We start from the raw sequence: 60,138 nt of genomic DNA on the forward strand, positions 1-60,138 counted from the left end.
ATGAGACCCTCGAAGATATGAAAAAGGACCAACTAGAAATTAAACATACACTGACTGAAATAAAAAATATTATACAGAGACCCAACAACAGACTAGAGGAACACAAGAATCAAGTCAAAGAATTGAAATACAAAGAAGCAAAAAACACTCAACTGAAAAAGAAAAAAGAAAAAAAAATCCAAAAAGTTGAAGATAGTGTGAGAAGACTCTGGGACAACTTCAAGCGTACCAACATCAGAATTATGGGGGTGCCAGAAGAAGAGAGAGAGCAAGATACTGAAAACCTATTTGAAGAAATAATGACAGAAAACTTCCCCCACCTGGTGAAAGAAATAGACTTACAAGTCCAGGAAGCGCACAGAACCCCAAACAAAAGGAATCCAAAGAGGACCACACCAAGACACATCATAATTAAAATGCCAAGGGCAAAAGACAAAGAGAGAATCTTAAAAGCAGCAAGAGAAAAACAGTTAATTACCTACAAGGGAGCACCCATACGACTGTCAGCTGATTTCTCAACAGAAACTATGCAGGCCAGACGGGAGTGGCAAGAAATATTCAAAGTGATGAATAGCAAGAACCTACAACCAAGATTACTCTACCCAGCAAAGCTATCATTCAGAATTGAAGGGCAGATAAAGAGCTTCACAGATAAGAAAAAGCTAAAGGAGTTCATCACCACCAAACCAGTATTGTATGAAATGCTGAAAGGTATTCTTAAAGAAGAGGAAGAAGAAAAAAGTAAAGATAAAAATTATGAACAACAAATACATATCTATCAACAAGTGAACCTAAAAAGTCAAGTGAATTAAAAACCTGAGGAACAGAATAATCTGGTGAATATAATAGAATCAGGGGCATAGAAAGGGAGTGGACTGATAATTCTCAGGGGGAAAGGGGTATGGGGGGGTTCAGGAAGAGAGTGGACAAAAATCATACACCCATGGATGAGGACAGTGGCGGGGAGGTAAGGGCAGAAGGTGGGGTGGGAACCGGGTGGAGGGGAGCTATGGGGGGAAAAAGGAGAAAAAATTGTAATAATCTGAATAAAGATTTATTTTTTTTAAAAAAGAAAGCCCTCAGCATGAGAGAACATATTTGCCAATATTATATATGATAAGGTTTTAATCTTCAAAATTTACAGGGAACTTATACACCTTAACAAAAGGAAGATAAACAATCCAATGAAAAAATGGGCAAAGGACCTAAATAGACATTTTTTCAAAAGAGGACATTCAGAAGTCCAAGAGACATATGAAAATATGTTCAAAGTCACTAATTATCTGAGAGATGCAAATCAAAATGACAATGAGGTACTATCTCACACCTGTCAGAATGGCTATCATCAACAAATCAACAAACGACAAGTGCTGGTGAGAATGTGGAGAAAAAGGAACCCTCGTGCATTCCTGGTGTGAATGCAGACTGGTGCAACCACTGTGGAGAACAGTATGGAGTTTCCTCAGAAAATTAAAAATGGAACTCCCACTTGACCCAGTAGTCCCACTTGTAGGAATATATCCCAAGAAATTAGAAAGACCAATCAGAAAGGATATATGCACCCCTATGTTCATAGCAGCACAATTTACCATAACTAAGATTTTGAAACAGCCTAAGTGCCCATCAGCAGATGAGTGGATTAGAAAAATGTGGTCCATCTACACAATGGAATACTAGCTGCTATAAAAATCAAGGAACTCTTACCATTTGCAACAGCATGGATGGACCTGGAAAGCATTATGCTAAGTGGTAGAAGCCAGTCAGAGAAAGATAAATATCACATGCTCTTACTCATTTGTGGAATATAATGAACAACATAAACTGATGAACAAAAATAGACTCAGAGGGAAAAATATTTTAGAATATAATAGAAATAATCTTGTTATTTGCAGATTTTTAATATTTCCTACAACTTTTGTGATATTATACTATGTTAGTACAGTTTTGGTAATGCTATTATATTGAAAATATTTTTTCTTGTAATATTAATTTTTAGTGCATGTACTAGTAATATTATATTTAAAATAATTGTTCTTGAAATATCAATGTTTATTACATTTAACATTATTGTATTTAAAATCGTTTTTCTTGAAATATTAAAAAAAACAACTGTGGTACATCTACACAATGGAATACTATGCTGCTATCAAAAAGAAGGAACTTTTACGATTTGCAACAACATGGATGGACCTGGAGATCATTATGCAAAGTGAAATAACACAATCAGAGAAAGATAAATATCATATGAACTCATTCATTTGTGAATATAATGAACAACATAAACTGATGAACAAAAATAGATACAGAGACAGAGAAACACAGAATAGACCATCAAACCTCAGAGGGAAGGCAGTGGTGGGTGAGGGTTTAGCGGGGGGGGGGGGGGTGGGTAAGAAATCAACTAAAGTACTTGTATGCATGCATATTAGCATACCCAATAGACACAGACACTGGGGCCATGGGGTCTTGTCCTGGGGGTGGGAGTGGCTGGGGAGGGGTTGATTGGGGGGGGAAGTGTGGAAACCCCTTTCACGTCCTGCATGATCTAGGGTTCCGGTTCAGGGTTCGGGTTCTGGAGAAGGCCGCACACAAATGAAAGAGACTTAGAAAAATATTAATTTGGGAAATGGGGGGCCAGGCGGTAGTCCAACTCTAGTGGGAGAACTACTCCTCACTCTGGCTTCGCCATCCCTTTTATTAAGATTACGGGATACACCCAGGAAACTCCAATCATTGAATTTAGGACTAACAGGTGGGGGCTTTAATTAAGGTTGACCAGCCCTCCGAATTCCCTGTCCACAGTTTTCTACAATGATCGGCTTCCGGCAGGGAAAGAGATATATTGTAATACTTTAAACACTAAAAAAGAGAGAGTACCCAAATAAATAAAATCAGAAATGAAAAAGAAGTAACAACTGACACCACAGAAATACAAAGAAGTATAAGAAAATACTACAAACAATTATATGCCAAAAATTTGGATGACATGGAAGAAATGTTTAAATTCCTGAAAAGAAACTATCTTCCAAGATGAGACAAGAAGAAACCAAAGATCTGGACAGAATGATAACTACTAATGAAATTGAATCTATAATCCAGAAACTGCCAACAAACCAAGTCTTAGACCAGATGACTTCACCGGTGAATTTTACCACACATTCAAAGGAAAAATAATACCTATCTTTCTCAAACTATTCTAAAAATTAGACAAGAAAAGAAGGCTTCTAAGTTCATTTTATGAAGCAAACATTATTCTGATTCTAAAACCAAAGACATTTCAAAAGAAGAAGATTATAGGCCAATATCTACTGAATGTATATGCAAACATCTGCAATAAAATATCAGCAAACCAAATGCAGCAATACATTAAAAGATTATACACCATGATCAGAGGAATTTATTCCTGGTATTCCAGGTTGAGTCTATATCATATCTGCAAATCTATCAATGTGATAAGCCACATAAACAAAATGAAGGATTAAAAATCATATGATCTTATCAATAGATGCAGAGAACGCATTGGACAAAATCCCATATCCATTCATGATGAAAACTCTCAGAAAAATGGGAATAGATGGGTAATACCTCAACAGGCCATATATGAAAAACAACAGCCAACATCATACTCAATGGGGAAAAACTAAGTGTTTCTCTTAAGATCAGGAACAAGACAGGGACATCTGCTTTCATCACTCTTATTCAACACAGTACTTAGAGTCCTAGCCACAGCAACCAGACAGAAAAAATAAAAGACATCCAAATTGGACAGAAAGAAGAAAAACTGCTGTTATTTCCAGATGACATGGTGTGGAGAACCCTAAAGAATACACACACACACACACACACACACACACACACACACACACACACACACACAAATATTGGCAAGAAGAAGGAAGATGGTGACTGGAAAGACAGCAGGGAGAGAGAGAGTGTGAGAGAATGAGGGAGTGAAAGGGGAGTGTGTGCACGTGTGTAGTGAGTGTGTGTGTGAGCTAAGGACAGTTAGATCCTGCAGGACTTTTGGGTGCTGGCGGACCAGGCAGTCTTAGACTGCAGGACCCCGCTGCTGCTGCTGCTGCTGCAAACAGGTGGCTGGCACTGACACATAAACCACTGCCATCTTGAAGGGCAGAACTGCTGTGACTAGGATTCTAGCCTACTCATCACCCAGACTGGCCTCAGACACAAACTGGGATCCTACAGCCACTCTGGACAAAGACCTGCTATGACAGCTACAGATCCAGGGACACCAAGACTTCAGACACCCTGGTTTCAGATTTCTGCGAGTCACAGAGTGAATCCCTGTCCCTACTGGCCCACCTCAGCAGCACAGGGCCTGTGTGACCCACGGCACATGAGCGGGCCTCCTTCCAACACGTGGAAACTCTGATTATTGACGTGCATGTACGTGGACTGAATCTCAGCATGAGTGAGAGGCTGTACTGAGGGACACTGACTTTGATTGTCCCCACACGCATGCAGGAACACTGTTTCTCCTTGCATGCATGTAGGGGTACTCTGATTATCAGTGCACATGGACTTATTCTCAGTGTGCACGCAAGACCACACTGAGCACCAGTGACTTTGATTCTCAGTGTGCAGACACGGGGACTCTGTTTCTTGCCACATGTGCATGGGGACCCTGATTCTCAATGTACAGGTAAGGCCACACTGAGCGCCAAAGACTTCGAGTCTCGATTCTTGGCATGTGCACATGGGGACTCTGATTCCTGGTGCACACTTGGGGACTCTGATTTTTGGCACATGCATGCAGGGACTCTGTTTCTCAGTGCATGTGTGCAGGGAACCTGATTCTAGGTGTGTGTGTGAAGCTGCATAGAGCACAAGTGACTCCAATTCTCGATGTGCACATGGGGACCCTGATCCTTGGTGCATGCACAAGACTGCACTGAGCACCCGTGACTCTGACTCTCAGTGCATGCAGCTCCCGCTGACCCACAGCAGCCACATGTCTCAGTGTCTGAGTTCTTCAGTGATGCTCAGGTGATGTGATGCTCCTGCTGCGCATGGCTCAGGCACCTGCAACTCGGTGCTTGGACCTTCTGGTGATAGCAAGAATGGGGAGACAAGGAAACAATCCCCAAAAGAAAAAAAGAGGAATCACCAAGAAAGGAACTAAATGAAACAGAGACATGCAATATGTCAGAAAAAGAATTCACAGTCATACAGTTCATAAATTGGATGGACGAGAAAATCAACAATCTATGCAAAAATCAGGAAGAAATCAAAAGTGATATAGCTACAGTAAAAAATGTTATGGAAGGTTTCAACAGTAGACTAGGAGAAGCAGAGGACAGAATTAGTGAGTTAGAACATAAGGTAGAGAAAAAAGCCCAATTGGAAGAGCAATTGTAGAAAAAAAATAAAAAGCAGGAGGAGAGCCTAAGGGAGCTTTGGGACAACATGAAACAAACTAACATCTACACTAATAAATGGGTAATATGCTAATTAGACCAGACATCTTCAGGACAACCTTTTTGGCATCCTTCTGGAGAAAGCCATGGTTGCGGGGCTGAGGCAGAGGCAGTTAGGGGTGAACAGGTCAGCAGGGGAGAGCAGTTAGGGTGATCAGGCCAGCAGGGGAGAGAAGTTAGAGGAACCAGGCCAGCAGGGGAGAGAAGTTAGAGGGATCAGGCTGGCAGGGGAGCAGTTAGGGGCATCAGGAAGGCAGGTAGAGTGGTTAGGGATGATCACGCAGGCAGGCAGGTGAGCGGTTAAAAGCCAGTGGTCCTGGAATGTGAGAGGGATGTCCGAGGGGTCACAGATTGGAGAGGGTGAAGGCCAGGCTGAGGGACCCCGATTTTCATGCACCGGGCCTCTAGTATGTTATAATAGGGGTGCAAGAAGAACAAGAAGAGCAGCAAGGATTAGAGAATCTATTTGAAGAAATAGTGACAGAAAACTTCCCTGATATAGGGAAGAAAAAAGTCACACAAGTACAAGAGAGTCCCAAGCAAGATGAACCCCAAAAGACTCATACCAAGACATGTCATAATTACATTGGCAAATACTAATGAGAAAGAGAGAATCTTAAAGGCTGCAAGAGAGAGACAGAGAGTTACCTACAAAGAATCCCCCATGAGATTATCAAAAGATTTCTCAACAGAAACACATCAGGCCAGAAGGGAATGAAATGAAGTATACAAAGTGATGAAAAACAAAGGACTATATCCAAAAATACTCTATCCAGCAAGGCTATCAATCAAAATTGAAGGGGAAATAAGGAGCTTCACAGAGAAAAAAAGACTAAGGGAGTTTATCACTACCAATCCAACAATGCAAGAAATGCTAAAGGAATGCTGTAAAAAGAAGAAATAGAAAAGAAGGAAGGAGCAGAAATGGCTACAAACAAGTACCTATCTACACTAATAAAAGAAAAACATGCAAATTGACTGCACCTCCACTACACCCACAGGCCACGCCCACCAGCCAATCAGGAGCAAGTATGCAAATTAACCCAGCCAAGATGGCTGCGGCCACAGAGCAAGCAGGAGGCTTGGGTTTCCCTGGCAGTGGAGGAAGCCAAGCTTCCCGCACACCCTGGCTGGCCAAGGCCTCCACTCAAGGCTATAAAGTTTCAATTATAGAAGATAAATAAATCCCAGATACCAGGGCCTCTGCTTGGGTCGCTGGGGGCGGGGGTGGCTGGCCTGCAAACCACCACAGGCCCCTCACCCAGGCCCCCCATGCCCCAAGGGAACCCCCACCCTGATCTGGGACACCCTTCAGGGCAAACCAGCTGGCCCCCACCTGTGCACCAGGCCTCTATCCTATCTAATAAAAGAGTAATATGCAAATTGACCATCACTCCAACACACAAGATGGCTGTCCCTATGTGGTCAAAGATGGCTGCCCCCATGTGGACACAAGATGGCCACCACAAGATGGCCAGCAGGGGAGGGCAGTTGGGAGGGACCAATTCTGCAAGGGAGGGCAGTTGTGGGCAATCAGGGCAGCAGGGGAGGGCAGTTGGGAGGGACCAGGCTTGCAAGGGAGGGCAGTTGGAGGCAATCAAGACTGCAGGGGATGGCAGTTAGGGGTGACCAGGCTGGTAGAGGAGCAGTTAGGCATCAATCAGGCTGGCAGGGGAGTGGTTAGGGGGTGATCAGGCTGGCAGGCAAAAGCGGTTAGGGGCAATCATGAAGGCAGGCAAGCGAGCAGTTGGGAGCCAGCAGTCCTGGATTGCGAGAGGAATGTCCGGACTGCTGTTTAGGCCCAATCCTACCGGAGATTGGAGAGGGTGCAGGCTGGGCTGAGAGACACACATCCCTGTGCACGAATATCATGCACTGGGCCTCTAGTCAATAATAACATTAAATATAAATGGATTAAATGCTTCAATCAAAACACATTGAGTGACTGAATGAATAAGAAAACATGACCCATATATATGCTGTCTATGAGAGACACACCTCAGAACAAGGGACTCACACGAACTGAAAGTGAAGGGAAGGAAAAACATCTTGCAGGCAAATGGAAATGAAAAAAAGCAGGGGTAGTAATAATTATATCTGACAAAACAGAACTCAAATTGAAGACCATCACAAGAGACAAGGAAGGCCACTTCATAATTCTAAAGGTATCGATACAACAAGAGGATATAACTCTCGTAAACATATATGCACCCAATGAAAGAGCACCCAAATACATAAAAAAAACCTTCTGGAAGATATCAGGGGAGAGATTGACAGCAATACATTCATACTAGAAGACTTTAATACCCCATTAACATCACTGAATAAATCCTTGAGAAAAAAAAAAACAAAACAAAAACACAGCAAAGAAATAGAAATCCTAAATGACTCACTAGATCAGTTGAACTTAATCGACATCTTCAGAACATTCCACCCCAAAGTTACAGAATATACATTCTTCTCAAGTGCAGTGGGACATTTTCAAACATAGACCACATATTGGGACACAAGCATAGTCTCTCCAAATTCAAGAAGATTGAAATCATATCAAGCATCTTCTTAGATCACAATGGTGAAATATTAGAAACTAGAGGCCCGGTGCACGAAATTCGTGCACGGGGGAGGGGGTTGTCCCTCAGCTCAGCCTGCACCCTCTCCAATCTGGGACCCCTCAAGGGATGTCAGACTGCCCGTTTAAGCCCGATCCCGGTGAGATCGGGCCTAAACGGGCAGTCGGACATCCCTCTCACAATCCAGGACTGCTGGCTCCCAACTGCTCACCTGCCTGCTTTCCTGATTGCCCTAACCACTTCTGCCTGCCAGCCTGATCACCCTCTAACCACTCCCCTGCCAGCCTGATTGATGCCTAACTGCTCCCCTGCCAGCCTGTTTGCCCCCGACTGCTCTCCCCTGCAGGCCTGGGTCCCCCCAACTGTCCTCGCCTGCAGTCCTGGTACCCCCCAACTGCCCTCCCCTGCAGGCCTGGTCACCCCTAACTGCCCTCCTCTGCCGGCTTGGTCACCACTAACTGCCCTCCCCTGCAGGCTTGATCGCCCCCAACTGCCCTCCCTTACAGGCCTGGTCCCTCCCAACTGCCCTCCCCTGCTGGCCATCTTGTGGTGGCCATCTTGTGTCCACATGGGGGCAGGATCTTTGACCACATGGGGGCAGCCATCTTGTGTGTTGGAGTGATGGTCAATCTGCATATTACTCTTTTATTAGATAGGATAGAGGCCTGGTGCACAGGTGGGGGCCAGCTGGTTTGCCCTGAAGGGTGTCCCTGATCAGGGTGGGGGTTCCCTTGGGGCGTGGGGTGGCCTGGGCAAGGGGCCTGTGGTGGTTTGCAGGCCGGCCACGCCCTCTGGTGACCCAAGCAGAGGCCCTGGTATCTGGGATTTATTTATCTTCTACAATTGAAACTTTGTAGCCTGGTGCGGAGCCAAGCCTTCTGCTTGCTCTGGGGCGGCAGCCATTTTTTGGGGGGGATTTATGTATCTTCTATAATTGAAACTTTGTAGCCTTAAGCGGAGGCCTGGACTGGCCAGGGTGTGGGGAAAGCTTGGCTTCCTCCATCACCGAGGGCAACCCCCTAGCCTCCTGCTCTTTCCAGCTCGTGGCTGCCGACATTTCTGTTTGGGTTTATGTATCTTCTATTATTGAAACTTTGTAGCCTTGAGTGGAGGCCTAGGCTGGCAAGGGCAGGCAGAAAACTTGGCTTCCTCCATTGCCAGGGAAACCCAAGCCTCCCTCCTGCTCTCTGTGGCCGTAGACATGTTGGTTGGGTTTATTTGCATATTTGCTCCTGATTGGCTGGTGGGGGTGACTTGTGGGTGTAGCAGAGTGATGGTTAATTTGCATATTACTCTTTTATTATATAGGATAAACTACAATAAAAACAATCACAAAAATTCAAACACTTTAAGGCTGAATATTAAATAATGATTGGGTTATCAAAGAGATCAAAGAAGAAATAAAAAACATGCTGGGAAAAAAATGACAATGAAAACACAACAATACAAAATCTATGTGACACAGTTAAAACAGTCCTGAGAGTGAAGTTCATAGCATTTCAGGCCTACCTCAAAAACAAAACAAAACAAAAACAAAAACAAAAAAAAACAAGAAAAAAACTGGTAATGAATTATCTAACTCTGAAACTTGAAGAATTAGAGAGCAACAAGAAAAGCCCAGAGTGAGCAGAAGGAAGAAAATAATAAAGATCAGAGCATAAATAAATGACATAGAGAAAAAAAACACAACAGAAAAGATCAATGAAACCAAGAGCTGGTTCTTGGAAAGGATAAACAAGACTGATGAACCTCTAGCCAGGCTCACCAAGAAGCAAAGAGAGAGGACCCAAATAAACAAATCAGAAATGAAAGAGGTGAAATAACAACAGAACCCACAGAAATACAAAGAATCATAAAAAAATACTATGAGCAACTCTATTCCAACAAACTGGTCAACCTAGAAGAAATGGATATATTTCTAGAAAAATGCGACCTTCCAAACTCAACTAGGAAGAATAAAAATAAAATCTAAATAGGCCAAAAACTATGAAGGAACTTGAAGCAGTAATTAAAAAATCTTCCAAGAAACAGAAGCTCCGCACCAGTTGGCTTCACATGGGGAGTTTTATCAAAATTCAAAGAAAAATTAAACCTATCCTCCTCAAACTATTCCAGCACAGAAAGCAGTCATTAGTGGCCTGTGCTATGAGTAAATGTTCCCTGGGAGGTTAAGACATGAGCTAAATGAAATTATGATGATAATATCCTCATAATCAACTACCTTTAACTGTGTACATACTCTGTTCCAGGCACTGGGCTAAAAACCCCTTGAATTCATGTCCTGTCTTTATACAACAGCCTGTTAAGATAGATATTGATACCTTTTTAGTTGGATAGTTGGAAGCGTAAGAGATGAAATAACCAGTCCAAGATTACACAAGCTCAGTGGCAGAGCTAAGATTACTGATCCCAGTGGTCAAGCTCTTACTACTCACTATACTAGTATCTGCTCTGCCTTACATGATGATTGGACAAAGAACTTTCCAAAGGTTGCGTGTGCCAGGGGCAGGTGGAAATAATGAAGGTTGTGAGTTCTAAATCCCACATCCCCATGGATTAGTTATACAGACTGACCTCTAAGAGACTGGAGAAAGGTTTGGTTCAAACTGACCCTTATTCAAGAGGCAGGTTTAGTGGCAAGCCCTGTGCAACCAACTACTGTGGTTCCACTGATCCCTTCCCTCAGGCTCTGTGGTGTTGTCTAGGAAGATGAACCTAGCAGCAGAAGGTTTAAGGAAGTCAGGAAACATGCAGTCTGAGGTATGTGGAGGATGAGGGAGCAGGCAAATTTCCAGCCTTGCTTTGATGTGGCTGGGATGTTTGCATTACACATGAGCCTCATCTTTTTTTTTTTTTTTTTTCAAGCCCCAACTGCTCTAGTCATTTTTTTCTCCCCTAACTCCCTGAAGGTATAACTCTACCTGCTGCCTTCCAGCCCAGTCGTGGACTGAGTTCATGGGGGTGAGTCAGTATGAGTTCCGTGCTTGTAGGTGCAGAACCACTATACCTTCTGTCCACCCTGGCTGGTTGTAACATTCACCATCACCCACTTTGAGCCTTTGTTTTTATCAAGGTACCCATACCCATAAATGCCTCTTTGTTTTCCTCTCTGCTAGATACATCTTCCTATTGTTTCCAATTCAATAATTATTTTACCTGCTCTCTCTCCCCAAGCAGTTATATAGAGAGAACTACTCCATTCTCTGGAAATTGGGACCTCCCCAAGGTGGCTCACTGAACCCAGTGCAGGACACATGAATATGTAGAAATTCATGTCTGTGGCTGCTGTTCCTGGTCCTTTTAGTCAGAAAGACCTAACTGCTCTATTAGTTTTTAAGTGCCTTAAAGAGAGGTAGGCTGGTGTGGTGGAAAGGGCACTAGACAGCATAGAGGCCAAAGCTGCCCTAATTCCAGCAAAAGAAACTGCTAACTTGGAATAGAGGTCTGAACCTGTCACCTCAGCCTGGTGCTGGGAGGCACTGAGACCAAGGCCATGTGGTCACTAACCACTAATGCTCCAGGAGTTCTGCTGGTGGGGCCTTGAAGAATCTTCTCCAGGAATCCTATGCTTCCTTTAGGTTCCCCCAGCACTGATCCCACACTTCCCTATCCCTCCTCCTTGTGACATCTACTTCCTCCTCCCCTCTCATCCTCCTGGTCCTCAGTGCTTCCCACCCCAACAACTCTCTCTCCCTCTTTTCTTCCAGCTGATGCAGCCAGCCATGCTTTCTCCAGTCTCTCCTCCTACTCCCTCCCCCATTGAATCCAGTCCTGGTTTCCCTGAAGCCAGCCTCCCTTTCCTCTTTGCCCCTCCCCCCTCCGCCCTGCAGGTGGCGACTTGGGGTGGTGGTGTCGGCTAGTCACCAACCCAAGCTGGCCCAGTCCGGGCGACTCCAGTCCAGATCTCGCTGCTGCCAGACCCAGGTAGGACTCCAGAAACTGGGGAGGCGGGCAGGGTACAGCTGGCAGCCTCCCGGAGGACAATGCACCCAGCTCTTGGCCATCCCCGCTCGGTCTCTGTCTTGTCCTCGTCCAGCTCCGTCCTGCCTCTCCCAGCCGCCACCGGGTCGCAGTCCTTCTTCCTCCAGGGAGGTTTCCCTCGTGGCAGGAGAGGCTCCGGTGACAGCAACACCAGCACCAGCGCCAGTACCAGCCGGGGAGAAAGCAGCGGCGGGGGCAGCGGTTCTCCCAGCAGCAGCACCGGTGCAGAGCGGGAGGACAACCACAACCAGAGCTTCAGTATAAGCAAACCACTGGTTCCCACTGCCTCCACTGCCGGGATCGCAGGACCCCTAGCCCCAAACGCTGACCCAGCCGCGCGTGTTGCTTTCTCCTCCTCGGCCGCCACCCCCTCCTCCACGCCCACCTACTCCTGCAGCATGACAGCAGCGGACGTCAGTGGGGGTGCTGCCAGGGGCATCTTCAGTGGGGGTGCTGCCGGGAGCGTTGGGGGCCCCGGGGTCCGCTTGGCTGGGGTTACCGGTGGCGCAGGGACTAGCAGCGGCGCCTCCTGCTGTTCGTGCTGCTGCTGCTGTAACCGCAAGGCCCTGGCCCCGCCAGACCACAGAGGTCAGCATCACAGTGGGGACTGCGCCCCTAATTCGGGGTGTCGTTGGGGCTACCAGGCACTGTCCGTGGTGCTGCTTTTGGCACAAGGAGGGCTACTAGACCTGTACCTCATCGCAGTCACCGACCTGTACTGGTGTTCCTGGATTGCCACCGACCTGGTGGTAGTTGCGGGCTGGGCCATCTTCTTCGCCAAGAACAGCCAGGGCCGTAGGGGCAGTGCTGCGAGCCACCACCAGCACCATCATCATGCCTCGCCGCCCCTGCACCTGCCCGCTGCTTCCATTGGGGCTGCAGCAGGGGCCAAGGCTCACGGTGGCCGCGGGGGCTCCGGAGGTCCAGGGGGTGGCTTAGGGGCGGCTGAGGTGGTGGGCGAGTTTGCCTTCGCCTACCTGGCCTGGCTCATCTACTCCATCGCCTTCACGCCGAAGGTGGTGCTCATCCTGGGCACGTCCATCCTGGATCTCATTGAGCTGCACGCACCCCTGGGCACCACAGGCTTCCGCCTTACTATGGCGCTGTCGGTGCCTCTGCTCTACAGTTTGGTGCGGGCCATCAGCGAGGTGGGCACTCCCCTGAGCTCAACAGGCCCCTTGATTCTGCAGCCCCAGCAACACCGCGCCTCGGGATGTTTCCTAGGCACGTGTCTGGATCTGCTTGATAGCTTCACCCTAGTGGAGCTGATGTTGGAAGGCCACGTGCTACTTCCCACACACCTTCGCTACCTGCTCATCATAGTCTACTTCCTCACCCTCTCCTCGCCTGTGCTTTGGCTGTATGAGCTCAACGCTGCAGCAGCTGCAGCTGCAGCTTTGTCCTGGGACCAAGCTCCTGGACCTGGCAGCTGCAGCCGCCTTCTGCGCCTACTGGGCGGCTGCCTGGTGGACGTGCCCTTGCTGGCGCTGCGCTGCCTCCTGGTGGTGAGCTACCAGCAGCCCCTCTCCATTTTCATGCTCAAGAATCTCTTCTTCCTTGGATGCCGTGGCCTGGAGACCCTAGAAGGCTGTTGGGACCCTGAAAGTCCAGCTTCTTCCAGTCGGGCTTCTTCTAGTCGTTCCAGAGGGGGCTATGGCGCTCCGCCCTCTGCCCCGCCTCCACTGCCACCTCCACCACCACCTCAGGGAGGCTCCCAGCTGAGTCACTGTATCACAGAGAACAATGAGGCAGGGGCCCATGGCTATGTCAACACCCTAGATGTGGCCTCCCAGAATTAAGGGGAATAAGGGGGGTGGGGTGGGGCTTGCTTTTCGGTTGAGAGACCTCAGCTCCCTTGTCCTCTAACCTTCTCTCACCCAGATTATATCAAGCTTTGTTTAGAAGAGGTAACTGTTGTTCAGCCTGTGTGGCTCCAGTGGTTGAACATGAACCAGGAAGTCACCATTCCATCCTCCATCAGAGCACATGTCCAGGTTGAAGGCTCGATGCCCAGAAGGGGGATGTGCAGGAGGCAGCTGATCAATGATTCTCTCTCATTCATTGATGTTTCTTATCTCTCTCTCCCTCTTCCTTCTTCTTTAAAATCAATAAAGATATATATATTTTTAAAAAGAACAGGTAACTGTTAATAGGGCTAGTATGTCCTTTTGCACTTCTTGGGTCAAGACTGCTTGGAGGAATGGTGAATGAGGAGGGTCTACTCACTCTATTCTCCCTTCTCCATGCCTAACCCTGATTCTCACTTCTAAGGGTCTGGATACCTCTGCATCTTGCTTTTGCCATCTCCGCCCTAATTCCTAGCCATTGTGTGGAGGAGGGAGGAATGGAGGAAAGGAGATGCCCAGGCACAGGGTGCTGGACCTTAGGCCAGTGGTCAGCAAACTCATTAGTCAACAGAGCCAAATATCAACAGTACAACGATTGAAATTTCTTTTGAGAGCCAAATTTTTTAAACTTAAACTTCTTCTAACGCCACTTCTTCAAAATAGACTCCCCCAGGCCATGGTATTTTGTGGAAGAGACACACTCAAGGGGCCAAAGAGCCGCATGTGGCTCGCGAGCAGCAGTTTGCCGACCACTGCCTTAGGCCTTCTGTCTTGCTTAGAAGTGCCAGCTTCTTTTAGGCTGTGGTTTAGTGACCATTGTCCCATGCCTTGAAATTGACTCAGAATCCACTGTCCCCTCATGTGTTTATTGGATTTATTCCAAGTGATAGATGCAAAGTCTATGTCTCTATGTACATGTAGTATTGTTTTCTTATGTCCACCTTGTAGCCCTTTGCAATCAGTAGGAGATCTGGGGAGGCCCAGCCTACTATACATACCACCACCCTCCTTGTTCCTACCTAAACTTGTGGCAATAAATTCCCAGAAAGAGCTGGGCTCCTGGGAGCTGCCCAGTTTCTCTTCTTCAAGAGAGAAGCTCACCCAGGATCTTCCTCAATCCTATTCCTCTCTTCTCAGCTTATGGGGAGAAGAGTGTCAGAGGGTTCATATTCTAAGGACCAAACTGCACCCTCTCTCGGGTGATTGGGCATTTCTGCCTCCATGCTTTTGGCTTTTGTTGCATCATGCACTGATGCTAATTGCAAAAAAAAATAAAGACAAAATACTTGGAAGTTGCATTCAACATGGTCACTAGATCCAGGTGGGATTTTGATGTCAAGGTTGTTACAAAGTCTGAAGTATCAGCCATTGGCTTGCCTGTCTCTCTCCCTATGCATCCATATCTCTTTTCCCAAGGTTTGTTGCTGGCTCGGTCAGATCTTGGTTCAGAACAGCACCCTTGGTGGGGTTCCTGGATAGATATGAAATTGGGTCTCTCATGGGCCCACCTGCCCTCTTAGAAAGTTTTGTGAAGACCAGACATGGTGGTGGTGACTTTTGTCTTTTGCTCTGTTAAGAGAATCTCCAGGGAAAATGCAGGCTTCATGGAATAGGATAGGCAAACCCACCACTGCCCAGTCTTTCTCTCTGGTATTCCTCTTGTTGAGGTTGATGCGAAGGGACATCCAGGGGTTTCCCACTAATAGTCTTAATGTGGGAATCACTCTTGGAATCTTGGAGGTAGGATAAGTATTTTTAGGGGAGGTAAGAGTGCAATTGGGAGCAAGGCCAGGAAATACTCTCCTCCACCCCACAATAGGATAGAGGGGTGAAATTGTAAGAATTTTTGTTTCCCCTTCACTTTCTTATGCTCGGGAAGTTTTGTGTGATGTAGTAAACCCTGGACAAAGGATCAGAAAAATCATGGATTGTAGTTTTGACTGTCACTTTTGCTTTCTGGGCCTCAGTTTTTTACATGGGGTCACTTTCTCCCAACTTCTTGGGGGCTTGTTGACAGAAGACACCCATGTGGACAGAGACACAAGAGGGGCTCATGGATTAACCAGATACTCTCACATTGGGGAACAATGGAGAAAAAATGTTTATATTCAATGCACTATCATGCTTCCAACCCCTAACCCTACCAGGTCCAACATAAACTGGTGGAATTTTGCAGCTAATTGTTTTTTTTCTCTGTCTTTTCTTCTTTCCGTATTGACTCCTCTTCTTTCCCTTTGAATTTCATGTGCTCAGAGTTCTGAGGCCCAGACCCTGGGTGGGCCCCAATAGCTGTTTCCTCTGTTTCCACATTCTCCTTCCAGCTTTGTTGCTTCCTGCTAGCTACCTAATCTCAGTGACTGTGAAAGGACTTTGCATCTGAGCCATGTGCCAGCCCCTGGCTGGTCCCCTACCCCACCCCCTTTTTACTGTTTGGATGGTATTCTCCCTACTGAATGACTGTAAAACCTCTGAGTGCTTTTGGTTTTCTGGTGGGAGGCTGTGATAGGTTCCCATGAGCTGCCACTTCCCTAGGTACATCAAGAAACTGATAGATGGGGGGATAAGGACACATATGTAATATCTTAATCAATAAAAGAAAAAGAAAAAGAAAGTTCAAAAAATAAAACTGATAGCAATTGGGCCAATTCTGGTAGATTTGTCTGCCCCCACATATCTGTCCCCCACCACCCCCCCGCTCCCTAGCCATCCTCTTCCAAATATTTGATGCAAGCACCTTGTGTTCAGAGAGTCAGTCCCTCCCTTCCTTCTGGTATATTTTCCTTGAGTGCTTTTACTTACTTCCCTTGCCCCATTCACAAGAAGAAATTACCCATAAAGCTTCATTTTTCTCGCCTTCTAGGGGCATCTGCATTGTGGGAGTCAAATTGGAGATGTTCTCCATGGTCAGAAAAACAGGAGTGCACTTTCTCCTGAGGTTGAGGGGAAGCGCAGTTCACAGCCAGGAACCCAGGTTCAGAATTCACACTGCCTGCTTCTAACATTTAAGCAAGTAAGCATGTCCTCACTTTGAGCCACTGACAGCTTATCTGTTTTAAAAAGGGGTTGGACTAGACCCTCTAAAGTCTGGTCTAATTTAACATGTCCTGACTCTGATTTCATGTGCTTTTGTGGAAGAGCTAGCTGGCAGTTACAGCCTGGAAGAGGGGAAGTGGCACCTCACTAGCATTTATCATGCCCCTCTCCTCTTTTTAAAAATAAAAACAGCTTCTGTTCTGAAAATAAAAACTTGAGACTTATGACAAACTTCCTGTGTGAATCTTTCCTTACTTAATTCTTAAATGTCACTGTGACATTTGTTACCATTGTATATATTTGTGTTAACATTATGAGTAAACCTTGGTTATTTCCTCTAGTGGCATGCTACTCAGGGAGGCAGTGTGGCTTTGGCCTTGACCTGGTGTCTAGCCAGGTTTTCTGTAGGCAGAATTAACACAGATGCAGCCTATGAGTGATTTCCCCAGCTATCCAGAGCTTTCTTTCCCATTTCTTTCTAAAAATAACTTACCAAAGGGGAAAAGACTGAGAACTAATTTTTAAATACTTTGCCCTTCTCTATTACTCTTGCCCCTTCAGAAGCATGAATCCTTATGTATGAATGAGAACAAAGCCATGTTTTTGTTTTGTTTGTTATTACTTTGTGAAGTCTAAGACAGAACATAGAGTCTGAACAAAAATAAAATTATAGTTTTTTGTTGTTGTTGTTTTTCTTTAGCACAGAGACAGCCAGCACTATTCAAACCACTCTACGTTACTGCCCTATGATGCTCTGGATGTTCCAAAGTTACAGAGCCTGGTCACAAGCTTTCTTTGCCTCCAATTTGCTATGCCTTTGGGTTCTCACCTGACCTCCTGGAACATTTTTATTCTTTATAAAACAGGAGCAATATTACCTACTTCACAAGGCTGTGGTAAGAATTAAATGAGGTGACATGTGCAAAAATGTTTCTTTTCCTGGAGACATTTAAAATCATAATGAGGGGACAAAATTTACACAGGAAAGAATTATAGCACAACATAAGGCCATACCTTCATTCCTTCCTAAATCTAGATGTAAAATAAGTTGATTAATTTGACTAAGCATGTTACAAACTTTTATACATTTCTCATAGTTAAGCATGCAAGCTCTCATTGATTTTGGTCAGCTAGAGCATATATGAGGCATTTTGGGAAAAGTGAAGAAGTGTAAGCATGATCTAGTTATGAATGGGGGGTTGCCTGAGGGGTTGAGCCTGACCCTGCACTTCTGGCCCTAATGAGGAGCATGGAAATATATCCTGTGCTTGATTGTATCAGGCCCTTGATGCACATTGTGTTATTTCATTCTCACAGCCACCTCAAATTAGCTTCATTTCCATTTCCAGAGAAGCTTGCTGAAATGCCACACCATAGTCAGGAAGGGATACAGATCTGAATCCAGGTGTGTCTGCTTCCAAAATCTGTACCCCAAGTAGCCTTCAGACTTCAGCTGTTAACAGGTTGAACTTATCCTTCATTAAAGCTGTGCAGTTCTGGCTAAAAAACAGGGGCTAGTTTTCATATTCTGTGTGAGTGCCATGGAAGAGGCATTGAGCAAGACAACTGGTGATACACCATGTCAGTGTGCAGTCAAAAGTGGGGGCCAGCCAATTTTGCCTCCCTTTCCCCTTTCTGCTCTCTCATCCTCTAAGGGCACTAAAATCTTCTTCCTCTCTATTCAGAAAGGACGGATCCAGTAAATTAACTTATATTAAAGTATTAATAACCTAAGGGGCCATTCCTCCTAGGAAATGAATCTAGGAACCTGGGTAGAGAGCAGGCATATTGGACAAGATTTCTTTGTATCCTTCAAATCATGGGAGAGGATGAACATCTCATCTGTGTTCCTCTAAAGGCAAGGTGGCTCAATAGGGTACCCTGCTTGCCTTAACCAACCTAAATTGGCAGGATGAGACTGTGAATCCAGTGCCAAGATCTAGGAGCAGCAGTAGGGCATGGAGAGCTCGGGAGAGGCCAAAAGAAAGGAGTTGGACCTAGAAGCCATTTAGGAGTGATGTTGGAAGCACTGAGTGGGAAACAGACATTGGACAAAGGTCCCATCTGGCAGAAAGCAATGGGGTACAACTTCACAGCCTATACCTATGGGCTGGGGGCAGTTGCTTTATTTTATAGTCTTCTATAACATAATATATATTGTTTCTATTTTCCCAAAATAAGCATATTCGCTCAGACAACACATTTGCTGAGCTCTTAATATATGCCAAGTATTGGGTCACATATTACTTTTATAATCTGAAAAGGTAAACATATGGTTAAAAAAAAGCAGTAGCAAGAGGAAAGATAATCAGTACCCTGGGTTCATAAACTGCTCTGGCCCAGAATCAGGTTAGAGCTCTTCTCCTTGCTCAGAGGCAAAGAGACCTAAAGACACCCCTGGACTCCTTAGAAAGGCAGCAGTGTGGGAAGGGTGGAAATGCCTGGACCAAGCTGGTTATGGCTATGGTGTGTCCAGTGTTTCCTGGTGTAGGACACCACCTAAGTGCTTCACAGGTATGTTTCATCCACTCCTCACAAGAACTCTGTGAGGTAGGAATTCCTGCTGTACCCATTTTAGAGACAAGATGAGACCTATGAACCCTGACAAAAAAGACACCCACTAAGAAAGTCTCCTAAACAGTATGGCGTTTCCTCAAAAATTTAAAAATGGAACTGCCATTTGACCCAGTAATACAACTCCTAGGAATATATCCTAAGAAAACAGAAACACCAATCAGAAAGGATATATGCACCCCTATGTCCATAGCAGCACAATTTACAATAGCTAAGATTTGAAAACAGCCTAAATGCCCACCAGCAGATGATTGGATTAGAAAACTATGGTACAACCCTGACAGGTTTGGCTCAGTGGATAGAGCGTCGGCCTGCGGACTGAAAGGTCCCAGGTTTGATTCCAGTCAAGGGCATGTACCTTGGTTGCGGGCACATCCCCAGTAGGGGGTGTGCAGGAGGCAGCTGGTTGATGTTTCTCTCTCATCAATGTTTCTAACTCTCTATCCCTCTCTCTTCCTCTCTGTAAAAAATCAATAAAATATATTTGAAAAAAAAAAAAAAGAAAACTATGGTACATCTACACAAAGGAATACTAGGCTACTATAAAAAAGAAGGAACTCTTACCATTTGCAGCAGCATGGATGGAACTGGAGAGCATTATGCTAAGTGAAATAAGCCAGTCAGTGAAAGAAAAAATACATGATCTCACTCATTTATAGATAATAAAGAACATCATAAGCTGATGAACAAAAAGATAGATACAGAGGCAGAGAAGCATCTAACAGACCGTTAAATTACAGCAGGAAGGCTGGGGGGTAGAGGGGAAGGCAAGAGATCAACCAAAGGACTTGTGTGCATGCATATAAGCATAACCAATGGACGCAAGACACTGGGGTGGTGGGGTGAGGGCATGTGCTGGGGGGTAGGGGAGATTGGGGGAAGGTTAATGGGGGTGAAAAAAGGAGACATATGTACTACTATTTGTAATACTTTAAACAATAAAAAAATGTCTCCTAGTGGCTAACTGGGCTAAAACAAAAACAAAAATAGCCTAGCAGCCTTTCTACACAGGGGCCTTTTACACAAACTATATTTAAAGGAGAAGCCTGCACTGAACTGCCTGTCTGCATGGTTTCTGCCATGTGAATCAGCCCTTATAAAAGCTCCTGGAATCCTATTTTAACCAATAAGACTGAGGTTTTTCCACATCCAATTGGAGCTAACAGCTCTGACCAACCAGAGTGGCTCTATTCTGAACATCAGGGCAGTGCCTTCTGGACCAATCAAACTGGGAGGATATGAAGTCCTCATTTACATGAGGACAGACAAATCAGGGGTCAGGGGTGGGGACTTCTATCTATATAAGCCAGCTCCCCTCTGGTTCTGAAGTGTACTTTCCCTCCACCAAGACTGAGTCTCCTTTGCTGAGCTAAACACCAGAGATGCCTTGCTGGAGCAGAGAGCAGGCCAAAGCAGAATGGAGCAAAGCAGAGCAGTACAGCACAAAGCAGACCTGCACAGAGCAGAGCTATTTGGCCTGAGAAGGGCCTGGCCCCAGAACTGTCCTATAGCTGTCCTGTATCACAATTGAGCTGTTTTGCACTGAATCAAGTTTCTTTCTTCACCACACCACAAATTAGAGAGTCCTGTTGCTGTTGAATTGGGGCCAATGGTGATCATCAGTTGGCAGGCTTAAGGAAGATATCTTGATTTAAGTCATTTGGCTGGCAAGCAGCAGAGCCAGGGGCCTAAGTTTGTGTTAACGTCATCAGCCTTCTTTCAAGGACACTCACTCTCCAACACACCTTTCTTGAGGCCCAGGGCCAAGGCTGCAATGCCAGCTCTGCATTTTACTCTGAGTTCAAGTATACTTGGGCCCCTACTGTCTTGAAGATCCTGGAGCAGAATAGATCTGGCTCTCCCCCTGACTTTTTTGGGAAGGAGAATACCAATTTCTGGGCCTAAAGGTCACAGAATAAAAATCACCCATAGTACAGCTTCTTTTCCCTTATGCCTTATTTAATACTCAAAGATCAGCAGGAAATAAGTGAAAGCCATCATACACTGGCATTCGGAGATCCCAGCTCAAATTACTATATGAATGTTTAAGTGACTGAACATACCCCCTCAAAACTGAAACATGGCTGAGGGCCTTCCTAGGCAGAGAAACTGGTTTATAAAATCAGTATAAGCAGCACTATATCAAGCAAAGTCCAGACTGCCCATCATCTAATTATACCTTCCCCCTCTCACTCCCCTAACTAGGATCAAGACAGCTGGCAGAAAAACTTATGGAAAGCCACCCAAAGTTCAGAGGCTTGCATTGGACAGCAGTCACAGACAGCTGCTCCCCTGCATGTTTTTGTCACAAGGTTGGCTTCTGCCCACCTTGAGCCACCTCTGCTACAGTCTATTTAGGAGCAGAGCCAGAGAGGTGGGAGAGTCATAGGTTGGAAGACATCTGTTCTTGGAGGGGCTCTTCTGGGCAAAGCAGGATTTTATTTAGCTATGGTTTAAAATAATACAAAAAGAAAGGCCTGGCTTGCTTTATACAAATTCTTGAAGCTCTTGGCATTTGGATGACAGCAAACACCACACTCTGATTGACAGAATTTCCAGCACTACGGTGACTAGTGTGAGATTTGGGGACTCTAGGGATTGGGGAAAGGATGTGGAAGCAACAAAAGAATGATATTAAAGAAAGGGTCACCCTAGCTGGTTTGGTGCATAGGCCTATGGACTGAAGAGTCCCAGGTTCGATTCTGGTCAAGGGCATGTACCTCGATTGCAGGCTCAATCCCCAGCCCTTGTCAGGGCACATGCAGGAGGCAAACAATGGATGTATTTCTCTCTGTCTCTCCCCCTCCCATCCACTCTCTCTAAAAATCAGTGGAAAAATATTCTCGGGTGAGGATTAACACAAAAACAAAAAAAGAGAGAGGATCAAGAAGCCTGGAGAACTTGGATTCCATTTATATATGACATGTCCACAATAGGCAAATCCATTGACATTAGTGGTTGCTTAGGCACAGGATGGTTAAAGGGATTAGGGGTGATGATTAAGGGGTGCTGTGTTTCTTTTGGGAGTAAGAAAATGTTCTAATTATGTTGATTGCTGACCTCTGAACTCCTAAAAGCCATTGAACTGCACAGAGTCAATGGTATATGAATTATAGTGCAATAATTAAGCTGTTAGGGAAAAAAAAAGCAGCAGTCCTGGACATAGAGGAGACATAGTGGACAATGTCAATTAAAGATATCTGGCCTCAAAGGCCAGGAAAGCTAGAATTCAAGGTTTGTGGGGAACACAATCCAAATGGAAGTATGCTTCTGGGCACAAGGACTACATTGGTTGGGCCATTCTGCTGCCAGATAGAACCCTGACTCCAGCCAGAGAAGAATCCACCATGGTAAGTGCTTATTCACAGAGAGCTTGGTAGGCATCTGGACACAATAATGCCCATCTCCAGAATTACTGAAGAAATTGAACCCAAGAGGCTGGGAAGGCTGTGCCTTTTCTCCCTATTTTATAGTCTGTTTAGGCTGCTATGACAGGGCAGACTGCATCCCAGTGTGCTCTTCCAGGAAAAACTTCAAACTCTGGGCCTTAGTATCTCTCCTTAAATATTTTCTTTGAATGTAGACCTTTAAGAACAGAGTGGCACACTTCCCTCTCTGCAAAAAGGATCTGCTCAGTGACCTCCTACTCCCAACCTGCCATGAACACTCCATATCTCACACTCAATCCATTTTGCTGTTGGACTCCACTGTGGAGCTGAGGGCTCCCAGTCAGCAACCCTGAAGCATTCTTTGCTGGAGCTCTCTCACTAACTGGGAGCTCAGGACTTCAGACTTTCCTCCCTGATGAATGCTACTCAGTTTCTTATCAGTTGTCTACCTGATCTCTTTCCAAAATGATCTGAGATGGCTTGCAAGTATGTTTGGCTCTCAGCCTCCTCTGCAGGGCAACAGCTTATCATATCCAAGGAGTCCCAGGCCTTCAGGCTGATGTACCAACTCCCAGCCTAGACTCTGGATAACCTGCCACCACATCTCTCATGTCTCCCTCCCTCCTCTCCAGGCTCAACTTGCAGTATACTGATGGGCCTGGCTCCTACTCATCTCCTAGCCTTTACCTTCCCCAGGACTTGTGCCTTCTCCAATCACACTCTCTTGGCATAGGAAACTAGCTTCTCCTTCAGCTCATACTTCACCCACTCCAGGATTTCTCCCTGGGCCAGGTACTACTTCTGTGTGTTCTCATAGTCCTGGGCAGGCGTCTGTTCAGCCTTTCCATTATGCATGACCATCCTCTACTTGCCAATCTGTTGCTCTCACTAGATGTTAATTTCCTTAGTGACCAGGGCCAATGACAGGTGCAACTTATCTTTGTATCTCTGGTTCCTGGCACATAGTAGGTACAAAATAAATGTTGAATAAATGAATGAATCATGGAGACTCAAGAACACTGCCACTAGCTCCAGAAATGGGCTGTAGATTTTTGTGGGGATGGAAGATGATCAGATGGTCCCAGTAAGAAAAATTAAGGAAGATCAAAATCAAGATGTCTATATTTTAAAGGTATCATTTCACATATGAATATCCTATATAATAAAGAGGCAATATGCAAATTGACCATCACACCCTCGCACAAGATGGCCACAGCCATGTGGTCACAAGATGGCTGCCACAAGATGGCCTGCAGAGAGGGCAGTTGGGGGGAGGGGACTAGGTCTGCAGGGGAGGGCAGTTAGGGGTGACCAGGCTGGTAGGGGAGGGCAGTTAGGGGTGACTGGGCCGGCAGGGGAGGGCAGTTGGGGGTGACCGGGCCAGCAGGGGAGCAGTTAGGCATCGATCAGGCTGGCAGGGCAGTGGTTAGGGGGTGATCAGGTTGGCAGGCAGAAGCAGTTAGGGGCAATCAGGCAGGCAGGCAGGCGAGCGGTTGGGAGCCAGCAGTCCCGGATTGTGAGAGGCATCCCAGATTGGAGAGGGTGCAGGCTGGGCTAAGGGACACCCCCACCCAGTGCATGAATTTCGTGCACAGGGCCTCTAGTATATACATATAGAGACACACATGTACACTCCCTTCTCTCAATGGTCTTGTCTGGGAGGCACTATGTAACTGGCCTCTCTGGTTCCATATTGTCCCAGCCAGAGTTATTCTGAAGCTCTTGGAAGAAAAGCTGTCGCTGGAGGCTTCTCAGGCTCTCCAGGGCCTCATGGGAGAGTTGCTTGGCAGACTTTCCCAGGTTCTGCTTTGTTTCCTCTTCCTCCATTTCCACCAGTCCATCAGGGGGTTGTGGGGAGCTCCTGGAGATGTAGCCCTGGTCAGACTGCACTGACTCCCGCTGCCCCTCTCCATAGGGTATGTATGGATCTTTGAGGACCACCACAGGTCTGTCCCATTCTTCAGGGGTCTGGCAGCTCAGACTTTCCTGGGAGAGTGAGAGCATCAAGCCTTCAAGCTGCCCCCTTTCATCCTCTGAGTGGTGGTCTGGTGATGCCATAGGGGTGCTACAGAGAGGTAGGTCCTCTGAGTCCATGGGGAAGAAGAGGACACTGTTCTGCTGAGGGTCACAGTGTTCCAGCAGTGGGCAGGCCTCATCTCCTTCCACAATGGCCAACTGACTGGCTGTGCTGCTCCTAATAGCAGGAGGGGCAGGTACCACATCTTGAGTGGGAGGGACAGCCTTCAGGGGGAGCACCACGGTGTGAAGGGTTTGGGCCACCAGCTGCCCCTGGGGCTGAAGCTTAGGTTGTAGCCTGGCCACTCCTCTGCCTTCCTCAGCAATGAGCAGTGCCACCACCAGGTGGCCCTCAGCAGCAGGCTCCTGCATCAGGGGCTCCTGCTTCACAATCCCTCTTCCAGGTGGCAGTAGCCACTCTGCAGACACCTCTTCATTCAGGGATGGAGTATCCTGGTCATCTGTTGAGCAGAGGTTCTCACGTTCAAACCAATCAGGGCACTGAGCCTGCCACTCTCTGAACCTCTCTACAGCTTCCTTGAGCTGCCAGCCACTGGGACTCTGCAAGTAATTCTCCCCTGTGAGCTCCCCAACACGGTGCATCCGGCCAGGTTCATACATCTCCAGGTCCTGAATCCGGAAGTAAACCTCCTCAAATCTGTCCATGAGTGGGTACCTAGAAGTGATGTTGAAGAGGTCTGGGATATCACTCTCACTGCTGATGTCACTAAAGTAGCATATGATGTAGGTGCCAAAGCTGGCTGGCTTCTTGAAATCTGGTAGGATCATGTTCATGGCTGCTGTGAAAAGGTCCCCAGCAAGCTTCTGGTGGTCACATCGAAGCTGGACAGCAGGCTCCTCCCAGCCAAGTATGGCCTGCCACTTGGCCCGGGTACCTCGGGAACACAGGATGATGATCTTGGAATTGCTCTCTACCATCTCCTGCTTCTGCCGGCCCACCCAGGTCATGACTCCCATCTCTGAGATGATCTGCTCCTCCAGCAGGTCGAGGGTCACTTCAGTGGCACAGACAGTAAGCAGGAACTGGGCGAACTTCAGGACCACATCCACAAAGAGAGGGTGGTCGGCAGAGTAGACAATCCAAACCTTTCTGGGCTTCAGGGGAGGGGGCATCAGGCCAGTGGTGGGCAGGACATCTGGGGGAAACAAGGCAAGCCAAGCTCACAGGTTCAGGTGTGTGTCTGTGCTGACCTTATACCACAGGCCAAGGGGAGGGACCCAGACCAGGCAGAGCTTGGCTCCCTGGATTAAGAAATGCAACCGAGGTCTAGGAGTAAGCCAGATGTTGCTGTTTTACCTGTTTTGGCTACATGAAAAAAAAAAATCAGTCTGGTACCTTCTGGAAAAAAAAATCTTTCACATTTCTATCTGGCCTTCAGCCTATATAAGTTCATCAAAAAGAAAAAAATAGAAACAAAGACCTGACTATGGAACAGGGATGGTCTCTTTTTTTAAAAATTAAATTTTTATTGATTTTAGAGAGGAAGGGGCAGGGAGAAAGAGATAGAAACATCAATGATGAGAATCCCTGATTGGCTGCCTCCTGCACATCCCCTACTGGGGATCAAGACCATTACCCTGACTAGGAATCGAACCCGGCACCTCTTGGTCCATTGGACAACACTCAATCCACTGAGCCACCACAGCCAGGCCAGGGATGACCTTTTTTTCACAAAATATGGTTGGTACCTTACCTCCTTTCCTTGTCCAAGTGATTTAAAAAACTTTTGCCCCAGCCATGCCATTTAAGGTGGCCTCTTTGGGGATGAGGTCTTCTGAAGGGACTCAGGAGTTACACTGCAGAAGGTGACCCACCCATTATCTCAGGAGAACCCTCCATCACATCTTTAAAAATAAACACACACTTTCTCTCTCATCATTGATGTTTCTATTTCTCTCTTCCTCTCCCTTCCTCTCTGAAATCAATAAAAATATATTTAAAAATAAAAATAAACATATGCTAAACCCAGCATACCCACACCAGGAAATACTGACCTGTGTCTCTGGTGTCATTGCCATATTTTTCTTGATGAGACCCTGAAATGAAAAACATCATAGTTCTTTTGAAAAACTAGGGACTAACTCACAGAGGCATCTGACAGAGGAATGCTGCCCCACCCCTAACAAAGGGCAACTTATAAGGGAGGGCAGCCAGAGGCAGGGAGATCATGCTGTGTGGAGTTGCTCAGATGTGAATCTCAGTCAGCCATGACAAGCTGTGAGATATGGGAAAGTTATTAACACCTGAGAAACTCAGTTTCTTCCTCTGTAAAATGGGTCTGTGGTGGACGATTAAATGAGATTGTTTATGTGTCCGACACATACTAAGTCAGCTGAAGTCATAAGTATTCTGTGGAACGGACCCAGCCAGAACCCCTAGAATGGTGACTGAGGTACCTCATTACAGTGCTGGTTGTACTCTTCCCACAGTTTGGCCACACCCAAGGAGACTCCTCACTTGAGGAAAAGCCCTTCCCCAGAGGTGTCTTTGGGGAAGCATAAATCTTACAATTTATCTCCAAAAGTAGCCTCCAACAGGTGCATTTACATTTTCTCCTAGTATTTTTGAAGTGACGAAAGGAAACCAACATACTTCAGCAATTGCCCCCCTCAGAGATGCAATGAATGAAACTTAGTGCAGGAGTCAACTCCTTGGTGATACAGATGGGAGAAAGAGAAACCATAGATGGTCAAGGAAGACCCTTACCGTAGAGCCTTCATTTTAATCCCCACCCTTTGGGCCTCTTCCCAGAACTATCAAAAGACAAGTCAGATAATGAGGTTTCTTTCCTATCCTTTCCTTCAGCCTGCATGTGGCACTTCAGGAAAGGTCAGAAGTGCAAAAGCAGTAATGAAACAAGAAGTCACCCTGACATCTATAGAGAACTTTATGGTTTATAAAGCACTTGCAGAGACATTTAACTAATTTTACTGCCAGTAATCCTAGGGAGGACCCTCTCCATAGGTATTCTGGTGTCTGGTTTGGTGTTCTTTCCACCACACAATAATTAATACTGATTAAATAATCCTGATGAGCCTTGTAAGTGTGGAAATGGCCTCCCAGATCAATGAAGGAGTCCAGGGATGTGGAGGGGCAGGGAAAGGCCGAGTCCCCTAACCTGAAAATTCATGTTCTCTATTTAGAACCTGGCCAGAGAGGGCTGTAGTGTGGAGGGGGAACCAATATTTATTAATACCCACCAAAAAGCACCTTCCCTGCTATATCATTTAACCCATCCACAGCTGTGAGAGGGAGGCATTATAACTCTATTTTCCAAAAAAGACAACCAAATCTATGGTTTATTAAGCAACTTGCCTATGACTGCAAATCAATGAACTGGGGTACACAACGCTGTGCTCTGGTTCCCCAGAGCTTTCCCTATCATAGCATGCTGTCCCTTGTCATGCTACTCTCCCTGACCTCAGGAGTAGAGTCTGGAGACTGCTGCAGGATGGGGTCGCTCAGGTTGCTCCACCTGCCTGGCTGATCATGTCTCATGCAGGAAAACTCCATTTTAATTCCTTCCAACCTGTTGAATTTTTAAAATTGATTTTAGAGAGAGGAAGGTGCGGGGAGAGAGAGAGATTGATTTGTTGTTCCACTCATTTATGCATTCACTGGTTAATTCTTGTATGTATCTTGATCAGGGACTGAATCTACAACCTTGGCATATCAGAATGATGCTCGTACCAAATGAGCTACCTGGCCACGGCCCCAACCTATTGATTTTAATATTAATTTCAGTGGCTATAAATATAATTGTGGCTAACATGTAATAAGCAAATATGTGTCAAACTCTATGCTAAGAATCCATATGCATTATCTCATGTAATCTTTATAATTGTTTGATGATGTGGGTATCATTATAATTTCCATTTTGATAAAAGAGGAACCTGAGGCTTAGAGAATTAAGTAATTTTCCCAGGTGGTAAGTGATGGAGCTGGTGTTTGAGTCCAGCCAGCTCAGCCTTACTGCAGGCTCTAATTGATAACACTGGTGACCTCTGTACAAATTTGAGATTGAAGGGTGCCTTCTGAGCAAAGCATTACAGAAACTGGAGTGGGAAGGGGGAGATTGGAAGAAAGAGAAGAGCAGAGGGAAAACCCCAGGATCCACACAATAGTGTCTGCCCCTTACCAGATAGCCTCCAGGTCATGCAGAGGATCAGCAGGATGATGCAGCCCACCATCAGGATGGAGATGCCCGTGATGAAACCATACACCCACAGGGGTATGTACTCTGTGGCAAACAGAACAGCATGATGTGGCAGGGAGGCTTGGTATGCCAGCCCTGAGGTCCTCCAGCCCCTAGGCTGGGCTCTCTGGCCTGCACCATGACATGCTGGTGATCTCACCCACCCCTGGGCAACTTTATATGCCTGGCTCGGGACCAGGCTCAGTCAGGAACTTCTCATGTGGCCCCTGAGGAATGTCCCCTTGGGTCTCCTGCAGCACACTATGGGAAGGATCAGTGGCCTTACCTGCAATTGAGTCTGCTATAAGAACAAAGGAAAATAGTATTTCAATTATTAACAGTAATCACAAAATCATTACTGACATTCACTGAGGACCTGCTAATGGCCGTGGCCCTATACCAACCCTATACCAACGTTATTTATTTATTTATTTATTTATTTATTTATTTATGCATTTATGTACGTATGTATGTATTTATTTATTTGTTAATCCTCACCTAAGAATATTTTTCCATTGATTCTTAGAGAGAGTGGAAGCGAGGGGGAGAGACAGAGAGAAATATTGATGTGAGAGAGACACATCGATTGGTGGCCTCCCACATGAGCCCTGACCAGGGCCAGGGATCAAGCCTGCAACCAAGGTACATGCCCTTGATCAGAACTGAACCCAGGACCTTGACCAGAACTGAACCCAGGACCTTTCAGTCCACAGGACTCTATCCATTGAGCCAAACCGGCTAGGGCTCAACTACTTTAGATACAGGTTTAACTTGATGAAACCACCTAAATGAAACACCTGAGTTTCTAGGCTACTAAGTAATGCCCCACCCTTCACTTGGCAGGCTGGGGTTTGTGTCGAAACCAGTGCAATGCCTGTTTCTTTCTGCTCAGTTTTGACTATAGCCACAAGTTAGGCCTCTGAACAGCCTCTGCCACTTTCTCGGTGTACGATCTTGGACAAGTCACATATCTTGGCCTCAGTTTCTTCATTTATGAACCTGGGGGCAGGAGTTTCTACTTCTTGGTACTTTGGTTCACAACTTATGAAGATTTTGTTCTGTACATGGAATATAACTGTAACTCTATGACAGTAACAATCCCCATTTTTTCAGTCACAAAAGTTGAGGATCAGAAAGATTAAGTACTTTACCCAAGTCTACACAGCTAATACAAGGCAGTCAGGAGTCCAACCCAGGAGTGTCTCTCTAAAGCCCTGCATCACAGGCCTGAATAACTCCAAGTTAAACTCTGCCCTCACCCTTAGGATCAGGTCAGGGTTCAGCTCAAGTTGTTGACCTTCATTTATTCTTACCCCAATTGTGTTCCAAAATAGTCATCTGCTTCCTACCTGGAATTTTTGGACAGGAAACATTCACGGAGTGTCTACGACAGTCATTCAGACAGCTGCTAAAGAAGGGCTGGATCTATGAAACCAGAGAAGGGCAGGGAAGACAGGGACTGGGAGACACAGGACCCCCATCAACGCTTTTCTGACAGAAGAGTAATGAACCCTGGCTGACTGCTTAGTATCTCAGTGTGGTAGTTAGGTGGCCACCCATCCATTATCAAGAGGAGCCCTGACCAGGTGAGGCTGGGAGAGAAGGCCTTCCAGGCAGGGAGTCCCAGATGGTAATGGCGTTGGGTCCTCAGAGAGAGCACCAGTCACAAACTGCCCTTCTCCCCTCCCTCATCCCTCTAGAAGGAATGCCCACCTGTGCATGCTCTCTGTGTTACATCACACTCACCCACCTGCACTTGGTGGTGGCAGCACCAATTAAAGTTTGGTAGGGTGAGCGTGACATTGGATCGCTGGTGGAAGTCCTCTCGTGTGGGCTAAAGAGAGGGAAAAGGATAGGTGAGGCTAGCTGGATGAGAGCTGGCCACAGTGCTGCAGGAATTGATGACAACGTTCCCCACTACTGTCAGTGTGCCTCACAAAGGCTATAAGAGAAACGCCTTCAGGTTTCTGCTCCAGGAAAACTATGTTTCCCTAGTGTACCGGGCTTGTTGTTAACTTATGAACACAGCCGGTGACAAGTATTTCCCTCTTTGCATTAGCTGCTAAGGACCATGGAGACAGATCTGTGCTCACCCCCAGCAGCGTTGCACACATTTTCTGTACTCATCTCACCCTGGCTCCATTTTACTTGCCTCATCTTTATTTCCTTTTTGTCTTCATTTCCATATTTTAAAAATCTTCAAATCCTTTTTGAAATAAGTAGAATAAACAAAGTGGAACAAAAAGAGAACAGCTGAGAATGTGGGAGGGAAGGACAAAAAGGATGGGATGGTGAGCAGGGCAGAGACCAACTAACTACAGACATTAAGAGCAAAAGGAAACCTCAACCACAGAATCAACTACTAGTATGTATCAACTACATACCAAAGGGCACAGCACTGAGCACTAGACTTCTGGCAATATAGTTTTGTCAGGACCAGTAAGGGGATGCTGAAGGCTTGGAGAGGTGGCTCTGAGCTATGTTTGAGGGGTTAAGAGTGGCAGAGTTACCGCAGGTATATCCAGTATGTGTTTGAAACATCTCTGATTCTCTGTGCGTGGGAAACTGTTCAGCAGGATCTGGTAATGAGTAGATTCATCCCACAGAGTGAAGCTCACCCGTAGCCGATAGGCTTCCAGGGTCTCCACGGTGATGTTGGGATCCCACAGGCTGCCTGCCCAGGGCACAGACATAGGCTGGGAGTGAGGAGAGGGCATGTATGTGTACCCAAATAAAGCTCCCCTGGCATGCCAGCCAAAGTTACCTGAACTCACACAGGGCCTGGTTATCTTCATCCTGGGGTCCTCACAGTCTGCAGACCCAGAAAAAAAAAATGAAACCATTAAGTCTCTGCCTTATAAAGTTTGCTCTTCTTCCAGAATGCTGATACCAAAGATAAGATCCTTTTCCTTCTGGGGAGCCTATTCAAGGATGGCCCCTTCAAAGCAAGCTCTAGGACTGGACTGTGGCCATTGGTCAGAGGCCCCAGAGCACTGGGGCTGACCTAGTTGTCTCATCCCTCCTCTATCAGGGAACTGTCTAGTTTCAAGTGTATTTCTCCTGAGCTTGCTTTAGATAACCAAAGTCTTGGGCCACTTCTGTTCCATCTCTCCCCATTGCAGCTTCTTCTCTAGAGTTGCCTCTGCCTTTTTACGAGGGGAGAACTTTGTTCTTTGTTCCTCCATGTCAGTGTTTCTCAAACTTTCATGTGTGCAATCATCAGTAGTTTCTGATTCAGCAGGTCTGGAATGGGTCCTGAGAATCTGCATTCAATGACATTGTTGGTTCTGGGACTACCTTAAGGTCCACTGCTCCATAGATATCTTCTTGATCTCCTTCACCAATTTCCTTGACTGTAATGTTTTTACTTTGTTTGTTTTGTTTTTTAAATATATTTTTATTGATTTCAGAGAGGAAGAGAGAGATGGACACATCAATGATGAGAGAGAATCACTGATTGGCTGCCTCTTGTATGCCCCACATTGGGGATCGAGCCCACAACCCGGGCATGTGCCCTGACCTGGAGTCAAACCATGACCTCCTGGTTCATAGGTAAATACTCAACCACTGAGCCACCTCAGCCAGGCTTTACTTTGGCTTAAGAAGACAAGTGACAGGTATGAATTGCCATTGCCACGGAGTGACTGGGACCGAGTCAGTCTACTTTAAGGACAGGGGAGGGAACTGGGGGACATTCACTCATTCAACAAATACTTATGGAGCTCTCAATATGTGCCAGGCACCATTTTAAAAACTGGAGATATAGTGGTAAATAAGACAAAGTCCCTATCCTCTAGAGATTACATTCCAGTAGAAGAGACCAATAGAAACAAACAATAATGTCACAAATACATTATGAAATGTCAGGGAGTGATGAGTAAGAAAAAAGAAAATAAAGTAGGGTATGTGGATAGTGAGTATGTGTATGTCTGTGTGTGTGTGTCTCTGTGTGTGTGTGTCTGTGTAATTGCTCCACAGATGAAGGTAATCCTCATTCTAACAAGCATTTCCTGATCACCTACTATATGCAAGCCAATTTGTGCGGTTCTAGTGACTACACAAACGAATATGAGGCCCAGATCCTGTCCTCAGAGAGGCTGGTGTTCTGGATATAGTTGGTTTTGAAAAATAAAAAGTGTTGTAAGTAGTGGCTGAGATTCTGGGGAGGGCAGAAAAATAGAAGGTGCACATTGAATGCTGCTTTAATAGATAAACCTGGCAGTATTCATAGGCAGGATGGATTAGTGGGGGGAGAGATGGTGTCATACATTGGGTGGTGTTAGATAAATGCAGGCAGGATGTAAGGTGAAAGTGAAGAACAAGGTGATGGAAGCTGGGACGAGGCTGGGAGCAAGGGTTACAACTCTTCCAAAAGTGGCTTGTCTTCCTGATACTTTCTAGGTAGGAGCATGCTTCTCTAGATAGGAAGGAACTCCAGTTCCCATAAAACTCCTGGGGTCTTGGGCCAATATCCACTGTTTGTGCTAACAGAGAACAGGCTCTGTCTTTGGGGTGTAGAGGTTGAGGCCACATACAGAAGGGCTCCCCATCCCTGGCATCTGTTTGTTCTGTGGGTACCACATGCTGACAATGGCAGCCATTGTCCAGGTGAGCAGGGAGGCTGATGTCTGGGCCACTTGTTGGTTTCTTCTGCAGAGCCATGTGGTGAAGGGAAGTGCTTGGTATGGCACTCTTACCTGGCACAGGCAAGTTTCTGGACTGGTGGTTTGGGTCCCCATCAGGGATGGGCTTGGGCAGGTGGTGAATGGTCACTTCATATTCCTGGCCAGGTTCTACCACAAAGTGGCTAAAGGTAAAATGCCACTGAAGAAAAGGGAGGAAGGGGAGGTTGGACAGGTCACACACCATACCTCTCACACAGCTATGCCCAAAGAACCCCACCCTACCCATCCCCAAAAGATCAGTGAAAAAATAAGAAGAAATAACCAGCACATCAAGATCCAAAATCAGAGGTTTCTGTATCTTGGCTCTTTGTTTCCTCTGGTCTTTCCTTCCTATTTCAAAAAACCTACACCTGGCCTCATCAATATAGTGTCATATATAAGAGAATTTGGGGAAAGCCCTCTTCCTACATCAGCCCTCCCAAAGTACAGAACAATGATGTCACAAGCCAGCTCAGGGCTATTAAACAGCTGGCACACAAGAGGCGGCTAAAAACTATTTGTTAAGTGACTCTTCTTCCTCAAAGGGGAAATCCAGGGATCCCTTAAGATTGTTCTGGAGCACGAAAGTGCAGAGGGAGGGATAGAAAAAGCCCTAGTCATCCTGGGCCTATTGGCACCTTTGTTGTAGAGATGACAGAATGTGAGTGGAGAGATTTTCTGGAGGATGCATATAACAGATACTGACTTCAACTTCCATTCTAATTACCCTGGTGGGGTCCTTTGCTTTTAAGTATCTAGGCACCTGGTCCTCACCATGCACCTATCACTCAAGTTTGGGGGCTAATGAAACAAGGGAGAGGGAAATGTGTTTGTGGGAGATCTGCAAATGGCCACTTTTTGCAGATGTAAACTAGCAGTTTTCAAACTGGAGCTTGCATCAGAATCACTTGGTGGGCTTGTTGAAGGATTGCCACCTGAGTTTCTGATTCAGCAGGTCTAGGGTAAGGCTCTAGACAGGGGTGGGCAAACTTTTTGACTCGAGGGCCACAATGGGTTCTTAAACTGGACCAGAGGGCAGGAACAAAAGCATGGATGGAGTGTTTGTGTGAACTAATATAAATTCAAAGTAAAGGAGCGGAGGGGAGAGCAAGAGAACCGGATAGAACAGCCGGATCCAGCCGGCGGGCCGTAGTTTGCCCACGGCTGCTAGAATCTGCATTTCTAACAAGCCCAGGTCATGCTGATGTGCAGTTCTGGGACCACATTTTGAAAAGAACCGCTTTAAACAAACTAAATGAGAATCAACATTTTACCATCTGGCCATGAACAGCAATGTAAGCTGAAATTGTGCAGAACTCATTTGCTTGTGCTCCGCCCACAGTTTTCTGGTCTTGGGAAAGTTGTTCTTTTCCAAAGGTAGGGCCCAGATTAATCTCAGTTACAAATAAAGGTGGCAGGAAGCCGGACAGGGGAAGTTCTCTCCCCATTCAACTTTCTTTACAATGACTAGCTAGGGAAGGTTGAAAGGAAAAGCAGGGGGTTGGCATGTCTAGGAAGTTTTCAAAAACATGTTCTGCTCATCGTGATCATCAGAGGAACATAATCCATCCAGGAGCTTGATTCTTACCCGCTTGTGATGATGCTGCAGTTTAGAGAGAAACTCAAACTTGACACACAAACGCTCATTGGTGTTCAGCTGCAGGACAGATAGCTCTGCACCCTCCAGGTAGAGGATGCTGGCTGAAGACCAAAGGGAGGAGAGGAGACACAGATTCAGATGAGTAAGACAAACCATTGGGTGTGTCACTTCCCTGTTGGTTAGGCTTGCTCACTATTAAAAGAAAATCTGCCCATCTTACCCAACCCTGTACTTCCTGTTCCTCCCAGCTCATTCTTGGGTCTAAGTTAGCCTCCTGCCCTGCAGATAGTTACTTTCCAGCTACACAGGGACAAGCAACACTTTACACTGGTCTAGAAGCAAAGGCTTTGCAAGTTTGTGGCTAAGGCATTGGCAACAGGGCATGGTGTTTAATATGGCCACCCCACATCCTTGAAGAGGCTACAACAGCAGCAGGGGCTGAGGACTTACAAAAAGAACTCCCCCAGGCCTTGTTCAGAAATCTAGAGCTGGCTCTTATTAACCCCAATTTTCTCAATTCTATAATACAACTCTCTATCCCTATGAGTTTTTTTGGGGGGTGTCATTTGAAGAAATGGTAACCTCTAAAGTAAGGGGAAAAGCAGGCTGACAAATGTGTTAACCATTAAATATTTGGTCTGGTCACAGAATTAACCATGTGACTTTTTTTTCTGGGGTGATAAAGATTTTAGGCTGAAGGAAGGTCTTTCATAAAGGATAGTAGGATGAGAATATATTGTGGACCAATATCTAAAACACTGAAAAAGTATTCACTGTATGAAATGATGGATCCTTTCAGCACTAATTTGGGTCCTCATGTATAAGCACAGGACTGGAAACCTAATTCTGACTCTGATGGGAGATTCAGATGGTCTAGTCCAGTGGTAGGCAAACTCATTAGTCAACAGAGCCAAATATCAACAGTACAATAATTGAAATTTCTTTTGAGAGCCAAATTTTTTAAACTTAAACTTCTTCTAATGCCACTTCTTCAAAATAGACTCGCCCAGGCCATGGTATTTTGTGGAAGAGCCACACTCAAGGGGCTAAAGAGCCGCATGTGGCTTGCGAGCTGCAGTTTGCCGACCATGGGTCTAGTCTGTGGGTTCACCTTGAGGTGGGCAGAATCCCTCAGGTCTCACTGGCATGGCCACTCACCATCCGTCTGCAGTGTCCATTCAATATGAACCACAGGAACAGAATCTCCATGCTGGGTATGGGCAAAGTGCAGCTGGACCTGGACATCTTTTGGGGATGAGGGGGTCAATTTTTGAGGCTGGATCCAGCTGTCATCCAGGCAGGTACCTGGAAGCCAGGAAAAGCAGAAATCAGAGACATGGCAAGAAACTAAAGCATGCAAGCTAGATGCCCAGCAGTGCATCCAGAGAGCTGGACCTTAAACATCAGGGGCGGAGTTCTCAGCTTTCCCATACTGCCCCCTCTTTTCTTGTGCTTGTTCCAGGTCACTGTAAAGCTTTGAAATCTCAAAGGCATATCAAGAGAGAACACAAAGTACACAAGTCGGTTTTGAAACGAAGTAGTGGTTGGAAATGGGGACAGAGGAAGGATGGGGTAATGAAAAGAGTTGTTTTATTTTTATATGTCAGGGTCCCTAATTAGCACAGACACTTAAAATATGTGCCTTCTTGAATTAAAACAAAATCAACCACAGTTGTCTCTCCTGTTACAGTGACAAGCTCTGATAAATCAAGCTGAATTACTGACACACCATGGCAGCACCTTAAGGATAATCTCAAAATCCAAAGAACAGTTTACTTCTCACTTCCTGACTTTGGATAATGAATATTCATTTTTTTTAAGTTTTTGTAAAAATATTTTTATTGATTTCAGAGAGAAAGGGAGAGGGAAAGAGAGAGATAGAAACATCAATGATGAGAATCATTGATCAGCTGCCTCCAGCACGCCCCCTATGGGGATTGAGCCCACAACCTAGGCATGTGTCCTTGACTGGAATCGAACCTGGGACCCTTCAGTCCGCAGGCCAGCAGTCTATCCACAGAGCCAAACCAGCTAGAGCTGAATATTCATTTTTTAAAAAAATTTATTATTGATTTTTAGAGAGAGAAAGGGAGAGGGAGAGACAGAGAGAAACATAAATGTGAGAGTGAAACATCAATCAGCTGCCTCCTGTACGCACCCACACACCCCACAAGGGATCGAGCCCACAACCTGGGTGTGTGCCCTGACAGGAATCAAACCAGCAACCCTTCAGTGTGCTGGATGAGGACCAGCCAACTGAGCCACACCAGCCAGGCCATGGATGATGAATATTCTGGATAAGTAGCGCAGGTGTGCACATTCAGGGCTCTCAAGGGTACCTCCTGCTGGAAGGTGCAGCCCTCATCCCAGACTGGAAGAGGAAGGGCAGCGTTTTTGTCAGTGATCAGCATGAGGTTAGCACTTTATCAAAGCAACAATAAGAACAACAAAAAAGATGACTTACTATTTTTGACTGTGCAGTTTAGCCCCTGTGGGGAAAAAAAGAAGGAGGTCATTACATCTGGAAAAGAACTTTAATTCACAAGTTGGGATCCAGACATTTTTTTTTTTTTTTGGCTCATTCTGGCCCTGCCTTCTCACTTTTGGGGGCTAGCCTGGGAAGGGTGATGATATTATCCTCACACTTTCTCATCATGCCCAACTGATAAGAAATAGGATGAGAAGTGGATAACAAAACAGAACTGCTATTTTCTGAGTAACTATTATGAGCTGGGAACCTTCCAACTTCATTTATTTATTTTTAAAATATATTTTTATTGATTGCAGAGAGGAAGGGAGAGGGAGAGATAGAAACATGAATGATGAGAAAGAAATCATTGATCTGCCTCCTGCACACCCTCTACTGAGGATCGAGCCCACAACCTGGGTATATGCCCCAACTGGGAATCGAAACGTGACCTCCTGGTTCATAGGTTGATGCTCAACCACTAGGCAACACCAGCTGGACAAATTTTCCAACTTTAAAAACACTGGGAGGGTTCCCCTGGGGTGCCCTGGTGATAGGCCTCTAATCCCTTGAGGTTTCCAATCTTCAGTCTGGAAACAGTGCTGAAATAGGGGAGATAAAAAACTCTAGTCCCTGGTACAGAAATTTCACTAAGTCCCTACAAATTGCCAAGGGAAGATGTGCCAGACTGTTTTCTGCATGAGTTATAAACTATATTGTTTCATGAATCCTCATAAAACCCCTGGAGTTGAGTTGCCTCAAGAAATATAACATTGCCAAGCCTTGATTTCTTCAACTATAAAATCAGAATAACTACAATACCAACGTCATAGTGTTGTTGAAAATTAAATGATACAAATCGAAATAAAGATATTGGGGCAGGAAGTGAGCTAGTAGTGATGGTGGTGTATGTATGGTGCTCTTCACTTCTAATCTGTCTGTATTGTGAAAAATTTTGAACAAAGGGAATGAATTCTTGTACTAGTTATACAATTAAGTAAAATAATACATGCCCCCACACTGTTACTAGAAGCCCTAGGGGAATCATTATGAGAAATTCTGTTGGCTGCAATACCCAGAGAACCATCTCACTGCCTACTAAATGAGACTAAATTTGTCCAGTGTCTGGCACATAATGGCTGCTCTTTAATTACTAGTTCCCCTTCTCATAATAAGTGCTCAATAAGTGGGGGGGAGGGGGAGGGAGTAAGGGCTGGGAGTGGGATTAAAGGGGGGCAAAACCGGAGACGTCTGTAATACTACCAACACTAAAAATATATATCTTTTTAAAAATTTTTAAAAATTTAATACTATTTTTGGTCTTGGTTTTTGATAGCCATTGTTGTATATAAATATGTTCTTCATAGCTTTTATATAAAGCTCCTGAACCTTATCAGATACCTCTCCAGCATTTATTAACATAACTTCATAGATTTTGTCCTTTATTGATATAATGAATTATGTTGATAATAATGGGCCAATTTTGAATTCCTGGAACAAATCCTACTTGATTATGGAACACTATTCTTTTGATATTCTATTATTAAATATACTAATATTTACTAATAGAATTGTTTGCATTTATATTCATAAGTGAGATCGGTCTGTAGTTTTTTTTTTGTATATGACTTACCAAGTTTTAGAATTTAGCTTTGCTAGCTTTAAAAAATACCTTTCCCTCTTTTTCTGTGGTATTGAATACCCATCATAGGGTATGGCTGAATAAAGTAAGATCTAATTTAAATCTCAATGTCCATCAAAACAGAAATGGTTAAATAGATGACTTTCTACTATGGATTATGCAAATATTAAAGAGCATTATATACATAGATATCTATTGAGCTGGAGTGATAACTAAATGTGTTAAAGAGTGAGAAAAATAAGATGCAAAAACACTTTATTGTAGAATCCAGTTTTCTATGGAAATAAGTAATGAAAAAATCCGTGAATATAACTGTATGAACATAGAAAAACATGTGGACAGATATATATATCAGACACACTGGTTACTGAGGAATAAAGGAATGGAAGAGATGAAGAGAGGGACAATAAGGGGGAAAGGATATAAACAAATAAAAAATATGATATAAGTGAAATATAAAGCAGCTCCTGAACCTTACCAAATACTTCTCCAGCATTTATTAACATAACTTTGTAGATTCTGTCCTGTGATCTCTAATGGGATATAAAATGGAATCTCTATAAAATTCCATTAGAGATCACAGAATGTTGACATGTATACATATTATCTTCTCCCCATCCCCAAACTATATGAAAGTTATAAGAAAGAGAAAATTTTTATAGCTTCTCAAGGACAAAGAGATGTGAACAAATTTTCAAAAGATAAAGTGGAGACTGGCTCAAGCCCAGGGGAGGAACTTCAATTTGAGCACTGAAGAACGGAGATGCAGACAAGAAAGAGGCCAAAGGCTCATTAGAACCCTTCTAAGAATTAGGTTTTTATAAAAAATATATTTTTATTGATTTCAGAGAGGAAGAGAGATATAAACATCAATGATGAGAGAGAATCATTGATTGGCTGCCTCTTGCCTGCCCCTTACTGGGGTTCGAGCCCACAACCTGGGAATGTGCCCTTGACTGCTGGCGCTCTATCCACTGAGCCAAACCAGCTAGGGCAAGAACCAGGTCTTAAAGGTATCAGGTACTTGGGAGGTAGTGTAAAGTAGGCAGGGGGTGGGGTTATATGAATGTCTACAAATGAGATTTGGGAACCTTAGTCTCTCTTTCCTGCCCTGACTTTAGAATGCTGGTGCCAAGCCCAGAGAAAAGATCTCCAGATTTGGACATCTGAGAGTCAACCAGTAGGTAGGCCAGGCTTAACCATGACCCTGGTCCCTATAGTAACCCAATGATCAATCTATACAGAGCATTCAATCAGCCTTTTAGACCTCTTATTTTTAGATTCTTCTTAAAAAAATCTCAGACAGCCAACGAGTACCAGATATTTGAGGTTTCTTGTGTGAAAAATAGATCAAAACAAAGTTTAAACAATGTTCTTGGAAGAAAAAAGACAATGTTGGAAACAGAATAGAATTTTTAAAAATTACAGTAATTTCAAAGAGTTAAGAGAGGACACAGAAACCATATGACAATGACAGGATACTGTGGGGAAATGAGCAAGCAGAGAATAAAAATAAACCTTGAAAATAAAAAATTTCACAGAAGAGCCTTAACCGGTTTGGCTCAGTGGATAGAGCATCAGCCTGTGGACTGAAAGGTCCCGTGTTCGATTCCTGTCAAGGGCATGTACCTTGGTTGCAGGCACATCCCCAGTGAGAGGTGTGCAGGAGGCAGCTGATCAATGTTTCTCTCTCATCAATGTTTTTAACTCTCTATCCCTCTCCCTTCCTCTTTGTAAAAAATCAGTAAAAAATATATATTTTTTAAATTTCACAGAAGAGTTGGGCTATAAAATTCAGGAAATTTGTCTGAAAGTAGAACAAATACAAACAAAAATAGGAGAGAGAAAATGTGAATATTAGAGAATCAATTCAGGAAGGATAAGGCATTATTAACTGGATTGCTAGAAGATTACAGAGAAAATAGAGTGGAAAAATTATTAAAAATAAAAGATTCTAGAACGAAGAGACACATAAGTTCAAATTTAAAAGGTCCACTGTAATGGTCTGCACACAGATTAAAAAGAGACCTAGACCAAGGCCAAATATCATGAAACTTTTGGTATAGCAGGAATAAAAAGAAGATTCTGGGGAAAAAACTAAAAGTATTTCCCTTATGATCAAGAACAAGACAGCGATGTCCTCTTATTCAACACTAGAGGCCCGGTGCATGAAATTCATGCACAGGTAGGGTTCCTAGGCCTGGCCAGCGATCAGGGCCGATTGGACCCTTCCGGCTGGGGCCTTCCATCCGGGGCCTTCCGTCTGGCTGCTGGCCAGGGTCTCCCTTCGCTCCGTGCTGCCCCCTGGTGGTCAGTGCACATAATAGCAAGCGATCGAACTCCCGAGGGGGACACTTCGCATATTAGCCTTTTATATATATAGATAGTACTAGAATTCCTGGCCACAGCAATCAGACAAGAAGAAATAAAAGGCAGGTGACATGATATTATATAGAGAGAACCCTAAAGATTCTACAAAAAAACCTACTAGAACTGAAAAATTCAGTAAAGAACCAGGATACAAAATTAATATTCATAAATCAGTTGCATTTTTATACACCAATAATAAACTATCAGAGACAGAAACTAAAAAAATAATCCCATTTACAATTGCATTAAAAAAATTAAAATGCCTAGGAATAAATCTAACCAAGGAGGCAAAAGACTGGTACCTGGAAAATTATAAGACACCGAAGAAAGACACTGAAGAAGATACAAATAAATGGAAGCATACACTGTGCTTATGGATAGGAATCCTATATAATAGTGGTCGGCAAACTCATTAGTCAACAGAGCCAAATATCAATAGTACAACGATTGAAATTTCTTTTGAGAGCCAAATTTTTTAAACTTAAACTTCTTCTAACACCACTTCTTCAAAATAGACTCTCCCAGGCCATAGTATTTTGTGGAAGAGCCACACTCAAGGGGCCAAAGAGCCGCATGTGTCTTGCGAGCCGCAGTTTGCCGACCACAGCTATATAATAAAAGGCTAATATGCAAATTGTCCCCTCGACTGGGAGTTTGTCCCAGAGTTCAACTGGGAGTTCGACCAGGGGGTGGGGCTGGCCCACCAACTGCCTGTGGCCCCTCCTCCTAGCCAGCCCCTCCCCAGTTGACCCCCACAATAGGGGGTGGGGCCGGCCTGCTAACCACCCATGGCCCCTTGCCCTGGCCGGCCCAATTAGCCCCAATCGGGGTGGGCCAACTGGACCCCATCTATGCACGAATTCTTGCACCCGGCCTCTAGTAATTAACATAACTAAAATGTCCATACTGTCCAAAGCAATCTATAGATTCAATGCAATTCCTATAAAAATGCCAATGTCTTCAACATTCTGAAGGAAAATGATTTTTAAACTAAGGTTTTTATAGCCAGCCAAATTATTTTAAAAATGAGGGTAAAATAAAGACTTTTTTTCAGACATGTAAAGACTTAAATAAATATATATATATATTTTATACAGGGGTTGGCAAAAGTAGGTTTACAGTTGTAATGCAAATAAATACAATAATTAATAAATAAAAGAATAAACTGTGTTTTGTGTACTCACAACTACTTTTTCCACCTCTGTATGTATCCATTCCTCATACCCTCATAACTTTTCTTAGGAAATTGCAGGAGGATATGCTCTAGCAAAATGAGGGAGGTAATCTTTGAGAAAGACAACACAGGGTTCAGGACATGGGAGCTGTAAACATGACAGAATACCTAGTATGGCATTTGTGCTACAGGTCTAGAGCAGTGGTCGGCAAACCGCGGCTCACGAGCCACATGCGGCTCTTTGGCCCCTTGAGTGTGGCTCTTCCACAAAATACCAAGTGCGGGCATGCACATACAGTGCAATTGAAACTTTGTGGCCCATGCGCAGAAGTCGGTTTTCGGCTCTCAAAAGAAATTTCAGTCGTTGTACTGTTGATATTTGGCTCTGTTGACTAATGAGTTTGCCGACCACTGGTCTAGGGAGTAATCACTCCAGACTGGAGCAGAGGACAGAGGACACCAGGAGGGAGTTTTCTGGGGACAGGGGAATGAAATTGATGGGATATCTGATGTTTGTGGAAAAAAACCATATGACAAATCTGATAGAAAAAACTAAGACTAGTTACAATGAAAATTATGAAAATGAAGAATTAAAGCAATTATTACCTCCACAGGAAAAGAAATTATAATAAAAAAGAAATATAATAAAAAGTACATATACTTGTCTCATCAGTGAAGATTATTTACTTGCCATAATAAACACTGACCATTGATTTAACTAAAATTGTGATATAACTACAATGGAAAGACTGGGAGAAGCAGTGGAAGGAGGTTAATATAAGACATTTAGATATTAATCTATTATAAGATAGTAGATAATATCTAAAATTGACAAATCGAGAATAACAATATAAGTATATTTAGAAAGATGGAGACAAATGTCAGAATAACTAAAAGAAGTATAACTGGATCCATCATTTAGAAAGGGGTAAAGTGTGGAATAAGGATTCGCTCTTTTTTGTTTTAAACATCTTTGTACCATTTTAAAAGGATCAACCTTGATAAAAATTAATTAAAAGATAGAATTTTATCTATGATGTTACACCAAACAAATGAAAGGATTGAAAAGTGAGATAAACAAATGAAAACATTAATTTGTTTAGGATAGTGGTCGGCAAACTCATTAGTCAACGGAGCCAAATATCAACAGTACAACGATTGAAATTTCTTTTGAGAGCCGAAAACTGACTTCTGCGCATGGGCCACGAAGTTGCAGTTGCACTGTATGTGCGCGCCCGCACGTGGTATTTTGTGGAAGAGCCACACTCAAGGGGCCAAAGAGCCGCATGTGACTCATGAGCTGCAGTTTGCCGACCATTGGTTTAGGAGAAGGAATAGCAGACATTTTTTCCTTATAATTTAATTTCTATATAGAATTTATATTAACAAAACATTTTAATAATGTAAAAAATACATTCAGGCCCAGCCAGCGTGGCTCAGGGGCTGAGCGTTGACCCATAAACCAGGAGGTTATGGTTCAATTCCTAATCAGGACACATGCCTAGATAGAGGGCTCTATCCCCAGTAGGGGATTTGCAGGAAGCAATTGATCAATATTCACTCTTATCATTGATATTTCTGACTCTTTCCCTTCCTCTCTCTGAAATTAATAAAAACATATTTAAAAAAAATACATTCGGGGTCTTTGGATCTTGTTTTATTCCCCTCCAATAAATCATTCCTAATTTCTTTATTTCAAATGCTTATTTAAAAAAATAGTACAATCAGGATATTATTTATAAGCTACCTGTTTGTGAATGACATTATGTTAAGGCCTCCTGCAGAAATCCAAGAAGGACAATGTTCATGATGATGATGATGGTAGCAGCTAATATTTATCAAGCTCTTCTGTGTCAGGCATCATGCTAAGCACTTTATACACATATCTCATTTAATCTCTGCAACAACCCTCTGAGGTAAGTACCATTATCTCATTTTTACTAGTGAATAAACTGAAGCACAGGTATGTTATCTAAGTGGCTCAAGGTCCCACAGGGCTAACATTCAAGCAACTTTGCTCCAGAACCCATGCTCCTAATCACTGCTATACTGCCTCTCAATAAAAAATTGTGGGCCAACATTATCTACCCATAGTGGTGAAGATTAAAAGAAATAAAAGGCTGTATTCACCCTGTGCATTCAGTGGCCACTACCAAGCATGAGGTAAAGAGAAGTAAACTCTGAAGTCCCAGAGCAGTGGTCGGCAACCCAGAGCTATTTTTTTAAAATCCTCACCTGAGAATATTTTTTTCCAATGATTTTCAGAGAGAGTGGAGAGGGGGAAGGGGAAGAGAGGAAAGAGAAACATTAATGTGAGAGAGACACATGGATTGGTTGCGCCAGGTACTTGCCCTTGATGGGAATCAAACCCAAGACCCTTCAATGTGCAGGCCGACGCTGTAAATATTGAGCCATGGTGGCCAGGGCCAGGCAGAGCTTTGGTTCTCAGCTCTGCACTCACCAGGGTCAGCAGTGTGATCCTGGGCCCATTACCTAGTCTCTCTAACACATGTGATGGTAGGCCTGATAGGTTACTGTGAGCTCTGAATGAAGTTATACATGCTAATACCCCTGGCATAGTGCCTGAACAAAGCTATAGTACATGTCAGTACCCCTTGCACCTTCCCACACCGTAACCCATGTGATCTAGCCCTTTCATATATCTAGCAAGTTACTCACTCTCCAGATTACCCTGTCGGTGAGGGTCACCTCCTTTTATAGACTAAAACACACGCTCATAGCAGTGGAGTAACAGACAAGGGCTGTAGAGCTGGTGAGGGGAGCCCAGGTCTCACTCTCAGCCAAATGTCCTCTTCCCTGCACTGCATCAGCTCTTGTTTCGCCTCTGTAGCTCTTTGATGTTAAGCATAGTGGGGAAGTAAGAAGTCCAGCATGATGGCAGAGGAACCTGTTAACTTTGCTGGGTCTACTGCCAGCAGTGACAGCAGCCCTGACTGCCTAAATGCCTACACTGCACTAGAACATCCACAGAACATACCTTTGTACACTTTGGAAGAGTGGCCCAGCTGAAAGCAGCTTTTGAAAATCAGTAAGGGTTAAACCAAACAATTGTTGTACCACAAGTCAAAACCAGAAGTGCTCATACCGAGAAATAATTTAGAATACCATACACACTCTGTCTGAAACATTGTGTGCTAACCGTCTATCTTTGTGGGCTTTCCTCTGGGCTGATAGCCAAGGGAAACCTTGGCTAAAGCCTACCCAGGAACTGCAATTACTTATGGTTTCTCTAGTACCAACTTCTGTGGGAGCTCAATGTCATCAGGTTTTGAGGTACCAATCCAAGCAGCCAGTTTTTCACTGCTGTTCAAGCAGAGTTAACCATTCATTCATAATTCACTCATCCCTATGATTTTTTATGCCATACTAGAGGCCCAGTGCATGAAAATTCATGCACTGGAGGGGGGGTGGTCCCTCAGCCCGGCCTGGCCCCTCTCACAGTCCAGGAGCCCTCAGGGGTGGGAGGTGACCCGGCGATCAGGGGAAGGCAACGTCTCTATCACACCTCTGCTACTGCCACTGCCGACAGCTCAAGCCTCGGCCAGCCCTGGTTACCTGAGACTGGGGCGGCCCTGGGTGGCTGGGCAGCTGCCATCTGAGGCTTGCCTATGCCTCAGGCTGGCCCTGGGCAGCTGGGGGGCTAAGGGGACTGGGGGACTCCTGAGGGAGGCACGCAGAGCGACCGGGCCCACCTGGGGGCAGGCCTGGCCTTGCCGCATGCCTGCTGCCCCAGAGGGGTGAGGGGACTGGGCACCACCATCTTGTGGCTGTGGGAGCACCATCTTTGAGGGTGTGGCAGTCAATTAGCATATTCCCTCTTTATTGGCTGTGGGCACCACCATCTTTGAGGGCAGGGCAGTCAATTAGCATATTCCCTCCTTATTGGCGTGGGCACCACCATCTTTGAGGGCAGGGCAGTCAATTAGCATATTCCCTCCTTATTGGCTGTGGGCACCACCATCTTTGCAGCGGCATAAGGGTCAATTAGCATATTCCCTCTTTATTAGATAGGATATTTATCAAGCTCCCACATCCTGTGTTGTAGCACTGGGCTAGGAACAGAATAGGCTCTTCTATGTCTATGAGAGAGTCACTGAGAGCTAAACCAAACTGGGCTTTGGATAGACAGTTATATTCTGTAAAGTGTAATGAGCCCACTTTGAGATGGCTCACCTAACCAGCCCTTCTATTGTGGAAATAAGGAAAGCCAGGTGCAGACAGCCTAAAATGTCCAAGGTTGCACAAACTGTAAGTGATGAAGAGGGGTGTAAACCCGGGTCCTCTGAGATCAAGTTTTCGGCTTTAACTCTCCTCACTATAGGGTGTTGCAGCTATAACACCAGCAGAGAGAGAGAAATCTGAGGGGTGTAGTTTCTTTTTTTTTTCTAATCCTCACCCAAGGACATGTTTTTATTTATTTTTAGAGAGAGAAACAATCGGTTACCTACCAAATGTGCCCCCATGTGGAATTGAACCCAATACCTGGGCATGTGCTCTGACTGGAATTGAACCTGCAACCTTTTGGTGTACAACAAGCATGCCAAACTCGCAGCCAGCGGGCCGCATGCCGCGAGTTTGACATGCTTGGTATACAGGATGACTCTCCAATGAAGTGAGCTACCTGGCCAGGGCTAGCTACTTTCTTTTTAAAGGGCTCAGTCAATGATGCAGGGGAGCTGTTTGTCACAGAAGTGCGCTGTTGGTAAGCCAGTTCTATGTGCAGAGTTATGTGGGAGGAGGAAGGGCATGGAGATAACAGACAAACCTGGCCAATAAGCATCTCTTCCCAGCTTTCTCTGGAATCATTCTGTGCCCCTGCTCCCTACTCTCAGTAGCTTCCCACTTAGCAATTAATGTCAAAGTCAGTTAGTCCAGCTCTCTTGCCAACCAGAGAGAATCCCTCCCTCTCTCACTTTTCAATCACATACTTTATCCTGCCCAACCAAGGGCTGTGGCTCAGCCCCTTTCCACCACATGGGATGCTCAACAACTCTAGGAGGCTTCTATTGACCCCTCAGGGCTACCGCACTGTCTTCTCTGCCAGAAAGAACACCCCAGATGGAAGCAATTTTTCCTTTCCCTGGAATTTTGTACATGCACTGGTTGTACAAAGAGCACTTGCTTCAGGCCACCTTGTATCATAGTTACCACCTTCAAGCCTTTTCTCTCCTGAATGATTCAAGTCCCTTGGACATTAGGGTTTCTTTATAGTTTCAGTTCCCAGCAACAGTACCTTGTACTTTGCAGGCACCTGACAAATGGCCATCAAAATATGAACTTGGAATCTTCCATGGTAGAATAGTTCTATACCAAATCTACGGGAAGAATCTGCTGAGCATATATCTTTTGCTTTGCCCAATAGTGGGAGTCACAAGGACATATTTTTCCTCTGCTAAACTAACTCACAGTCCATCCTCTTTTGGTAAATTCTCTACAAAAATTAGATAAGGAGAAATATCTTTAGAGTTGTTTCACATCCTTTGACTCAGACATTGAGCAGGGAGAGAGCTGAGTAAACCAGAGAAAAAGTGGAGGAAAGAGGAGAAACACTTTGAGGAAAGAAGCTGTGAAGGCGGGCACTGTGTTTCTTCCTTTTTTAAAAAAATATTTTTTATTGACTTCAGAGAGGAAGAGAAAGACAGAAACATCAATTATGAGAAACACTGATTTGCTGCCTCCTGCACACCCCACACTGGGGACCCAGCCCCCAACCCCCGCATGTCCCTAACCAGATGGAATGGTGACCTCCTGGTTCATACATAGGTCCCCGCTACACCCCTAAGCAACACCAGCCAGGCTGCTGTTTCTCCCCCTTCCCTCCCTCTGCACCCCTTAAGTTTGTCCTCCACAACAGGGCCACTACCCCAAGGGTAGGTGTGTCACCTCCTGTGGGCACACGTGGATACTATTCGACAGTTGTAAAACTGAGATCCCAGGCCTGAGTGATGGTGGTGGTGATGCAAGGTGCTGCAGGGGCGGTGTCTTAATCATCTGCATATTCTCAGGGCTTAGCCCTGCTGGGGAGGTGGCACAAAGTTGCCCGAGTCAGTCGGCCGCCCTCAGGCTTTCTCCGCACAGCTGTTCCTTGAAGGTTACAGGCGGTGTCTCACCAGAGACTCTGACCCTTGAGCCCGGGAGGCCGCCCAGGCTAGTGCGCAGCGTTGTCCATCCGCAGTGTTCCTCCTTCCCCCCAGGGGAGCGGGCTAATATCCGCTGGGGCCTCCACCTCTGATCTGGCGGCTGCGGACTTGCCGGGCTCCTCTGGAGAGGTAGCATTAGGGTCAAATTATCTTGCAGGGCTCTACAGGCGGCGGCCGCTCGGGCCTAGCAGGGCGTCTGCAGGGTGCACAGCGCGAAAGGAGGCGGAGCTGGCCCAGTCCCTCCCCGCTGCTCGTTCTAACCAGCTCCACTCTATCTCTCGGACCTGCCGCACGCCTCGATCTCTTTCCCCAAACCTTGGAGCCCAGCAGAGGTGTCCCTCCCCCCTCTCGCCTCCCGCCTCCCGCCCAGGACGCCAGTCATGTGGTGCAACATACACCACGCGATCTCTTTTCCCTGCAAACTCCCTCTTCTCCTGGGTCCAAACCTCAACTCCCAACGCTTCGAGTGTCCTCCCTGGTGCGCCCGCTCCTTGTGCCCAAGCCGCGAACCCCCTCGAAGATCCCAACACAGACTTCCTGCCGGCCCCGCTGAAGCTTCGAGCCAGGCAGCCTAGCCGTCCCTCCGCGCTTCTCCCCGCAGCATCTTGGCGGCTCCCGCGCCTCCGGGGCCTCGACAGGGTCTCACCTGCTGGGAGCAAATGGGTGCCGGGTGGTCCAAGAGCCGCGGGGAAGCGCGACACGGAGCCAGCCCGTACAGGAGCAGTAGCAACAGCCCCAGCCCCAGAGGGGGATCCAAAAGGACAAGAGGTCGGCGGCACAGAGCACCCATGGCCCCCAGCACTGTAGCGAAGCAGCGATCCAGAGTTGGGGGCGCAGGGAAGGAACGTCGCCCGGGCCTTCCCCTGGCTCAGAAGTCCCAGTTGGCAGACTTCGCTTCCGGCCTCCAACACAGACAAAGGGCGGGCTGCGCTGAAGGGAGGGCTTCCGGCTGGGTGTCTCCCTAGGCTGGTCCCTCCCCAGCCCGCTAGGGAGAGGTGCGCACGCCCCGCGCCCTTCCGGCAACTTCCCAGCGCGCCCGGACACCTGACTGCCTGCCCCCCACCGGGCCGGCTCCCCACAGCAGACCCCGCCCGCGGCCGGGCCATCAGCTCACCTTCCACCCTCAGGCTGCTCCACATTTCATGCCGCTCTTATCGTCACGCTAGGAAGTTCGGTTTCCATTCTTTACCTCTTTGCTGTGGCCGCTAATCAGACTTCCCTTTTTCTCTCGGCCCTTCGACCACAGGCCCCTACTCGAGACTCAAAGAAAGGCTTTCTTTTTAGTCCTGGTCCCTCTTTACGCCCAGCCTCCTCCCCCGTCCCCTCCTTCAACCCCCTCCCCCTCACATTCTCTGGCTTTCCTTTTTCTTTCTCTAGGAGGCTGGGGCGGCTTAGGCACCTGCGAATTCCCGTTCCGCTCCAGAGAGGAAGTCGGAGCTGTCATGTCCCTCAAGTGTGATGTGAACTTGGGGAGATGAGATCCCTGGCCTCGTACTATTAGTTCCCAACAGCGCACAGAGTGCAGTGTTTCCCAAGAGACTTACTCCTGGTCTGCTGGAGGACTATCTTCGGCTCCTTTCATCTATTAGCCTCCTGTAGAACATGTGCCAACTGCATCCTCTCCTCTCCCATCTGCAGTTGGGTGCGATCCCCTGTCCTGGGTTCCCGCCATCACTCCTGCTGGATACTGGCTTCCAGCCTTGCTCTCTCTTTTCATCCTACACACTCCAGACACATTTGTGTTTTGAAAACTGCATTTTTATCCCCTTTCTCCCTCCATCCTAAACCCACAACCAGATGCATTTCCTTGCCTTTGATGCCCTTGGAATCTAGACGCACTTTGCATCTTTCTGTACTCTCCATCCACCTGAATTGGAGCTTCCAGAAATGGGCTGTGGATTTTCTGCCCTTTCTGCTGCTGGCAGACTCCTGGTGACCATCTCTGTGGGTCCCATACTCCCCCCAGACCCCCCACCTCACACACCGTTTCCCACCCAAAAGGACCCAGCTGCATTAGGCCTGAAGCTCTGAGGTCTTCAAACATCTTTACTTTTTCTAAAATAATTTTGGAAAACTCGGCATCCACTCATACATCTTTAAGATGACATCAAAAATTTTCATCCTAAGTTTAAATAGATGTTAATTGTTATTAAAATTCAACATTTGTAGTGGGTAGTTTCTAAAATGGCTCTTCATGGTCTCACCTCCTGATAGTCATATCCTTTTGTGTCTCCCTTCCCTTGAAGGTGGACTGGGCCTAGTGACTTGTTTGCAACATTAGAATGTGAATAGAATAAGACAAAAACAATGGTTTGAAACCGGACAACCAATAGGTCATGGCTGTTTGTCACCACATGAGCCAATTAAGCAGAGACAGGGTTCAATCATATATGAACATTTATTCCAGTAATGCAAGCAGGATGGGAGAGAGCAGGTCATCCATAGAAAATCTGCTCTGCAACCCACCATAAGCCAGCTGCTTATATTGGGTAAAAGGACAAAGATTATATAGGAGAGTAGGAATTACAGGCATGAGGAAGTAGGCAAGGTATAATGGTTACAGGACAGGCAATGCATGCTGGGGGTAGCAAAGGGTGGGCACCGCCCCTGTCCAGATTGTTTGGCAAGAAGATTGTTAATCTTTCCGTGATGTTATGAAGTTCTTGGAAAGGAGAATGAAGCTTATTCTGAGGTTAACTACTATGTCCTGGGGCATACAACTCTCAGCCAGATCTAATGTGCTTTCTTTAAATAGAACAGAACAATCACGGTTAACAGAACATGATTAATATTTCTTATAACAGTAGTTAGTCCCTTCTATTCTCTTTCTGTCCCTAACAGGCTGTCATTTACAAGATTAGCCTACAAAATGGTCCTGATTACTGGTTGCTCAGCCATATATCTGACAAAGAACTGACATTCAGGATATATAAATATCTTCTTACTTCAACAGTAAAAATGAGAAGGATAAAAGGCTAATTCCAATGTAACCCTGATATTTTCGGGGAGGAAGGGCGAATAGCAATCTGAATCTGTGCCAGCAATCTAATATACATTTCTTTTTTTAAATTTCTTTATTGATTAAGTTATTACATACGTGTCCTCATCCTGCCGTTAGTCCCCCCAGCCCGCCCACACATGCCCTCACCCCCTGTTTGTGTCCATTGGTTAGGTCTATATGTATGAATACAAGTCCTTTGGTTGATCTCTCCCTTACCCCCACCCTCCCCTACCTTTCTTCTGAGGTTTGACGGTCTGGTGGATGTTTCTCTGTCTCTGGATCTGTTTTTGTTCATTAGTTTGTGTTGTTCATTACATTCTATAATGAGTGAGATCATGTGATATTTATCTTTCTCTGACTGGCTTATTTCACTTAGCATAATGCTCTCCATTATGCTAAGGTGATGCTGGCTTCATGCTGTTCCATCCATGCTGTTGCAAATGGTAAGAACTCCTTTTTTACCACAGTGTAGTATTCCATTGTGTAGGTGTACCACAGTTTTTTAATCCATTCATCTGCTGATGGGCACTTAGGCTGTTTCCAAATCTTAGCTATGGTGAATTGTGCTGCTATAAACATAAGGGTGCATATATCCTTTCTAATTGGTATTTCTAGTTTCTTGGTATATATTCCTAGAAGTGGGATCACTGGATCAAATGGGAGTTCCATTTTTAGTTTTTTCAGGAAACTCCATACCGTTCTAGACAATGGCAGCACCAGTCTCCATTCCCACCAGCAGTGCAGGAGGGTTCCTTTTTCTCCGCATCCTCGCCAGCACTTGTTGTTTGTTGATTTGTTGATGATAGCCATTCTGACAGGTGTGAGATGGTACTGCATTGTCATTTTGATTTGCATCTCTCAGATGATTAGTGACTTTGAGCATATTTTCATATGTCTCTTGGCCTTCCTTCTGACTTCCTTCAAAAAGTATCTATTTAGGTCCTTTGCCCATTTTTTGATTGGATTGTTTATCTTCCTTTTGCTAAGTTATCTGAGTTCCCTGTAAATGTTGGAAATTAAACCCTTATTGGTGATGACATTGGCAAATATGTTCTCCCATGCAGTGGGCTTTCTTGTTGTTTTTGTTGATGGTTTCTTTTGCTATGCAAAGCTTTTTATTTTGATGTAATCCCATTTGTTTATTTTTTTCTTTAGTTTCCATTGTCCTAGGAGCAGTATCAGTGAAGAAATTGCTTCAGCATATGGCTGACATTTTGCTGCCTGTGGATTCCTCTAGTATTTTTATGGTTTCCCATCTTATGTTTAAGTCCTTTATCCATATTGAGTTTATATTTACCCTGTTTCCCCGAAAATAAGACAGTGTCTTATATTAATTTTTGCTCCCAAAGACACGGTAGGTCTTATTTTCAGGGGATGTCTTATTTTTCCATGAAGAAGAATACGGCACACATTTATTGTTAAATGAAAATAAAGGAAATTTATTACCTGTATACGGTATGGTAGTACGGTAGTTGTCAACACAAACCAGACAAACTGTGAATCCTACAGTATCAAGAATTTACTCATTTATTCAATGACAATCATGTCATCATCTTCTGGAACATCATCATAATAATCCAATACCTGAATTTCCTGGTGAATTTCTTGTGACTCCATTTCTTTCAGAATCAGTGGAACAAATCTCTCATGTTTAGCAATAGCACTGTCTTTAAATGAGTACTTCTTGTCAAGGTAGCCTGCTCGCAGTGCATTTGCAATGCAACTGTCAGTGATTTTCTCCCATGAATTCTTCACCCAAGTCACAACTTCTTGCAGTGTAGGTTTCACAAAGTTTCCACGCTGATTTCTCTCCATTCTATTTTCAATGTAGTCATTAATTTCCATGCGCAAATTGTCTTTGAGTGGCTTGTTTATTGCAATATCAAGAGTCTGGAGATAGGCTGTCATTCCTGTGGGAATCATTATCGGATCTATTTTTCTTTTGTGAAGAAATGTCTTCATGTCTTTAGCGCGGTGAGTGCTGGCTGCATCCCAGACTAACAGACCTCTTTGGCTCCCTCGCATAACAAGCGGCAGCATTAAATCGACCCACTTCCTTATAACTGCTTGTGTGGCCCAGGCATTTTCAGTTTCAGGAATAAAAATGCCCAAAACACGTTCAATCTTTTCCTTCTTGCCCTTAGAAATGATTAAAGGTGGGGTTTTAGTGCCATCCAGACGAATTGCCAAAATACAGGAAACACGTGCACTTTCGTAAGCAGTGGAGGGAATGTACACTAAGGAGGCACCCCGCTGTTCAATTGTTGTTTGAGATGATTGGCCCATAAACACTGCAGTTTCATCCATAGCAATCATGTTGGAAAGACTGTATTTAGAGAAGTCAGCATCATCAATAAAGGACTTGAATGCAAGTGCTCGCTTAATAACTTGAGTATCTTCCAACCTAAACAATGTTGTAGATCTTCTTAAAGACAGTTCACTTCGCTGAAGGAAATTATCCAGCCAGTGTTGTGATGCTTTGAAGTCTTCGGGGGCTATGTCAAACTGTGGTGCCATTGCAAGGGCAAATTCTTGAAACTGAGCCCTATTTACAACCAAAGCCTTTGCTCTCCTGTCAACAACCCATTCACAGATCAGGTCTTCCAGCTCGGAAAATAATGGTTGCCGACCTGATCCACACTTGCACTTTTTAGCATTTCCCTTGTCCACTTGTTCAATGAGGTTACCATACTCTGCTCACCACTTTTGGACCAATCGTATACTCAACATCTTCTCTTTGCAGAAAGCAGTAAGATTTTGGCCCCAAGAGTCTTCCACGATTCCTTTCTTGTACTCCACGGAGTAGCTTTTTCTTTTGGCACTCATTTCTAGGGGTAAAAAAAAGGAATTGGGGTATCAAGGTGCGGGGAGGGGGATCACTCAAAATGACACAGGGGGGATCAGAGGAGGGAATCAAAATGGCACAGGAGAATCAGAGGGGGGATTACCATTTTAGTAACCCCTTTTGATCCTCCTGTGTCATTTTGATTGTCCCCTCTGACCCTCCTGTGTCATTTTGATTGTCCCCTCTGATCCTCCTGTGTCATTTTGATTGCCCCCTCTGATCCTCCTGTGTCATTTTAAGTGATCCCCCTCCCCCCACCCCTGTGCCACTGAACACCTTCACCAGACATCCCCCCTACCCCTTTATCAGACATTTACCGCCTGGGGACTGTCACTGGGCTTGCTGGGGCCTGGATCTGGGCTGGAGCAGGGTCTGCCACTGACTGAGAACCTGTCATATATGGCTTTTATTATGTTGAGGTATGATCCTCCTATTCCCACCTTGCTGAGAGTTTTTGTCAAGAAAGGGTGTTGGATTTTGTCAAATACTTTTTCTGGATCAATTGATTTGACTATGTGATTTTTATCTCTCAATTTGTTTATGTGATGTATCATGTTTATTGATTTGTGGATATTGTACTATTCTTGCATCCCCGGGATAAATCCTACTTGATCATGGTTATGATCTTTCTGATGTACTGCTGGATCTGATTTGCTAGGATTTTGTTGAGGATTTTGGCATCTATGTTCATGAGGGATATTGACCTGTAATTCTCTTTTATTGTGTTGTCTTTATCTGGTTTTGGTATCAAAGGTGATGCTGGCTTCATAGAATGAGCTTGGAAGTGTTCCTTCCTCTTGAATTTTTGGGAATAGTCTGAGGAGGATAGATTTTAGTTCTTCCTTGAATGTTTGGTAAAACTCCCCTGTGAAGCCATCTGGACCCGGGCTTTGGTTTGCTGGAAGCTTTTTGATGACAGCTTCAATTTCTTCTATAGTTATCGGTCTATTGAGATTTGTAGAATCTTCCTGATTGAGTTTGGAAGGTTGTATATTTCTAGGAATATGCATTTCCTCCAGGTTGTCTAGTTTGTTGCAGTAGAGTTGTTCATAGTATTTTTAAACAATCCTTTGTATTTCTGTGGGGTCTGTTGTTATTTCGCCTCTTTCATTTCTCATTCTGACCATAGGGTCCGATAATGGCCCAGCCTTTGTAGCAGAAGTAGTACAACAGGTAGCTAAGGCTTTAGGAATTAAATGGAACCTACATATAGCTTATAGGCCTCAGAGTTCAGGGAAAGTAGAGCCCATGAATTGGACTCTTTAGCAGGCTATAGCTAAGCTATGCCAAGAGATAACTTTACCCTGGACAGATATCTTGCCTCTTGTACTTTTGCGGGTACACTGTGCCCTGAGGACCAGGGTAGGTTTCTCTCCCTTTGAAATTCTATATGGCAGACCCCCTCCCTTAATTTGGCCAAAGGGAGATTTGAGGGAAATAGGGAACTTGGAAATCAAGAAGCAACTACAAGGACTTGGAAAAACTGTCTTTGAGGTCCACAGATGGGTTACTGATCAGTTACCCATCTCTCTAGGAACTGCCCTACATCCTTATAAACCTGGAGACCAGGTTTCAGTAAAGGATTGGAAAAAGGAACCCCTCAAGCCTACCTGGAAGGGACCCTATCCAGTCATATTAACCACACCCACAGCTTTCAAAGTTTGAGGACTGAGCACTTGGATCCACCACTCACATGTGAAAGCAGCTCATCAGCCAAGCAGTGATCAGTCTGAGTAAAAGGTGACCCCAGATCTTGAAAATCCCCTCCAGCTGCACCTCAGCAAGGAAACGAAGGCCTCATCATAAATTGTTGGACTGTAAATGCCTTATTTCCTTATCTCCTCTATGGCTGTCCCCTCCTCTGAACAAGAAATTTTCTCCTTTTCTGGCTCAGTGGGTACTCTTACCTCCAGGGTCACAACTTTAGCCTCCTTGCAAAGCTCCTCTATGACATGACATGCTGAAGGGCCCCCCTCACTGAACCTTTAGATCCCAAGGCCAACATTCTCACCCCCTTTAATTCTCTGAAAAATGTCAATCTAAGAAATGTTGGCTGTTTACTTTTTGGTTATCATTGAAAAATTAAGGTTTCTAAGAGTGAAGAATTTTAATACATTTTAAAGAAAAAAGAAAGAATATTAGAGTAGAAATACTTAATGGAAGTTCTGAGGCATGATTATGCCTTTTTGAAGGAGATAAAAGGAAGATTTGAAGGCTAATTTGAAAGTGTGAAATTTGTGAAGGTTGCGTTTGTGATGAGAAGGAAAGGAGAAATGTTGAAAGAAAGAATGAATTTCTAAAATTAACTATTTACAAGAATTGTAAAAAGGCCATTTTACTCTGAGCAAGAAAATAAGGTTTCAGTCTCCCATTGGCAGGACCACTGTTAATGCTACTCATAGCTGTAATATTAGGACCATGTCTTCTAAATTTCTTAACTCACTTTATCTCATATTGCCTAGATGCCTTTAAACTTCAGATGGTCCTACAAACCAGAAGAATTCCCTACAAACCCCTCCCAGAGGAAGAAATGGGATACTAACCCCTTGGTCATTGCCCCTTATCAGCAGGAAGCAGCTAAGAGTGGTTGTCGTCCCTGTTCATTGTAACATCCTGTAGTTGCTGTACCACAAGGCTAAGAAAACTTGTGGGACAAGGGTGGGAGGGAATGAGAAGGCTAAAAGGCTAATTCCAATGTAACCCTGATATTTGGGGGCAGGGGGAGAAGCCTAGCAATCTGAATCTGTGCCAGCAATCTAATGTACATTCTTGATAACCTACAATTAAGTCATTGCCCCTTTCTCCACAAAATGGTCTTGCAAGACCTGTTACCTAAATGCTCACATTTTACAGAGGCCATAAACCATGACACATTCCCCGGAGGGGGGTTATCAGGGCTGGTGCCAGGCCAGGCCCTTAGGTATGGTCTCAAGACCCCCAACAGCTGGGGCTTTTTGCAAAGCCCGCAAAGGTCTGAAAGTATAATTCATAGTTGGGGGACAAAGACACCAAAAGGGGATAAAAGAGGGGCTTCCATCATATTGGTTTGCTCAGAATTTGAGAGGCAACCTTCTCTGAGTCCATCAGCATAATAAAGCTGTGTAACTCCATTTCTCTAAGCATTGCATGGGTTTTCTCCAGTCTTCTATAACAAAAAGACAACTCAAGTTTTAAAAATAGGCAAAACATTTCAACAGCTACTTTACAAATTAATATATTTAAAGAGGCAATAAGCACACAAGAAATGCTTAACATTATTAATCAATAGGGAAATGCAAATTAAAACCACAATGAAAAACCATCACATGTCTACTAGAATGGCTAAATTAAGAACTCTGACAACACCAAGGATTTGGACAAATATAACTTTCATACATTGTTGGTGGAAATGTAAGCAAAACATACATCTATCTACCTTGTAATTTAGCTATTCCATCTTATATGTTTACTCAAGAGAAATAAAAAATATATGTACACAAAAAGACATGTAAAAATGTTCATAGGAGCTTTATTTATAATAGCCCCAAATTAGAAACAGTTCAGGTATATATCAATAGGAGAATGAATAAAATGTGGTATAGTTATGGTTCAAACTATTGTTAGACACAATAGAATGAATAAATCTAAAAATTGATATGTTTGTGAAAGAAGTCTTACATTATTATTACAATTTATAAACGTGGACAGTTAAATAGCAGGCAAAACTGATTTATGGTGGGAAAAAAAAATCAGACCAGTGGTTGCATCTAGAGGATAAGCATCTAGGACTGACTGGAAGGAGTATGAATAGAATTGCCAGACAAAATACAGATTCCCAGTTAAATTTGTAAACATTTTATTTTTTTTTCAATTACAGTTGACATTCAATATTATTTTATACTAGAGGCCTGGTGCATGAAATTCATGCACTGGGGGAGAGGGGTGTCTCTCAGCCCGGCCTGCACCCTCTCCAATCTGGGACCCCTCGGGGGATGTCTGACTGCTGGTTTAGGCCCGAATCCTGTGGGATCAGGCCTAAACCAGCAGTAAGACATCCCTCTCACAATCTGGGACTGCTGGCTCCTAACTGCTCACCTGCCTGCCTGCCTGATTACCCCTAACCACTTTTGCCTGCCAGCCTGATCACCCCTAACCACTCCCCTGCCTGCCTGATCACCCCTAATTGCCCTCCCCTGCCGGCCTGATCTCGCCACCATCTGCCCTTCTCTGCCAGCCAATTTGGTTCTGATTGGTTGGTTTCTATGCCAGTCAGCATCAAAAGCTCCACCTCCTAGGCAGCCATTGGCTCCTGGCAATTCACCTAGATTTGGTTCTGATTGGTCGGTTTCTATACCAGTCAGCATCTCTGGGCCTATCTCCAGGCCTGATCATAGAGGCACAGATGATTAGCAGCTGCCCCAGGCTGCTGGGAGGGGCTGAACTGCTGACCTCTGGGAGAGAGAGAGAGGCTTGGCTGCTGGCAAGGATCTGCTTCTCTCTTCCAGCCTCACCAGCAGCTGCTGCCACTGCTGATCAGCCCCGCCTCTCTCTCTCTCTGAGAGGTCAGCAGTTCAGCCCTCTCACCTGTTGTGTGTGCAGCCTGGCTAACAGTTGAGCCTCCTGGTCATTGCAAAATCTCTATCACTGGATTAGTTTCAAGTGTACAGTGTAGTGATTTACTATTATATAATTTACAAAGTGTTCCCCTCATAATTCAAGTACCCAGCTAGCACCATACAACATTATTGACTATATTCCCTAATCTGTATTTTACATCTCCAGGACTATTTTGTAACTACCAATTTGTACTTTTAATCCCTTCACCCTTTTCACTGAACCCCACTCTCCTCAGGCAACCCTCAATTTATTCTCTGTATCTATGGGTATGTTTGTTTATTTTGTTCTTTAGATTCCACATTGAGTGAAATCATATGGCATTTGTCTTTCTCTGTCTGACTTACTTTTCTGAGCATAATATCTTCTAGGTTCATCCATGTTGTTGCAAGTGGTAAGATTTCTTTTTTACAGCCAAGTAATATTCCATTGTATATACCACATCTTCTTATTCAATTGTCTATTGATGGGTACTTGAGTTGCTTTCATATCTTGGCTATTAAAAATGCTGCAATGAACATAGGGGTGTGTATATTCTTTCAAATTAGTGTTTTGG

At 44.9% G+C, this 60,138-nt stretch overlaps 2 protein-coding genes across 7 annotated transcripts; one reads left to right on the top strand and one right to left on the bottom strand.

The window, feature by feature from the left end:
* The first annotated feature begins 11,867 nt into the window (after positions 1-11,867).
* Positions 11,868-17,114, top strand: TMEM121B (transmembrane protein 121B). The gene has a single exon (XM_080661095.1). The coding sequence runs from the start codon at positions 11,992-11,994 to the stop codon at positions 13,786-13,788; it is 1,797 nt and encodes a 598-aa protein (XP_080517221.1). The 5' UTR covers positions 11,868-11,991; the 3' UTR covers positions 13,789-17,114.
* A 2,965-nt stretch (positions 17,115-20,079) lies between these two features.
* Positions 20,080-50,598, bottom strand: IL17RA (interleukin 17 receptor A). 6 transcript variants are annotated; one of them, XM_080659961.1, is made up of 13 exons: positions 50,491-50,598; positions 50,258-50,393; positions 36,488-36,634; positions 35,318-35,430; positions 33,763-33,889; positions 31,830-31,877; positions 31,576-31,739; positions 30,816-30,899; positions 30,415-30,490; positions 29,352-29,366; positions 29,009-29,110; positions 26,865-26,906; positions 20,080-26,005 (listed from the first exon to the last, which is right to left on the bottom strand). In XM_080659961.1, exons 2-13 carry the CDS (start codon positions 50,280-50,282, stop codon positions 24,498-24,500), a joined length of 2,451 nt encoding a protein of 816 aa, XP_080516087.1. In that variant the 5' UTR covers positions 50,283-50,393; positions 50,491-50,598; the 3' UTR covers positions 20,080-24,497. The 6 variants fall into 6 exon arrangements, with proteins under 6 accessions (XP_080516087.1, XP_080516085.1, XP_080516083.1 ...); XM_080659959.1 differs by lacking the exons at positions 50,258-50,393; positions 50,491-50,598 and adding exons at positions 37,794-37,818; positions 49,790-50,057 and having other exon boundaries at positions 31,684-31,739; XM_080659957.1 differs by lacking the exons at positions 50,258-50,393; positions 50,491-50,598 and adding exons at positions 37,794-37,818; positions 49,790-50,057.
* Between the last annotated feature and the right edge of the window lie 9,540 nt (positions 50,599-60,138).

The sequence above is a fragment of the Plecotus auritus genome (assembly GCF_963455305.1).
Source record: "Plecotus auritus genome assembly, chromosome: 3".
NCBI lineage: Eukaryota > Metazoa > Chordata > Mammalia > Chiroptera > Vespertilionidae > Plecotus > Plecotus auritus.

What these genes read in the sequence shown, in the direction of transcription:
- TMEM121B (XM_080661095.1), top strand. Translation starts at nt 11,992, where the DNA reads ATGCACCCAGCTCTTGGCCATCCCCGCTCGGTCTCTGTCTTGTCCTCG.
- IL17RA (XM_080659962.1), bottom strand. Translation starts at nt 49,933, where the DNA reads ATGGGTGCTCTGTGCCGCCGACCTCTTGTCCTTTTGGATCCCCCTCTG. An exon ending in ATGGACACTGCAGACGGATG is followed by an intron (nt 35,431 to 36,487) that starts GTGAGTGGCCAT and finishes TTTGGTCTTCAG; the next exon opens with CCAGCATCCTCTACCTGGAG. An exon ending in TGCAGCATCATCACAAGCGG is followed by an intron (nt 33,890 to 35,317) that starts GTAAGAATCAAG and finishes CCTTTTCTTCAG; the next exon opens with TGGCATTTTACCTTTAGCCA.